At 49.1% G+C, this 52,882-nt stretch overlaps 3 protein-coding genes and 1 pseudogene across 9 annotated transcripts; 1 reads left to right on the top strand and 3 right to left on the bottom strand.

The window, feature by feature from the left end:
• Positions 1-768: 768 nt before the first annotated feature.
• Positions 769-4,201, bottom strand: KBTBD13 (kelch repeat and BTB domain containing 13). The gene has a single exon (XM_004455502.2). The coding sequence runs from the start codon at positions 3,872-3,874 to the stop codon at positions 2,498-2,500; it is 1,377 nt and encodes a 458-aa protein (XP_004455559.1). The 5' UTR covers positions 3,875-4,201; the 3' UTR covers positions 769-2,497.
• A 6,887-nt stretch (positions 4,202-11,088) lies between these two features.
• RASL12 (RAS like family 12) lies at positions 11,089-26,954 on the top strand. Of its 2 annotated transcripts, XM_058294347.2 has the most exons (5): positions 11,089-11,366; positions 13,303-13,359; positions 22,112-22,185; positions 22,844-23,034; positions 25,676-26,954. In XM_058294347.2, exons 1-5 carry the CDS (start codon positions 11,264-11,266, stop codon positions 26,049-26,051), a joined length of 801 nt encoding a protein of 266 aa, XP_058150330.1. In that variant the 5' UTR covers positions 11,089-11,263; the 3' UTR covers positions 26,052-26,954. The 2 variants fall into 2 exon arrangements, with proteins under 2 accessions (XP_058150330.1, XP_058150331.1); XM_058294348.2 differs by lacking the exons at positions 11,089-11,366; positions 13,303-13,359 and adding an exon at positions 20,559-20,773.
• LOC105745855 (large ribosomal subunit protein uL11-like) lies at positions 11,368-19,684 on the bottom strand (annotated as a pseudogene).
• A 640-nt stretch (positions 26,955-27,594) lies between the features above and the next one.
• On the bottom strand, positions 27,595-51,658 carry SLC51B (SLC51 subunit beta). Of its 6 annotated transcripts, none has more exons than XM_004455499.5 (4): positions 50,308-51,658; positions 32,013-32,220; positions 30,966-31,056; positions 27,595-27,802 (listed from the first exon to the last, which is right to left on the bottom strand). In XM_004455499.5, the coding sequence occupies exons 2-4, from the start codon at positions 32,107-32,109 to the stop codon at positions 27,595-27,597; spliced, it is 396 nt and encodes a 131-aa protein (XP_004455556.1). In that variant the 5' UTR covers positions 32,110-32,220; positions 50,308-51,658. The 6 variants fall into 6 exon arrangements, with proteins under 6 accessions (XP_004455556.1, XP_004455558.1, XP_004455557.1 ...); XM_004455501.4 differs by lacking the exon at positions 50,308-51,658 and adding an exon at positions 38,746-38,804; XM_004455500.5 differs by lacking the exon at positions 50,308-51,658 and adding an exon at positions 38,012-38,227.
• Between the last annotated feature and the right edge of the window lie 1,224 nt (positions 51,659-52,882).

Below are 52,882 nucleotides of genomic sequence, written 5' to 3'. Positions count from 1 at the left end.
AAAAGTTTGTTTTATCTCCCCATAAGACATTAACCAGCTTCATCTCTAACTTACCCAATTTATTTCAGCACATCTTTTCCAATTAAATATATAGATGTCTACTTCCTCACCTGCACATGCTCTTTTGAACCAGCTTTGCCATTCTTCTGACACCCTCATTAGTGAGTAAAATATATCTTCGATGTGATCACTTTCTATTTGTATGAATCATAATTCTTAACTTTGTAAAATTATACTTTGACAGAATCGAAATGGAGGGACTCTGTCACACTGTGAGATTTTGGGCCAGCCACTCAGCCTCTGAGCCTCACATATGTCATCTGCCACAGGGAGCAGGTACCCGTGGTGGGTTATTTTATGTACCATCTTGGCTAGGCTGTGGCACCCAGTTATTTAATCAAACACCACTCTAGGTTGCTGTGAAGGTATTTAGTGGATGTGGTTAACATCTACAGTCAGTTGGCTTAAGTAGAGATTACCCTTGATAATGTAGGTGGGTCTCATCTAATCAGTTGAAGGCATTAGGAACAAAAACTGAAGTTTCCTGAAGAAGAAGAAATTCTACCTCAAGACTACACGGTCAATTTCTACCTGAGTTTCTAGCCTGCCCTACAGATTTCAGACTTGCCAGCTCCCACAATAGCACGAACTAATTCCTGTCTAAATCTCTTTCTATATCAGTTTCTATTGATTGTTTCCCTGTAGAACCCTGAATGATACAGTACCCAACTCGCCAGACTGCGGCGCTGAAGAGGGAAGACATGCAAAAGTACTTTGCACACTATTCATAGGATGCAAAAGTCAGGGTTTATTGTTGTGACTCATGAGTCTAGGCTCCTCCAGGGCTGGAAGGTTCCGGGCTTCTGAGAGCAGCATTCTCCAGGGCTTGGGGCACAGGTCAGCCGAGCCAGGGAAGAAGCAGCTGGGGTCAGCCCTGGCACCAGCCCCCACGTCCAGGAGGTGCTGTGCAGATGCAGCGTTCTCTGCTTCTGGATGTCCCATGGGCCTCAGCCCCCAAAGGATGGAGACCACTCGGGACCACCTGGAGTCTGCCTGGGAGGCAGACAGGCTGACGCAGGCACCCACCCAGAAACCAGAGCTGAGGAATTCTAACCGAGGGAGCAGAGTCCTCATCTAACAGCATAGCGCAGCACGAAGTCCCTGACTCGTGGCTTAGTCTACAGACCCTCCTATTGCCTAGCTTCTTTCCAGACCCCATTCTTTTATTCTCCAGGCAGGGAAGTGCCGGCTCAGCCAGCACAATAGGCTCTTGGCCCTTACCATCCTTGGACGGGCACAGCGGCTCACACAAACACACAGAGCCAGGGGTCCAACAAGCAAGAAGAGGCGGCCAAGGCGGAGAGGAAAGAGCTGGAGCAGCCAACCCTACACAGGTGGGTACAGAGCCGACAGAGGGAGGAGAGGAAAGGTGTTCCAGCCAAGGGAATGGCAGGAGCAGAGGCTAGGAGGAGCAAATGAACCTGGACAATGTGGCAGAGGGGATACAACTGAGGAAGAGGAGGCAGAAGACCTGGCCAGGGTTGGGATCATAGCCTGAATGACCTGAAGTCAAGGACGTTAACAGCCCACTGCCGCTGGGCTGAGGATGAAAAAAGGGGCTTGCGGCTGGGTTCTCCTCTGAGGGTCCCCATCCCTCTCACACAGGCCTCACTCCAGGCTCAGGTCAGTTAATAGTCTGCTACAGGCCAGCTCAGCCTCTCCCCTTCCCCAAGTGCCTCCATCAGCAGCTGTTCTGCCCTAAGGCTGGACTTAGAGACTCTTCCCATCACCTCCAGTTCTCCCCATCTCCGCTTCTCCTCTGAGTTCTCACAGTCCCTGTCGCCTCACCCTCTCCCTGCAGCAGCTAACTGTATCCTGCCTAGCTCCCCAATCCAGTTGTGTACTCTACTCCTTCCTGGAGTTACCAATTTTCCCTCTCCCTATTTTCCCATGGCCCTGATTTCATCCGTACTTGGTTTTATTATACTGTGGTTTTTTGTTTGCACATTGCCTTCAACCCTTTGTGATTTAAGACAAATAGGTGCAAACCTTTTGTTGTCCTGTAACTGTTCTGTTAAAAGTGAGTCTTCGGACTACAGCCCACAATTAAGCCTAACACTGCGCTGGCCCCACGGTGGGATTTGACCCGTCTACTGCTTACCAGTTTGATTAACATCACTTAACCCTCTCCTAGCCATGCTCCAGTTACTGGCCCATTCACGCACAAATCTGGATTTCTCAAATCCAGTCACACCCCCACCCCTTACACTGACATTGTGACCCACCAGCTCTCAGCTGAGTTCAAGTCCTTGGGGGCCCAGACTCCAGGGCCGTTGCTTCCTGGGCTGCTTGTACCCAATCAAATCCCACAAGGCAGAGGCCTGCGTGTCTCAACCTGGGAAGAGAAGCTCCCTGCAGCGGCTGGCGAGCCCCGCACCCTCAGCCATGGCTCAGGGAGGACTCAGGACTCTTGCCATCCTAAAACCCAGTCCCGGAGTCACAGTTCCGACGTTGTCGAGGCCACAGGCCCCGGGGCGCCAGAGGGCAGCCTCAGGAGAACCGTCTGCAAGGAGCCGGGCCGCGGAAAGCCGGCCCTCTCCCTGAGCAGTCGCCAGGTGGTGCCCTCGATGGCGTAGAGCAGCGTGAACATGCGGTTGACGGTGTAGACCAGGTCGCCGCGCACCACGGCCGTAAAGAGCGCCCCCTTGCTGTTGACGAACTGGCCGGGCAGCGCCGTCCACTGTCCCGTGGCCAGGTTGAGGCAGTCGATGGCACAGTGTAGGAAGTCGTCGGAAGGTCCGTTGCGCACCACGTAGAGGCTGTCGCGGTGGGCCACCATGCAGTGGCCGTAGCTCTGCGGCCGCCGCAGCTCGGCCACGGGCAGCCACGTGTCGGCCCGCGCCACGTACTCCACGACGGCGGTGGTGTCCGCCGGCCGCCACAGGCACACGAAGAGGCGGCCGCGCGCCTGGGCGCAGGGCACGCCGGCGGCCGGCTGGGGCAGGTCGGCCACGAAGCTCCAGCAGCCCGCGGCCGGGTCGTAGCGCTCCACGGAGCTCACGGGCGTCCTCTGGAACTCGCCGCCGATGGCGTAGAGGCGGCCGTCGAAGCCGGCCAGCGCCACGTCGTAGCGCGGCTGGTGCGGGCTGGGGAACTCGCGCCACGTGCCGCCGTCGGGGTCGTAGCAGAAGCCCAGCTCCACCACCTCCTTGCTGGCGCCGCGCACGCCCCCCACGATGTAGAGCTTGTTGCCCAGCGTGGCGACGCCCGCCAGCAGCGTGCTCGCTTCCAGGGGCAGCGCGGCCAGCGTGCGCCACGCGTCCTCCTCCTCGTCCAGGTAGCACATCGTGCGCGACTCGTCTTCCAGGAAGCCGGGCGCGGGCGTGTGCGTGCTCACGGCCACGTAGCTGCTGGGCTGCAGGGCCGCCACGTAGGCGCGGGCCTCGGGCAGCACCAGCTCGGCCTCCAGCTCGCGCGCGCCGTCGCGGATGAAGAGCGCGGCGCTGTGGAACACGTCGTGCAGGCCGAAGGCGGCAGCCGCGTCGCACAGCAGAGCGCAGTTGTCCGACGTGAGGCTGTGCTCCAGGAAGCGCGCCAGCGCGGGCGCCTGCAGGAAGGCGGCGCACTCCACGGCCTGCAGCAGCTCGTCGGTGGCCGCCAGCGCCGGCCGCTCCCCGCGCAGCACCTGCAGTGTGGTGCGGAAGCCGCCCGCGCTCAGCGCGCCCAGGCGCACCTCGGCGGCCCGCGCCTCCCGCATGCCGGAGCGGAAGAGGCCCCGGAAGAAGCCGCAGTGCTCCACCAGCAGGGCCCGGTCAGCCTGGAAGAGCTGGCCGCCCACCCAGACCTGCACGGGGGCTCCCGGGCCGGGTGGCATGGCGAGCCAGAGGGGCGGAGGCTGCCACTAGGGGCCTGGATTCGCCGGCCGCCGACTCTGGGGCTCCAGGGCAGTGAAAAAAACTTCTCTGGGGGATATAAATATCTCCTGGCTAAAGATAGTACGGCGCATGTGATGGGGTGGCCCGCCGGCTGGATGGCCGTGGGCCCGGAGGGCATCCGGAGACCTGCAGGGTCACTCACTTCCGTGTGAGAAGTAGTGAAATAGTGACCATATACCAAGCACCAACTGTATGCAGGCTGTTGTGGGGGCTGCTTTGCAGAGATATCCCATTTAACCTGCACCACACAGGCTGTGTGCCCTTGAGCAGGAACCCTAACTTTGACCCTCGGTCTCTTCATCTGCAAAATGGGACTAGTAATATAGCACCTATTTTCTTATTATTGGGACAATATCTTAAAGTGTTCTGAATCTGGCTCAGAGAGTAGGCGACTTGTCCAAAGTCATTCAGCTGGGAAGCATCAAGGATAAGATTAATACCTAACCCTCCCCATCTGCTCAGAGAGGGTGAGCTCTGGAAGTTTTAGGACAGGGCTTCTTAGCCTTTTTTGTTCCACCAAGCCCTTACTAAGTCCACACTAAACTGTGTGTCATTTAATAATATATCCCACCCACAGCAACATGTCCCCACTAGAATGTTTTCCTGAATTTCAGTTCAAGCTCACGGACCCCTTGTTAAGAACCCCTGCTCTAGGGAGAGGTGGTGTGGAGTAGTAGAGTGGACTAGACTGCGGTCCTGAGAGCAGGATTCCAATCTGCGCCTCTGCCCAGACCTTGAACTAGTCCAATCTTTTTTTTTGAGAAGGTACCTCAGATTTAACTCGGGACTTCATAGAGTGAAGCAGGTGCTCAACCACTGAGCTACACCCACTCTGCCCAATCTCTTTTTGAGCCTAGGTTTTGCTCTCATAAAATAGGGAGGTGGCAACTCTACTTTGCAGGTACAGGTCCGGTAAGCCCTTGTATGTGGAAGGACTCCCTGACATGGGATGGGAGTGGGAAGTTGATGCCTATTTCCCTCCTTGCCCAGCTCCTCCATTGCTGTGTGCCTCCAGACCTTGGAAAAAGGAAGCAGGGCTGCTGAGGAGCTCATATAATGGAGAGTGGGAAGGAGAAGGGTGCCTTGAAATAACAGCTAACACTTAAATGCCACCTATTATGTGTCAGATGCTATTGTTAGCATTTTGCACTAACTCCTATCATCATTGCAACTATTCTATGAGTAGATATGATTTCCTGCATAATATAGGTATTGCTTATAGCAATACTACGAATTCGATATTAGTAATGGTACCATTTTATAGGTAAGGAAACCAAGGCACTAAGAGGTTAAAGTCAAGAGCCATATGTAGGGTCACATGACTAGAGAGTGCTGGGATTGGAATGCAGCCTGAGTTTAGAGTGTGTGTCCTTAACCACTGTGCTCTACTGCCTCTCTGTGCTACAAATGCTTGGCAGTCTCCTCGTGTCAGCAAGTCATAGTCAGACCTCAAGATCAACCCCTTCATTACATTGGAGGATCCTGGGGCAGAGAGGGGAAAGGACTTGCCCAGGGTCACATATTTTGGGACAGATAGCCCCAGGCCTCCTGCCCGCCCCAGGATGCTCTTCCTAGTGTGCAGAACTTGCATGGGTGACCAGCTGCCAGCCTAGACTCTGGATCCCCAAATGTCAGGTAGAAGGCAGCGTTACGGTGACCTCCTCCTGGCTCATTCTACAGGTGGGGAAATAGGCCCAGACCTGTGTACGATAATTTCTGCCACTCCAGAAATGCTCAGGCCTGCTTTGGGAGAGTGAAGTGGTCCCCGCTGACCTCATAAGCAAGAGGTGGGGGGAGGCAGGGCAACCTTCCTCCTCGCTAGGACGTGAGTATTCACAGACCCTCATATACGAATCTGCAGACCCCACACAAATGTGGCTTCTCCGCCAGGAGGAGGTCACTCCATCAAAGCAGGGACGCGCGGGAGGCTTGTAGGAGCCTGGGAAGCCCTGACAAGGCAGCCTGAAATAGCCCCGCCACTCCGCCCCTGGGACCAGACAGGAAGAGGAGCAGAAGATGGCGGGGGTAGACAGGCGCTCCCGCGAGCGCTATCCCAGGTCAGCCGGTTTCCCTCCTCCCCTCAGGCCAGGTCCAGGCCTGACCGTCCTCCCTCTTGGGAGCGGGCCTGCTCTGCAGCGCCAGGCCCAGAGCCCATGCTTGCGGATGGCCTTGGTGAAGTATGACCCCATTGCACAGGCCAGCAGAGGGAGGCCTAGAAGTGGGAGGGGCTTTTCCCTGATTATGAACGAAGATGCGGGACCGGACTGCACCCTGTCCTCTGACCCCAGCCCAACTGTCCCTCCTCAGCCACACTGGCCTTGCCTCAGCCTTGGGGAGGGGGTCCGCTGCCACCTGCCAGGCTCCAGCGAAGAGGCAGAGTCAGGGAGGAGCTGACCCCGGGGCGGGGTGGTGTTGGTGGAGGCGGAGGGGCAGGGCTGCACAGTCCTGGGCCAAAGTTCTCTCCCAGATAGACTGTCTCAGGCCCAAGTAGCTGTCAGACAAACAGATGAGGGCAGGAGGGGAGTGCAAACCAGGAATCCTGGCTGAGGCTTGTTTCCCAACCCAGTTTTTCCCAAGTGCAGCCCTGGCTGGAGTGGTTTTGGAGCTCGGATGCCGCACCCAACTCCCACCCTCAGCAGCCAGGGGGTCACCTAAGTGTGGGGGGGTTATGGTTCTGGGCTAAGGATCAGCCCTTTGGCCCCATCCCCAGGCCCCAGTAGGGTGTTGTCTGCAGCTGCTGAGCATTTCCTTCTCCCGGACACTGAGTGTCCCACTGGGATTCGGAAAGGACAGGAACTATCCTGGCTGTGGGCAGCCCACAGAATTCCCAGGCCCTGCCTGACCCCAAACCAATCCCCTTCTCCACTGTACACCCGCCCCCTCCACTGTGCGAGGTTGGGGGGTGGGGGCAAGGAAGGGGCTCTGAGTCAGACCCGGAGCCTTTCAAGAACACGGGCTCGGCCTTGCTCATCTCTCTCCACCATGGCTGGCACACAGGAGGGGCTCGGTAGAGGTCTGGTGGACTCCCAGGCCCTCGCCTGTGGGAGGCCCACGTCTGATGGGGAAGACGAGCCCAGGCTCCAGTGGAGCGTCAGTCTGATGGAGACTCAGCCTTTGTCCCAGGAGACGCTCCCACCCTGGCTGATGGGGGAGGCTTGGCCCTTGCCACCCATTACGGTGTTTCTGCTCACAGGGTGGTGAGTAGCGTGCATGGTCCAGACCCGGAGAAGGAAGAGCACTGGACCAGGAGCCAGGATTCTGCCTGGGCTCTGGTGCTGGCACGACCACTGGTTTGCCACTCCAGGCCCCGGTTCTTCAGCTGAGAGCTTGGATCTGCCTTCTAAGATTCTTTTCAGCTTTGACACCTGAATTTATCATCGAAGAACCACAGAAGTGGTTGCCATGTTGTGTATCCAGGGAAGGCAGTGACATCACGGAGGAGTCCCAAAGCGTAGCTTGACGTGGCATGGCTCCTGGGGGCGGGTGGCAAGGATAGGCCCTGAAACTGGGGAAGCCTCACGGAACCCCCAGGCCTGGTTCAGGCAGGCCGCACTCGTTCCTTCCAGCACCAGCTCTGGCCTAGGTGCATGGCGAGGGCCTCCGGGCCCTCTGTGACAGCTTGAAGGGTTCTCTACTGTTCCTAGCAGAATGACCTCTCCCTGACCTGAAATGTCCCAACTTCTGGTCATTAGCCAGTTATGACCTCTGGATAGGTGGGGAGGAGTGTGTGCTGTTCATATCCGGTGGAGGGGACTATCGTCTGCTTTTTTGGGGCCATGAGCCAAGTACTAGTTGGGGCACTTCCATGTTATCTAATCCTTAATGCTATCCTCATTTTAAAGATGAGGAACTGTGGTTCAGAAGGGCAAGGTAGCTTATTCAGGGGCCCAAAAGTACCTGACTCATAAATCAAAGGCCTTGTCAGTCCACAGCGGGCCCTTTTGGGTGCTGGATAAGCATCCCTCAGGTGAGGAGGCTGAGGATGGAGACGGGGACTGGCTGCAGTGGTCAAGTGGACATGTTGTCCTTCCTTTGTTGGGCCTCAGAGGAGACACCGACCCTGGGCACTTAGCAGTCACAGCTGAGCGTCTGAGCACCAGCTCAAGCAATCTCTGAACCAGAAGGGAAGTAAGGGTCAAGGCATCCCATCCTGCCAGTCCTGGTGGAGTCTCCCCTGCAACACCCCTTTGCAGTGGTCATCCCATTGGGATGCCATCAATGTCAGGAGGCTCACTACCTCTAGAGATGATCCCTTCTGACTAAGCTGCTAGAGAGTTCACCCTAGAATCTGTGTCCTTGCATCTCTTACCCACTGAGAGCAGACAGAGGGTAAGTAACCCAGTATCACGTAAGCTAGGAAGTAGCAGAGCCCAAATTTCCACCCAACTGGTCCTGTGGGGGTCCACAGCTTGCCCTCTCCAGTACTCCAGTGAGACCAGTTCTCTCCCCACTGACCCTAACCAGAACCAGTTTGTCCTCACAGGACTGGGGCCAACCCAGGGATGTGGCTGGAATTTGGCTCCCACTTTCTCTCCTCCCATAACTCAAAGGAAATCCCCTGGCCATTAGTTCTGTGAACAATTCTGGCCAGAGCATATAATCCAAACAACTTCTTCCCAATACCTTGGAGTCTTAATAACACAGCTGGTTTACTATGATCTCCCAGAAACACAGGCTGAGTCAATATTCATGTTCTGTCAAGGAAAATACTTTCCTTCTCAGTTGAGAAGTTATCACCATCAGGCTCCGTCCCAGCCACTGCCTGCTGACCTGTTTCCGTGGTTGCAGTGGGGTCTCTGAGGCTCCCGTGTCATTCCCCACTGTAGCCTGGAGTATGTTAGAGAAGAGAGACCCCACAGGGATCTAGAAATGACCTGGGCCTGGAGCCCAGGACTGCTTCTGCACTCCTTCTGAAGCCTGAGCCACATCATGGCAATTTGGATTTAGTTCCATCTTCCTTTAGCCTTTTAGTAGTTAAAGATGGAGACACGGAAGCCCAAAGAAGTGGGGTAACTTGCCCAAGGTTATCCAGTGAAGGAGCTGGCACTCGATCTCAGGTGCTTGTGTTCCTGGTGAGGACCCTTTGCCCTGTCTCCAGCATGGCCAGGATTTACCCTGAGTCCCAAGGGTGAACCCCTGTCAGTTTCACCCACCAATCTCAGAGTCCTGTAGGCCTGAGAGAGTGCCAGGTTTTAGAACAAATAAAATAAAATGTACCTCAAAAGCACCATTCTAAGGGAAAGAAGTCAGAAGTAAAAGGTCACATATTGTATGATTCCACTTACGTGAACTATCCAAAATAGGTAAATGAATAGAAACAGCAGATTGGTGGTTGCTGGGGGTGGGGAAGAGGGGAATGGGAGCAACTGCTTAATGGGAACAGGGTTTTATTGTGGAGTGATGGAAATATTAAGAGATGTTGGTTGCACAGTGTTGTGAATGTACTAAACACCACTGAATTGTTTTTTTTTTAATGGTGAATTTTATGTTATGTGAATTTCACTTCAATTTTTTTTAAAAGATAAAACACCACATTTACAGAGTAGGCTGCCAACAAATGCGATTTATAAGCTCTCATCAGGGAGAAAACAGTAACCCAAGATGGGCAGGTCTTGATGCTGGGCCCATATTGGCCAGGAAGGGTCAAGAAGGGCCTCTGGGACTCGTGAGGAGTCCAGCTTCTCCCCCAGAGGAGCCTGGGTTCTGCCATGATGCCACCAAGAGTCCTCATGCTGAAAGGCAGGGTAACATGGTAGGGGAAGCGGGGTGCTGTGGCTGAGCTGGTTGTGTCCCAGAGCAGGGGTTCTTAACAAGAGTGCCTGAACTTGAATTGAAATTCAAAAAAACATTATTCTGGGGAGTGGATGTTGTTCATACAGTTGAGCACCTGCTTCCCACACGGGAGGTCCCGGTGTCTCCTAAAAACAAAAATGATAACAATAACAAAAAACAACAAGCAAACAGAGGAAAACTCCAACTCAGGGGAGCTGAGGTGGCTAGGTAGTTGAGTACCAGCTTTCCACATACCAAGTTCCAGGTTCAACCCCTAGAAAGGGTCTCAAAAAAAAAAAAGAGTGAAGTTGGTTTATGTATATTGACATGTCCAAGATTGATTGTTAAGTGAAAACTAAAAAGAATTTGTAGGGAAGCAGACTTGGCCCAGTGGTTAGGGCGTCTGCCTCCTGCATGGGAAGTCCGCTGTTCAAACCCCGGGGCCTCCTTGACCCGTGTGGAGCTGGCCCATGTGCAGTGCTGATGCGCGCAAGGAGTGCCCTGCCACGCAGGGGTGTCCCCTGTGTGGGGGAGCCCCATGCACAAGGAGAGCAGCCCAGCACGAAAGAAAGTGCAGCCTGCCCAGGAATGTGCCGCACACACAGAGAGCTGACACAGCAAGATGACGCAACAAAAAGAAACACAGATTCCCGTGCCGCAGACAAAGAAGACGCAGCAAACAGACACAGAGAACAGACAACTGGGGCTGGGGCTGGGACTGGGGCTGGAGGGGGGTGGTATGGGAAGGGGAGAGAAATAAATAAATAAATCTTAAAAAAAAAAAACGTGTAGAACGTGATTACATTTTCTTTTCAAAAAATTATTCTTGTGGGGACCTGTTGGTGCGGATGTGATATGTTGATTAAATAATACACAGTGTAGTGGGGACTCAGTAAGGAGCCTGTGGCTTTCATCTGCCTAGCAGAGGGGTCTGTCGACCAGAAAAGGTTAAGAACCCCTGTCCTAGAGATAAGCAAAGGCATGTTGACCCGGGAGGCTTCCGGGAGGAGAAGGCCGTGGGGACGGCTCAGTAGGACAAAGGGAAGGGTGGATTTTCTTGGGGGTGGGAAGAGATGGAGTGAAGGTTCAGGCAAGGCTGGAAACATCCTTCTTCTTCATCTCCCGTCCCCCCGGACTGCCTCTCTCCAGTCTTTCCCTGCCAGGTCGGGGAGCGCTCTGGGAGGTGATGGCGCCGGGACCCCTAGGCTCAGCGCGCGGCTTGCGGGGTGGGGGAGCGCGGCCGGCCGCGGCCTGCCCCCCTGCGCGGGGAACGGGGTGAGCGCGCCCCGGGGGGGCTCCCGCAGCCCTTACAAGGAGTTTGGCGGCGCCGCCGCGGCCCCGCCCGCCCCACCGGCCCCTCCTCCCCGCCGGCTCGGGCTCGGCGGCGGGAGCGCAGCTCGCCTGGCGCGCGCGGGGCCCGGGACCCGGAGACCGACGGCGCCGCGCCCGCGAGTGCCAGGGGAGCCCGCGCCCCGCTCCCGAGGGCCCCGACGGGCGGGCGCGCGGCTCGGGGGCCCTCCGGCCGAGGACCTCGTGTCGCCCGCCGAGGCGTCGCCATGTCCTCGGTGTTCGGGAAACCTCGCGCGGGCAGCGGGCCGCAGAGCGCGCCCCTCGAGGTCAACCTGGCCATCCTGGGGCGCCGCGGGGCCGGCAAGTCCGGTGAGTGGGGCGGGGGGCGGGTGTGGGGGAGGGTTAGGCGGAGCGCCCGGAGCCCGTGAAGGGGACAGGGCGCTGCCGGCTTGGGGCAGGTTCTCCGGTGGCTTTGGGGGCTGCCCCCACTTGGACGGGTAGGGCGAAACACGGCGCTTTCGTGTTTGCCTCAGTTTCTCCGCCGTCGGGCTCCCCTCTGTGCTCTCTCTGCTTTGTTCTCAGCCCCTCCCTTCTGTGCATCCACCTCCTTTTCCTTGCCTGTCTCTTCTCTCTGTGTCTCTGCCCGTGACCCCTGCCTGTCTCCCCTCGGTCTCCCCTCCTTTACCGGTCTCCCCCTCCTCGCCCCCACTCCCACCCCATCTCATTTTCTTGGGGCAGCAGTTGATTCTGGCGACCGGCACCACTGGACCCATAGTCGGCTGATCCTCGTCTCAGGTCTCTGTGAACTTAGTCCCAACCTCGTTGCTCCCGGATTTGGGCTGGGGGGTGGGGGTGGGGAGTAGACTGTCCTGGGGGTTGGTAGAGACACTGGATTTTGGGACTTCGTAGGAAGGAGCCACTCACACCCTGGCGTTCAGGGACAAATTGTACAGTCTTATCGAATGTGTTTCTTTCCAGCCTGACGCTTCTCTTGACTTTCTGGAAAACCATTGGATTAGTTCCCAGGTGCTGGTGGGTCCTGGATGAACCAAGAATTTGGGCTTCCATTGAGATACATTTCTATCGACACTGAACTCTGCCTTTGCCTTTCCCAGCAGCTCTTGTGCCACTGGAGTCCGGGGCAATGGAAGCGTGTGGGGGGTGGAGGGGGGGTCACCGTAAGCACAGTCTGGAGGGAGACGGGCTGCCTCCCCCTTGCCTGCCGGCTCACAGTTCCACGCAGCTGCAGGTGGAAGAGCAGAAGGGGCTCTGCCACTGGCCTTTTTTCCAGTTTTAGCCATCAGAGCACGGCCAACACAGGCTCCTTTCCCAGCCTGTTCTTTGAAACTTGCTAGGGAACTCTCTCTTGCCTTTGAAGCCAGCCCCCTGGCGCAGAGGGGACTCTGAATCTGGTTTTCCTACAGAAAAGATTTTTCCCTCTTCCATTTGATAGTCAAATTGCTATCCCAGCTTAGTCACTGGTATAGTCTGGCCGGTGACTATATGAATAAAGGAATTTAAAATGTAAAATATGTATTCCCTGGGTATTGGCTTGCAAGCTGACACTGTTAGGAATCCTGGGAAAGAAGTTTAAGGATTTTCTTAAAAAGATCACATTACTCTTTAGAGTCCAGTAAAATAGTGGCTGGCTCTTAGCTTTCTGTGGCTAAATTCAGAACAAAATCAGAGTTCTGTTAATACATTTCACCTGGGAGAACGTCTTTCTTAGAGTTTTATATTCTGTAGAGACACCTATTGGCAAAAGAAATGCAGAGGCTCTAGTGTGACCCAAGACTTGGGACATGGGACTGAGGACTAGATTGTGTTTATTCAGGAAACAGATCTCACCTGGACCTTGCCTGGGAATCCCAGGTGCTGGGGTTCATACCCCTCCCAGGCATCGCCCACTGATCAAGACTGCTCTTACTCTTTTTTTTTTTTCTTCCTATAGTCCAAGCTGGAATAAATGCCCTGTGCTTCAGAGTCTTCATGCTTGTCCAGGGTGGGAACATCTCCCCTCAGTTGGGGTTCTCTCCAGGGTAACCCTAAGAAAATGGGCTGCTCCAGTCCTGATCCCTTAGTTCAGGACTTCCCAACACTCCTTAGGCTTGCCGCTCTTTTTCTTTTCACTCATGCACACACACACACACACACCTATTTCTGGTTTCTTCTGAGCCTCTTAAACCAACTTCAAGGGGTCACTGAGGTTAGATAAGCCCTCCCTAAAACAAGAGGGACAGCCCCTGGGGGCCAGCCACCAGACACTGTAGAGGAAACTGAGCCAATCTCTTTCTGCTTCTTGCAGCCCTGACGGTGAAGTTTCTGACCAAAAGGTTTATCAGCGAATATGATCCCAACTTGGGTAAGGAACCATTTTCCCCTGTCCCTGCTGCCACCTCCCTGCCTGCCCCAGGCATTCCCCTGCTCCCTATCCTGTGGGTGGGTCGTTGCCTGGCCTTGACTGCCCTTCTGGGGGTGGAGGGGAGGAGCCACCAGGATGACTCATCTTGTCGGGGGAAAATGATTTATGTGCCAGAAATACATCCTTCCACAGCTCACCCTGACAACTTGGGGATTCGCCCAATTGGGAGCGCTGGGAGGCCAATTTGCCCTAAAATATGAGTTCTGATGAGACTGTTTACAAAAAAATATCAAACATTGCAGAATGTCTACATTCAAATTGGTGTTCTTCAACATGGCCACTCAATGCCCTTTTCCAGAAAAGCTGGACAAAACGTTTTGAGAAATCCTCTAGTGGTTGGGCTTCTGAGCTGGTTTCTTGGTTATTGTTTGATTTTATAGGTTGTCAAATGATCCTTCATTGAAATGTTTTCCTCTGTAGTTCTTAACTAGCTGGGCCCTCCACCGCACCACTCTTTTGTCCTCTGTGATGTCATGAGGCTGGTGGCCATTGCAGCCCACAGATTGGGCAGTTCCCAGAATCTCTTTAATGGTTCCAGAGAGTTCTCTGGCTAAAGACCGGTGTTCCATCTGTCGGGCAATGTTGACAATCTCATAAAAGGTGATATGTCCACTGTGCTTAATGTGTTTCTGCTTCTTTCTGTCGCTGGGTGGTTCTGTTAGGCCTCAAAGCAAGGCCTTTATGGATAACCAGAGATGGCATGAAGAAAACTTCAACACGAGACTTAGGCAAACTCACATTTATTACGTCTGCAGAGGTAAGGAGCCAAGGCGAGTCCAAAGTGACTCAGACCCGACTCCCTGTGCTGCAGTTTCACTCTTTCTTAATTAACATAGTAAAATTCCCACCCAGGGGTGGAGTTATCCGCCCCTTTCTTGAACATGCAATGTCTGGGCAAGTGTGATTTCTGCTTAAAGTTTAGCCAAAAGGTCCCTTCCTAAAAGCAGGATTGGACACTCAGGCATGTATAGAAATTGGGTGACGAACCTGGTCTTTTCCAGTCTGGCACTTTAAGGGGCTAAAAACTGCAGTTGTGAAGTTTTTCCCATAGCTCCAGAAACGATGGTTTCCCTTTTAGTAAGAGGGCCTAGTTGTTCATTACCTACTGAGTAAATAGCTCCTGTATCCACGAGAAACTTGACTTGCTTTCTTCCCACTGTTGCAATTACCTGGGGCTCTTGTTCCGAGATGGGGATACTGGGTAGGAGGCTCCGGCCCCCGAGCTCCAGGCTCCATCATTCAGAGTCACTGTGGGTTTCCCCGGCTACCAGCATGTGGGGTTTTCCTGCTTTTAGCTTGGGGCACTCCTTTTTCCAGTGGCCTTTACCTTTACAGTAGGTACTCCATTGTCGTTCTAAGGTTGGGCGCTCAGAACCCTTCTGCCGTCCTGGCTTTGCACGCCCAGGATTGCCTGCACGCCTTGGCCTTCCCCGCGCACTGCCAGTGCTAATCGCGCCGCTTGCTGTTTCATCTGCTTGTGCTGTTTTTCCTCCATGGCTTGGTCCCTATTTGTGTACACTTTAAAGGCGATTTCCACTAATTGTGAGATAGCCAAGCCCTCCATCTAACTTCTGCAATTTCCGGCGAATATCAGGAGCACTTTGACTAATAAAGGTTAAATTTACCATACGTGCATTTTCAGGCTTTTCTGGACCTATGTCTGTGTATTTGTGAAAAGCATTAAAGATATCCTCAAGAAAGGCCAAGGGATTTTCCTGCGGTTCTTGTTGGACCTCCTGTAATTTAGTGATTGATTTTTGCTTTGGAGCACCTTTCCACAGCTCAGCAAGAATGCAGACTTTATCGTGGTCAAGGCGGTTCCTATGGCCTTGGTCATTAGGATTCCAGTGAGGATCAGCTTCAGGGACTGCCTCACTTGGGGAGCCGTAAATAGGGTTATGAGGTGCTGCCTGCCGCAATGCCTCAGCTTCTTGTCGTGCTTTTTCAGGGACCATTCGTCTTTCCTCAGGGGTGAGGAGGACATTTATAAGGGCTTGTATATCAGCCCACGTTGGATTGTGTGTGGCAAAAATGGAAACAAACAAGGTTGTTACTTTCTCAGGATCTGCACGATAAGTTGGGGTGTTATTTTTCCAATTAAATAAATCGGAGGTGGTGAAAGGAGTGTGGACGAAAATAAAGCCTCGGGGTCGTGCTTGATCATCAAGTCCATTTGGAACTTGCTGGAGCGGGAACTGACCTCCAGTCTCCTTTGGGTTGGGGGGGGGCTACCCTGGCCGAAAACAGCTCCACTCTGAGTATGGGCGGGAGACTGGAGGAAAGGCCCTTGTGGGAGGGAAAGGGGGCCTGATATCTCTAAGGGAAGAGTGGGTTTTAGCAGTGGCGCTGGTGGGGGAGGAGGCAGAGGTGGTCTAGCATAATGAGGGGGTGGGGTACTTAAGTCGAGGAGTTCATCAATGGGTTGTAAGAGAGGGGATCCCAGGACCTCAACAATTTTTGTAACTGGGGCTGAAGGGGGCCCGCACAACATTAACCTGCAACTCTTTCTAGTTTCCTTATCTTTCCACAACTCAAAGAAGACTTGAACATATGGGATTTTTGCCCATTTCTCTTGCTGTTTACAAAACAAATCCAATTGCAGTATAGTATTAAAATTCAAAGACCCGTTTTTCTGGCCAAATTTCTCTGTCATCTAATCTATATCTAGGCCAAACTTCATTACAAAAAGTAATTAACTTATTTTTCTGTAACCTAGATCCCCCAAATTTAGACCAATTTTTCAGGATGCATCCTAGTGGTGAGCACTCAGGTACCAACACCTCGTTCCCCATGGCAGCAGAAAGAGAGAGAGAGAACAGCCAAAAGTAAAGACACAGAAGGCAGCAGGCTTCCCCTTAAAGGGAGTGAGGGAGTGGGACTCAAACCCACGAAACCTCTCCCACTACCCCCAAACCTTCGCTACCTTAGCGAAGGTAAACCAAATGCTAACTCACAGTTAGCCAAAGCCAAACAGCAGGTTTCCCCTTTAAGGGAGTGAGGGAGTGGGACTCAAACCCACCAAGACCTCTCCCACTGTAACCAGACCTCCACTACCGTAGTGAAGGTAAACAGAATGCTAACTTGCAGTTAGCTAAAAGAAAAAGAGTAATGAATAAAGGAACGAACTCACCCGCCAGGGGAAGGAGACGACCTGGTCCTCCGCCCTAACCTCGTGAGCCTTGGTTCCTTTGGCAGCTGGAAAAGGGCTCACCCCAGGGAACCCCCAAGTCCTTGGGAAGATCCCGAGCGGCCGCTGGAGTCAGGGATGCCTCGGTACAGACAACCACCTCCGCAGCTCACTTTGGAAGCATTCTCTGGTTACTATTTTTATTTATTTATTTTGTCCCTTTGTGGTCACCAATTTGTTAGGCCTCAAAGCAAGGCCTTTATGGATAACCAGAGATGGCATGAAGAAAACTTCAACACGAGACTTAGGCAAACTCACATTTATTACGTCTGCAGAGGTGAGGAGCCAAGGCCAGTCCAAAGTGACTCAGACTGGACTCCCTGTGCTGCAGTTTCACTCTTGCTTAAATACTCAAGTTACTGCTTAGTATTTGCTTTGATTATGCATTAGTTTTTATGCATATGGATGAACACACATAGCTGGTTATATAATTGTATGATTAGTATGTTCAGGAAATCACACTTGCACATACGTTGCATGATCAAGAAGGGGGCAGATAACTCCACCCCTGGGTGGGAATTTTACTATGTTAATTAAGCAAGTTGAAGTGAGGACAGCAAGGGGCTGCTTTTGCGCAAGTCTGGCCAACTGGTTGAAGCTGGTTTTCATACTTCATTGCTTCAACAGGATATTCTTGACCACCAAAAGCAGAATTTAGCCCAAAGAGAGGGTTGCATTTCATTACCTTCTAATTTACATACAATTCTTTTCTTTGTATCCTAGCAACAGGGAGAGAAACATGTTACTTTCAGGTATTGGGTCATCCTACATCCATCAGTTCCTTCAAGGCTTTGGTGATCCGGGTGGAGGCAGAAGGCACCACCTCCGTCGGGCCTGTCTGTTCTGAATGGTCAGTTTCACCCTAATCCTCAGGCCCTTCCAGTCACCAGTTGCCTTGGTGATGTCATCACCAACCTTTTCTGGAGACAGACCCAGGGGGCTGATCTTGGGTGCAGGGCAGACTTGGCACCGATTTCCCGAACCATGCACCTCAGGTGCACAACTTTGATCTCATTGGGGTTGAACTTGGGTGGCATGGCATGGCATAAGAACCTGGATGTGGGACGACCAAAGAAAGTTGCACCTTGGCCTCCTCCAAGCCTGAAGCCTAAACTAGTTTTTATAGCTGTATAATGGTTTATCGGAAGGAGGGATGCTTTGGTGTCAGAGCTGGCTGTGAATCCTGGCTTTGCCCCTTATTAGCTGTGCAACCTTGAGCACAGCTAATAAAAAAACCTCTGGGTTTCCATTTCTTCATCTGTAAAATGACATAATAATACCCATATCAAAGAATTACTGTGAAGATTAAAGAGCTGACACATGTAAAAGATGTAAAAGATCTAGCCTAATACGTGAATCATAATAGAACCTCAATGTAAAAAAAAAAAACCTCAATGCAGATCCATTTCCCTTTCCTTCTCCTTCCTCCTCAAATGGCTTCCCATCCATCGTGCTGAGATTCCCTCAGATTAATCAGATAAATTGGTGTTTCTGAAAACTGTGTTTAGTAGCAAGGCCTTTTCCTCAAATCACCTCTTAAGGAAACTCCAATATCTAAAGCAAAAGCAGAATTTTATTAGTACAAATGGAAGGTAGAGTTCGCATTTATAACATTTATGTATTGTAAACTGTCTGCCGAGAACAATGGGATGTCTGGATGATCCTAGCCTTTTGAAATGGGTATTATTTTCTCCATTCATAAAAATGGAATAAAGCATTTATGGGGACTCCCCACCCCCATCCAGGGCCCTCCAAGGAACCCAGGTCTCTATGGCACGGGTTGAAAACCTGCACAGTACAGCATTGCCTGCAACAGGGCCCTTCAAGGGGTGTGGCTACAGTTCAAGCGCCTGGAGGAAAGAGCTCCTTAGCCCCCGGCACCCATCCACCTCTGGGTACAGGAAAGAGTATTGAATCCCTGTGTCGGAGCTGGCAGGGGCCTTAGGGCTATTTAAGTTTTGGTTTTTAGACGTTTTTCCTTAAGTAGCAGAATCCCTTTTTCCAAGGAGATCTTAAACAGAATCCCAGAGTGCCAAATAGAGAGAGCAGCGGGGCCCCCTGCGTAAGTCAGGGGTGCAGGGCAGGGGAGTCAGAGCCAGAGTGGTTAGGGAGGAAAGAGGCTTCATACAGGTCTGAGGGGCGCCTGTTTGATTAGCAGAGGTGAAGCCCTGAGGGAGGGGGACACGGAGCGGGTTGTGTGCCTGCTGGGGGAGGGCAGAGCGTGGACCCAGAGCCTGGGTGGGAGAGGGCAGTAGGAAGGGAAGGCACACAAGAGGGGCACCTGGGAAGGGAGAAGGTGGCATCCCACAGAAGGTACTCAAGAGGCAGACTCTGCCTAGCATAGATAGGGCATGGGACATAGTTGTAGGGAAGCTTATTTTTGTTAATCTGAAATGTAGATTTCGCTGGAAGTACTGTACCTTCTCTGACAGCCCCCTCCCATCTTTCTTCCTCCCTGACCCCCTAATCCGTCCGCTCACACTGGATCCCCCTGGAGGAGCTGAGGACAGAACTGTTTGAGCTTCCTGATTGGGTAATTTTGGAGTTGTGACCAGGTCAGACTGTCTGAGGGGGCAGCGGTTCCTCACCTCGGCCTTCGGCCCCCACACAGCTGAGTGGCCAGGGCCGCCCCTCAGAGGTCCTGCCCCCGCTGCTGGGAAAGGCCGGAGCAGCTGACCTCTTCCCTGTGGCTGGTTCCAGCAGCAGCGGGGTTCTGGCATCAGAGCCTGTCCTTCTGTGGAGAAAGGGCTGAGCATTCCACAGGAGAGCTGGCCACCAGGGAGATGTCCGTGAGACAACTCTTCACCCTGTTCAAAGTAATTCCAGGAGCCCGAGCTGCCAGGGGTGCCCCTGGAGGGGGGAGGCCCAGCTAATTTGTTCTCTTTTCCAGCTTGTAGCACTGTACAGAGCCCGACATAGAGGCTCTTAAATGTGGCATTCAATGTTGGCTTTAGGGTTGCCATGTAGAGAAGCGCCCCTGTTATGATTGTCTCCATTTGACAGGTGGGGGACCTGAGGCAGAGAGTGCAGCGCTTTGCCTTAGATCAGGGAAGATGTCAGAGAGGAGTCTGTACTCCAGTTGGCCCCACTAGAGGCAGCCCATGCCCTGGACGGCCTGGGGTCCTAAGCCTGCATGGTACTAGGCTCTCGGAGCCTTAGTTTCCCCCTCGGGAAGGTGACTAATAACCTGTGCTCTGTCTGCATAAGGATTGTGCCTTATGGCGGATTATGTCTGTTCGAGTTGGTATGAGCTGAGAGATTAGGGCCCACGAAAGGGCCTAGCCTGTGTGAGCCCCCCAGGCAGACAGTATCTCCAGGAGAACCTTTGCCTCTCACAGAAGGGCTGGGGCAGCTCGCCTGGCGTGGTCGGGGGAGAATGCCAGCTTCTCGCCTCTTGCCCTCAGCCTCCTCCTGTGTGGATTTCGGCACCATTTCTGAGGTATCACCCTGCATACATTGACCACAGCATCTTCGGTGTCTTTGTAAACATCATTGCTACTCTAAGCGAGAGAAGAACACTTTGGTCAAAGACCATGTTGCCCATGTTTTGTGAGTGACCTGCGACGTGTGAGCACTGACAGGTAGGGCAGCACCTCCTCAGCAGGAGGTCCTGCCTGGGCCCTCCAGTGGGGGAGAGCCAAGGCCCTTCCCGGGGTCCTAGCTCAGCCAGCCTCAGAGCAGTTCCTGGAGGCCTCTGTCTCAGAATTAAAGTCCATAGCTTGTTATTTAGAACTAGGAGCTATGGAGCCCGTATATTTAAGGCTACTAGAGTACACTGAGCTTGGGACTTGGCAGGGACTTGGTGATGGGAAGGTGAACATTAAACTTTGGCTCTGCCACCAACCTGATGAGTAATTTGGAAAGGTGCCCCCCCACCTCCTGGTCTCTGAGGCCAGTCACACTACCTGTCAAGGCAGAAGGCTGGACAAGATGACCTCTGAGGCTTCTTCTAGCTTGTTTGTGCATGTTCTACCTTCCCAGTTGGATTGGGAGCTCTGGTCTCCCCTGGGGCTATTATTCAGTTCCAGAGCCTGCTCAGATAGAGCTGGATCATCAGCTGGACCCACTGAGCAGAGAGGGAGTGAGGGGGTCCCCATGGCATGGCAGCCCAGTTTAGAAGACTCAAGTTCATGTTCCTTCTGCTGATAGGGTGCTGTGTGGCCTTGGGTAAGTTTCCTCCCTCTCTGGGCCCCTCCTTGGCATCTCTCTACAATGGTTCTAACAGCAACCTAAAAAAGCTGTAAGGTTCTCCAGGAGACCAGGGTCGGCCTAGTGCCTTTCCCCAGACTAGGCAGGACACGACGCCAGCTTAGGGGATGAAAGGGGAGGAGCAGCTAGAAGAGGTGCGCCAGGCTTCTTTGGCAGGAAAATAAAGCAGAATCTGAATGAGATGTAGGCATCTAGGGACAGCTCTTCTTGGACCAAATATAGTTAAACATTTAGGACATTTTTTTCCATTAGATTTTTTTTTGTCTTTGAATAAGAGCAGCTATTTATCCATGTCCCCAAAGCTGGAGAAGAGGAGCTGCCTGTGATTCATGCTGGACGTTAGTGGGCCTGGAGCGTGTCCAGGCCTGGTTTGGCTGCCAGGGGCCCTCGGAGAGAAGTATTTGACTGTGCATTCAGCCAGGGTCGGGGGTGTTCTACTCACAGTGGAATGCTGCCCGGAAGGCAGAGGGGGCCTCAGTTCTTTCCCAGGGGGTCTTCATTGGGGTCATTTGGGTAGGGAGCTGCCAGGAAAAGGTGAGGACCAAGCGCAGTCACAAGCTTGGGCCAATGGCAAGGGGCAGGGTGGGGGGTGGGGAGAGTGATCGCCAGGTCCTCTTGCTGTTTCCTCATGTTGGAGGCTGTGAAAACTATGTTTAAAAAAAAAAGTGCATGGAAAAACTGGTGAAATCTGAATAAGTTCAGTAGTTCAGCAAACAGTATGGTACCAGCGTCAGTTTCCTGGTTTTGATAATTGTGCTGTGTTATGTAAGATGTTATCTTTAGGGGAAGCTGGGTGAAGGGTACACTGGAACTCTTTGTACTATTTTGCAATGCCTATGTGAGCCTAAAATTATTTCAAAATAAAAAGCCAAGCAAAACAAAAACACACCCAAAAATCAAAGAAGGTGCACCTGCCCTGTCAACTGTGGAGCATCACAACCCCACTGCTGTTTACCAGGAACTTCTGGTGGCCAGGCCCCTGTTACATGAGCCAGTGCAGGAACAAACATGTAGCACAGTGCCTGGCACAGAGTAAAGTCCTGAGAGCTGTAGCCAATGTTATCATCTTATTCCCATTCTGAGATGAGGAAACAGAGACGAGGGATGATCTGAGCAGGACAGGCAGTGCAGCATCTCCTTGGTGGCAGGTTCTGCCTGTGTCCTCCTGCAAGAGACCAGGCCCCTTGGGGGGTCCTAGCCCAGGGGTCCAGCACCGAGGGAAGCTGGAATCCAGGCCCAGGCTACCGTCACGGTGGCCTGCCCTGCCCTGACCTGGCTTGTGTGTCTGTGTTACAGAAGACACCTACAGCTCCGAGGAGACTGTGGACCACCAGCCCATCCTCCTGAGGGTCATGGACACTGCAGACCCGGTAAACGTTACCCCCTCACCCAGGCAAGGCTAAGACGTCGCGGCCCCAGGGCAGGGCTCTCAGAAGGGCGTTTGTGTCTCTTTTAAGCTCCAATTTGCCTTGTGACCCAGGATGCCATACTCACCCCTCTGGCCGGAGTCTCTTCATTTGCCAAATGAGAAGGGCTGGGCTGGGAGGCCTGCCGATTGCTGGCATCCGGCTCCGAGCTCCCATGTTATGGGCTTTCTGCTCGGGCACACGTGGAGACAGGTGCACACACACGTGTACAGAGACCCTCCTGGCGAGAGCCCCAGGGCCAAAGACAACCCCCACCCCATGTCTCCCCTGCCAAGGCCAGATGCCCGTTATTCTCAGGAGCCGAAACCAGCAGTGCCCAGGGACAGCCTGGTCTCCACAGGGGCCATGCCAGAGGCTTTGGCTCTGGGTCCAAGAGGCCAAGGTCTCCAAGGTTCAGGCTGGGTGGTGGGAGGGAGGTTGGTAAGACAATGTCTCCTTTCATGCCAAGCCAAATCCACACTCAAATGCCCCTTTGAAAAGGCCTCTGCTGGGGAACAATATACAAAGACCCGGGGAGTGGGAGGGGGGACGGGGCAGCTCAGGTGAAGGCCTTTACCCGGACCTCCCCTACCCCTGACCCGGGCTTCCCTCCTGCGCCCAGGACACCCCCAGGAACTGCGAGCGCTACCTGAACTGGGCACACGCCTTCCTGGTGGTGTACAGCGTCGACAGCCGCCAGAGCTTTGAGGGCAGCGGCAGCTACCTGGAGCTGCTCGCTCTGCACGCGAAGGAGACGCAGCGCAGCCACCCTGCCCTGCTGCTGGGCAACAAGCTGGACATGGCTCAGTACAGGTAAGCGTGGGAAGTGTGTCCCAGGTCTCCGGAGCTCATTCGTAAAAACAGGGGTCATCTTCAGGGATTATTATTTGGCCGCTACAACAGTAACCCACTCAAGTTCACATACCGGGGGCGTAGGTGAGGGCCCGGTGGGCGTGGTCTTCCAGACTGCCTCGTTGGGAAGGGAAGGGCATCTGGGCTGCACAGGCTGGAACCTGGAAGGCAGAAGAGAGGCCGCTCCCTCCATCCTCACCGGGCCCTGTGGTATCTGCCTCACCCTTTCCTGCCTGACTCTTCAGTCCCGCTCCCCTCAGTTCACTCAGTCTTCGAGTGTCCAGTTCTAACTCTAGGGCGAGAACCTCTGATGGGCTGCCTTGGGTCAGGTGTCCACTCTGGTCCAGCCAGCTCTCCCCTCACTGAGGTACCCCGCCCCACTGGGGGCTGTGCTGAGGGCAGGTTCTCTTAGAAATAGGCTTGAGCTTGAATCAGAGGTCCCCGACTGGACCAGAGAGCAGATCACTGCAGGGCTGGGTGGCCGTCTCCTGCTGGGCTGGCACGGGGCTTTGAAAGCCTTAGCACTGGAATACCTCGAGTGGGGCATGCTCTCTGCAGCTGGCCACAGGCCCCACCATTCCCTGTGCTTTACCTCCACGCGCTCCACGCTTTCACGCCGCGTGCCTGACCGCTGAGGCATTTGAAGCTGTGATGCCTACACTTGATGAGTAATCCCACTGGACTTCCAGGGCTGACATGCGTCCTCTGTGGCCAAGCCACTTGGGAGGTGGGGCACCTCCCACCAGCCTCCCACCCGCCCCTCCCTGCGCACCGCTGGTCCCCGCTGCTTCCCCAGGCCCCCGAGGCTGCTGGCTGGTGTTAGCCAGGAAGGGACCCTTTGCTTAGAACAGGTCAGATGGGCAGTGGGAAATGGGATGAGTGGTCTCATAAAGGTGGGCCCTTTTACGGCATCCAAACCCTCAGACCCAGACAAATGACATCTCAGGAATGAGGGACGTTAAAGCCACCACACTTGGTCTCTGAGGAATCACAGAGACTGCAGAGCCTTAGAGCTTAGACTCTGGATTGTGACTAGCCCAGGTTTCAATATGGGGAAAAAACTACAGACCACGGGTTTTGACCCCAATCTTCACCAAAGGGATTGCCTAAAAATGGTTTGGGAACAAATAACAAGCAATGGAGAACTCAAAAGAAGCAGCATCAGGTCACTAAGAACAAGTCATGACAGCTCATCCCACTTCTTTTTTGTTCCAGTTCTAGGGCTAGCAGGTCAGGACTCGATGGGCACTGTAAATCTAAATTTTAGCTGAGCATCAGTCCATGTCTCCCAGATTATCTTGCAGCTAAAGGATAAAATATGGGCAAGATCAGTGGTTCCCAAACCACTGATAAAATTTTCAGTAGTCTGCAACAAAATAAGAGAAAAAGGATAATGTTATGTGGGTGTGTCACCCATTCACACACATGCATGCACACTTTGGTGGGAGGAGTCCTTGTTTCTGAAAATTCATTATTCACACCCCCACAATGATGAGTTTGCAGATTGAAATTCATCATAAAAGCAACTAATACCAAGTATTCTTTCAAAAGGGGTTCCTCAGGAAGTGGTGAGCATGCAAGCAGGACACCAGCCGGAGGTGGGGAGTGGGTTAACTGCTCTGCCGACCCTTTTTATCCCTCTACTTCTGAGACACCCCTATTCCCACACCCCTGATCCTGGCACGTTAACCTTGACTCCGAAACCTTTTCCCACCAGTACCCACCCTAGTGTCTCCTCTCACCTCCTGGGTGTGTCCTCAGGAATGGCAGTTGGGGCGGCCCAGCAGTGGGAGGTGGTCAGGATAATTCCACCATTGGAATTTTGAGGACCTCAGGGGCCCCATGCTCTTCCCTCTTCTGGACATGTGACCTGCCAAGAGCCAGTCTCCTCTTTCCTCCCACCTTGATTGCCATGGCTTTTGGGTTGGAAGCTTCCAGGACATTCCCAGTTACCAGTATTCTATCTCACTGTCCAGAAAGTGGTATAGGTCAAAGCTGGGAGATGTTGCTCCCTCTTTCCTTTCCTGTATCTCCCCATGAAATGCTGTCACCCCAGCTCACTCCTGCCTTTCCTCTGGGCGGGCAGACAAAATCCCCCCCAAGTCCTGAGACTGCTGCCAACCCAGGCTTCCTGAGCCACCTCGGCCCACCACGTCTCTGTAAAATCTGTGGTCTAACACCCTTCAGTCCCAACAACTGCTGTTCTCTAGAGCCAGTCCCAGAGCTGTGGGTGGTCCATTTCCTGACCAAGAGACTCATGTTGGGGTAGGGGAGAGATGGGGCTGGGGTTGGTGGCAGGGGCTACCATGGAGGCCAGCTCCACCGTCTCCCCCAGCCTCATTCCTAAATTCTGGCTCTGGTGACAGCAGCCACCATTTATTAGGCACTGACTCCGTGCCAGGCGCTGTGCTAAACGCGCAACACAAATTACCTTCCTTAATCCTCATAACATCCCTGAAAGGTGAGTGTCATTATCCCATTTTAATGATGAGAAAGCTCTGACACTCTGAGAGGTGACGATGGCCAGGTCACCCAGCTGGGAGACCCAGGCCCGCCCGACGGGGAGAGGCGCGCCTCTGACTGCCCGCCTCCCCCTCGCCAGGCAGGTCCCCACGGCCGAGGGCGCGGCGCTGGCCGGCAGGTTCGGGTGCCTGTTTTTCGAGGTCTCTGCCTGCCTGGACTTTGAGCACGTGCGGCACGTCTTCCACGAGGCAGTGCGGGAGGCCCGGCGGGAGCTGGAGCGCAGCCCCCCGGCCCGGCCCCTCTTCATCTCCGAGGAGAGGCCCCTGGCGCACGCGGTCCCGCTGGCCGCGCGGCACGGCCTGGCCGGCTGCACCTTCAGCACGCTCTCCACCGTCAGCCTGAAGGAGATGCCCACCGTGGCGCAGGCCAAGCTGGTCACCGTGAAATCATCTCGGGCCCAGAGCAAGCGCAAGGCGCCCACGCTGACCCTCCTGAAGGGCTTCAAGATCTTCTGAAGGCCCCGCCTCAGGAGCCGGGCTGGGCCGCGGGGCGAGGTGCGGCTCCAGGGCTGCCGCTCTCCCGGCGCCTCCCGTGCACCACGCGCCCCTGCCCTCGGGGGGCGGCTGACCCCTCCTCCAGGGCCCAGCAGTGTCGCCGACCCCGGCCCGAGGCGCAGGCAGGGGCGCCGCCATGCTCCCTCCAGGGCCTCCAGGTGACCACTGCAGCCTCTGAGAGACCCGGGGTCAGCCTCAGGCAGGCTGATGCCACCACCTCCCCCTCTCCAGCCTCAGCCGCCCAGATGTGGCCTTGAGTGGACGCGTCCCAAGGGCCCGCGCTGTGGAGGCCTGAGGAGAGCCTGCGGGAGGGGCGGCGCTGGGGGTCTGGCGCCACCTGGTGGAGGGGAAGGGCGGCTGCAGGTTTCAGGATGGAGCTTGGCCCTGGCCTCCCAGAAGCCCCGCGGTTTGTCCAAGGGAAACCTAGTGAAAATAATTTTATGGAACAGCCTTGAAGAAGTGGGTGTTTCCCGCGCTTTGCCTCTCATGAGTGAGAGTGGAAGGGAGGGGCCTGTAGATGGTCCTGTGTGGAGAGCCTCCAGCGTTGTTTTCACTGCGGCTGAGGGGGAGCTTGTTTTCCCACCTCTTCAAGTTTAGTGATGGAAGCTGCAGAACAGTGGTCCTCTCCGCTGGCGGTGTCCCAGGACTCCAGGGAGCCCCCGCTCGCAGGATGAGGGGCCACCCAGTGGGAGCTGTGAGCAGGCCCTGGGCGTGTGGGCGGAAGGCAGGATATAAATTATACCAGTTTGTAGTCTGGTTCGACAGGACCCCTGTACCCTCAACACTGGGTCTGAGTGTTCAAAGCCCGCTTTGGTGAGCTACAACTTAAAGCATTTTTAATAAAGCACGTTTTTGCATAAATGATTTGTGTTGCCACCACAGCTTATATTAATACCGCACCACGTTGGCTGGGACCGGAGAGCAGGTGCTCCCTGAGATGCCGATGTGACTTAGGATGCCACTGTTGGCAAGAGAAGGGAGGTCCATAGTTTCTAGCTTTGTTGGCCATGGACCCTCAGCAGATAAGCAGGTACAGGGGATGCTCTGGTGGGTGGAAGGGATGGGAAGGGGATGCTGAGCCTGGAATCCTGCCCCTTCCCCTCTCGGCTGTCCCAGAACCTTGGGTTGAAAATAACAGCTCTCCCAGCCTTCAGCCCCATTGTGGGCAGTGAACCACTCAAGACCACGAGCTGGGAATCCTCGCTCAGCTTCCTGAACCCCAGGCCAGATACAGACTTCCCACCTCTGCTTCAAGCCACTCGTGTGTGTGTGGACCATTTGAACAAACTATGCAATTCCAGTTGCCTGCTTGCAAGAGTATTTTAATAAAAAGGTTTTTTGTTTTTTTTTAAGAAAACCAAATTTTAATTTAATTGCAGTTCATGCATTTTTATTACTAACAAAAAAAAAAAAAAATGAAGCTGCTTGAGAGAGACAGCAAAACCTGAGAGGTTTCAGCTGAGCTCAGATGACATGTCTGGTTTGAAGGGATTGCTCTGAGCTCTCACGAGCTCTCAGATTCTGGTGGGTCTGGAAGGAGAACTGATGAGACCTCGCTCTCTTTTAACTCAATTTCTACCCGGGCCAAATTTGGGTCTTCTGAGAGCAAAATCTCTTGTAGGGTTTTCAGGTTGTTGTCATCTTTGGTTCCAGCCTCAGCCACATGAAGGACTCCTGGAGTTTGTTTTTCTGGTGGCAGCATCTTTCGATTTCTGGGAGGAGAGGAAACATTGCTGAAAATGAATTCTTGAGCTGGGATGCTGAGTGGGTGGGGTGCTGCTGGGTCTCCCAAGTGGGTTAAAGAGTTTAAGGAAAAAATCCTGCAGGAGTTCTGGGAGCTGTTAGGAACAAGCCTGGATGGCTCTGAGGAACAGCTTATTCATGTAAATGCACCACCTCGACAATGAAAAAATTTGCTCCTGCCTGTGAGCTGTTATTGCTAGCCCCTTCTCCTTACAGGGGAGAAAACATGGCTCAAAGAGGTCAAAGAAGCACTCACCTAGGATGCGTACTTAAGTCTCCTGACCAAATCCTGTGTGCTTTCCACTAACCAACACTGCCTCTGACCCCAGGACTGCCGTCCTGCTTAGCGTAGCTCCTTGCCACCCCAGCCCCCACCCCCACCCCCATCCTTATCCCCCCACCTATGGCAGACGGCTGCAGGAAATTCCTCAGCTCCTCGCCTCTAGCTGCTTACTTCCCCAAACCAGCCTACCTACTCACACAAGTCATGTTCTGAAAACCACTGTGCACGCATCACTCCCCAGCTCTAGCTCTTTCCGTGGCTCCCCTCTGCCCACTTCCTTAACCTGGCACTCAAGATCTTTCCAGTAACTCCCCCAACCCATCCTCCCTCCAAGGTGGTTTTCCTCAGGGTAGCTATAGCCTTCCTGACCATGTGGAGGGGTCCTGCTGTGGTAAGAGCTCACTGCCCAGAGAAGCTGCTCCGGCCACAGAGGTGGTCTGCGTGTCACTGCGTCTGTGGGCAGCCATCTGGTCTCTGGGTCAACCTTCCGGGGGGTGCTTCCCGACGGGGGGAGAGGGCAAGGTCATCATATCAAGGCTCCACTCCTCCAAGTCAATCTGTAACCCACATCCAGACTGATCTTGCTAGAACACAAGCCTGTCCTGTCCCTGTGCAGAGCCCTTCTCTGGCTCCCCAGTGCCCCTGGGCTGGAACCTGAGCTCTTCAGGCTGGCCTCCGGGCTCTGGACACTCTGGGTCCCGCCCACCTCTTGGTTCCCTCTCCCACCCTGCCGCTTCTCACCCCCACACTACAGCCCACGGAGCCCTCTCCTACCTCGAGCCTGTGGGCATGCTGTCCTTATAGCCGCAAGGCTTCCCGAGCCCACCCTCCTCTCCCTCTTCACCCCCAAGTTCCCGGCTCCCACTCTGTACTCCCACAGTACCCTATGTGACCCTATGTGACCCTGTGCGACCTTATGTGACCATCTGAACTACAGTAGTCTCCCCACAAGGCCAGGGACTGGATCTTTCTTGTCCACTCCTGTAGCTCCCACTCGCAGCACAGCTTGGCACCGAGTCGGTGTTCAGCTCATATTTATGGAATGAATGACGAATGGAGCCATAGCAGCCCATAATGACGAACTGTCAATGTGGACAAAGGGCACTGTGGTTCCTTTTGACCGTATGGTCGTATGGCAGAGCTTTGAGGAAGATTCATACTTAATATAAAACATAGGCCGGGAACCTCACCTCTTATATTTCTTGAATGTAACATTAAAAAAAATTTTTTTTTAAATAAAAAGATGCAGAGACATACCACACTAATGAAAGAAGTTGTTGATGTGAGAGGAGTGGAGGGTGTTGGGAGTGAGTTTTATGGGAAACTCATATTTTTTAATGTAATACTTTGTGTGATTTATGTATGTAAAAAAGATTATAATTAATTAATAAAAAGATAAATATATATAGGCCAACCCTTCCATGGATCTTCACTTTCCTTGTTCGGTACAATGGTAATAACTTGTGCCAGGCCCACCTTACAGAGGTGACTTGAGGATCAAATGAGAGAATGGGTGCAAAGGTGCTTTTAAAATGATGAAACATGATACAGATCTGAGGGAAGCATTCTCATTATTGTTCAGAGTTCACGGTAGTGATGACTGATGGATATAAACTGTTGAATGAATGGATGAGGGCCGGTGAACAGAGCATTTATTGAGTTCTAGGTCCAGGGACTCTGCCAGGTGCATGGGGGAACCAAGTTGAGTCAGATGTGGTTCCTGCCACCAAGGAAGTCTCAAAAGTTAGCCCTGGCCACACATTAGAATCACCGGGGGAGCTTTACAAAAATGCCAGTGCCCAGGTCCTACCTCAGACCCACTGTGTCAGAGCCCTCAAGGGGAGGCCCAGCAGTCTATTTTTAATACTCCTCTTCAGGTGATTTTATTGTGCATCCACAGTTAAGGAGCACTGTTGTTAGAAAGATGTTAAAAAATAACCCAAGTTGGGGGCAGACTTGGCCCAGTGGTTAGGGCTTCCGTCTACCACATGGGAGGTCCGTGGTTTAAATCCCGGGCCTCCTTGACCCATGTGCAGCTGGCCCATGCGCAGTGCTGATGCGCAGGGGTGTCCCCCACGTAGGGGAGCCCCACGCGCAAGGAGTGCGCCCCGTAAGGAGAGCTGCCCAGCACGAAAGAAAGTGCAGCCTGCCCAGGAATGGCGCCGCCCACACGGAGAGCTGACACAAGACGATGCAACAAAAGGAAACACAGATTCCCGTGCCGCTGACAACAGAAGCAGACAAAGAAGAAGACGCAGCAAATAGACACAGAAAACAGACAACCGGGGTGGGGGGGGGGAGGGAGAGAAATAAATAAATAAATAAATAAATCTTTAAAAAATAATAATAATAACCCAGGAGCCTCAGCTGATCTCAGGGCTCCATCTGAGCCCTGGATTTGACCTTGGAGCAGGGTCAGGCTTTCTGCTTTAACAGCTTTCCTGAGTCTGCAGTAGCCACCATTTACTGGGCATGCACCACAATCCTTGCAAGAAGGAATTCTTCATTACTGTCACTTTATAGAAGAAGAGACTGTGGCTCAGCGGTTTTGAGTGATTTGCCCTGCTAGTGAGTGGCCGAACTGAGATTTGAGCCCAGGGTCAGAGAGCAGAGCCTTGGAGACACACCAGCCCCCGCTCTGCTGGCTGGCCAGATCCAGGGAGGGCCAATTCAGGACAGTTGCTGGTTTTTCACCAGCATCCCTGAAAAGACCCTGGAGGCTGCACTTTGCTGTCCCAGAGGGTGGACAGCCGAGGTCCCTGGGTGACCCTCCCTGGGCTGTGTCACAGGTGCCCTCTGGGAAAGTAGGGCCCCACCCTCCAGAGGCCACCCCCCCACCAGCTCCTTACCTGTTTGCCTTGATGCTCCTTCCCAGGAGGACAATGCTTATGATGACCACCACGGCAGCCAGGGCAAGGATGGAATAATTCCAAGGAGATGCTGGGGAGGCACAGGACAGAGACTTGAGGCGGAGACCCAGCCCGCGGCACCAGTTGCACCCTGCCTCCCAGCAAGCATTGTGGGAGACCCTAATGAAGGTCAAGATGAGCTCCCTGCCCTGGGGAAACCCTGGTCTGACAGAGGAGAGGCCATCTCTGCTCTGGAGAGACCCTAAGCGAATGTGGGAGGCGGTGCTGTGGTTAGATAGGAGAGAAGAAAAATGTGCAGAAAAAGACAAACTTCATAATCCTCACAGTTTTGTCAGGGACTCGTTTTGCCCAGGACAAGGAAAGGAAGTAAGGAAGGGAGAGACGAATGGCTGTTAAACTAGATTTAACCAGCGACAGAGAATATAAACCATGGCCAGTGTGAATTTGGATAATCGAGATCACCCCCACCAAAATGAGGCACAGGCGGGCTACAGCGCTGTCCCCCCACTCCCCCTCTCAATCTGCATGGCTAATTGCTTTATTCAAAGAGCGCCTTTTTGGTGAGGCCTTCCTTTACCACACTTCCTAAAGTCTCAAACCCCCATCCTTGCCACACTTCTATTCCCCTTCCCTACTTAATTTTTCTCCTTGCTACTTGTCACCAACACAATATGCATTTCTTGCTTATTTTCTGCCTCCTTGCTAGAATGCATGCCCCACAAGGGAGGAGATGTTTGTGTGGTTTTCCACGTCTGTAGCCTCAGTGCGGAGAGCATGCTGAGCGGGCGATAGGAGCGCCATGCGGGTTTGTTGACTGGTTGGATGGAGGAGTGAATGGGGAGGTAGGGCTCCGCCCCACAACCTGTTTCTGAGTACCCACTGTGTGCCAGACCCCTCTGGGTCCCCTCTGGTGCAGCCTCAGTCCCCCGCCTTTGGGGAAGACCAGTCAGGGGCCTTCAGCCAAGATCTGCTCTTTGTCTTGAGGCCCATCCCCTCATCCCCATCTACCAATCCAATGCCACTTACCATCCTCTGCCCGGAAAAACCAGAGCATTTCTTCCAGCAGCTCCTGGGGCACATCAGGGCCAAGCGGGGCCCCGGTAGACCCCTCCCAGTGGTCCATGCTCCTCCTGGAGCACGCCCCTAGCGACGAAGTCCTTTTGGCTCCTTGCGCCCCCGCTGCCCTCCTGGCCTCCCAGGTTCTGGTCCCAGAGCAGACAGGCCCTGAAGACCCCTGGGGACAAAGCAGAGAGCGTGCCTGCAGAGCCCACCCTGTTTGACTCTGCCTCCCTCCCAGCTCTCCTCCCACCTAGAGCCGTAGGTCTGCAGCGGGAGGCACCTGCAGAGGCAGAGGCCGTTCAGCCGGGAGTGACTGCTCGGCTCTCAGCCCCAGGCTCACCTCACGCCCTGGGCCCTCACCACACGCTCGGGGCGGCCTGGCCGAGGCCCAGCTCTGCGCTGTCCAGCAGATCTAGCCACTCAGCCCCTGAAATGTGGCTAGTTAAAATTTACACCCAATTTTGAAGACTTTGTACAAAAAAAGGTAAAGTATTTCGTTAATAATTTTTATACTGACTACACATGAAATAATATAGTGGATATATTGCGTTAAATAAAATATATTGCCAAAATTAATTTCATGTTTAATTTTGCTTTTTACTGTAGCTACTAGAAAAGTTTAAATTAGTTTGTGGTCCTCATTATGTTTCTATTAGACAGCACAATTCTAGTCCATGCTTGTCAAATCTGTGGTGAGGGATCTATTATGATTTTATTATTATTATTATTATTATTGCTTCCCAACCATGTCAGACCAATATTCTTATAAAAACAAAATTTTTGAAAAATGAATAAGACAGGGAAACGGACTTGGCCCAGTGGTTAGGGCATCCATCTACCACATGGGAAGTCCGCGGTTCAAACCCCGGGCCTCCTTGACCCGTGTGGAGCTGGCCCATGCGCAGTGCTGATGCACGCAAGGAGTGCCCTGCCACACAGGGGTGTCCCTGCGTAGGGGAGCCCCACGCGCAAGGAGTGCGCCCTGTAAGGAGAGCCGCCCAGCGTGAAGGAAAGTGCAGCCTGCCCAGGAATGGCACCACACACACAGAGCGCTGACACAATAAGATGACACAGCAAAGAGAAACAGATTTCCATGCCGCTGACAATAACAGAAGTGGACAAAAGAAACAAGACATAGCAAATAGACACAGAGAACAGACAACCCGGGTTGGGGGGAGAGAAATTAAAAAAAAAAAAAAAAAGAATAAAAGAATAAGACAAAATGAAAGAAAAAAAATACTACAAGTTACAAGCCCCATTTAAAAAATAATTTATTTTTAATTGTGGTAAAATATGATATAACATAAAAATTATTTTAACTATTTTAAGTGGACAATTCTTTGACATTAAGTTCATTGACAATACTGTGTCACTTTCACCACTATTTCACCACTATCTATTTCCAGACTATTCTCATCATCCCCAACCAAAACTCATACTCATTTAGCAATAAGTCCTTGTTACTCCCGTTCTCCACCCTTGTGTAACCACTATTCTGGTTTCTGCCTCTATTAATTTGCTGATTCTAAGTATTGTATGTAAAAGAAATCAAACAATATTTGTCCATTTGTGCCTGGATTATTTCATTCAACATGTTTTCAGGGTTCACCATGTTACAACATCTTTTTATGGCTGAATAATATTCCATTATATGGACATACCACAATTTGTTTATCCAGTCGTCTGTTGAGGGACACTTGGGTTATTTCACCCTTTTGACTATTGTGACTAATGCTGCAGTGGACATTTGGTGTACAAATATCTGTCTGAGTCCCTGCTTTCAATTCTTTGGGGTTACCTAGGAGTGGAATTGATGGGTCATATGATAGTTCTAGGTTTAACTTTCTTAGGAACAGCCAAACTGTAGCTGCACCATTTTACATTCTCACCAACAACGTACAAGGGTTCCTATATCACCACATCCTCATCAACACTTGGTAATATCTGTCCTCCCACCCACCCCAAGATGGTTCCCTCGTTTGTTTGCTCGCTGTTTTTTGTCTTTGTTTTTGCTTGTTGTTTGTGCTGGTTGTCTGGACATTGTCTGCTTGTTTTTTCTTTAAGAGGCACTGGAGACTGAACCCAGGCCCTCCCATATCCTGGAGGCAAGCGCTCAGCTGCTAGAGCCACATCTGCTCTCTTTATCCCCTCCCCCCCACCTTCAGTTTGTTTAACAGCTATGCTAGTGGGCGTGAAGTGGTATCTCATTGTATTTATATTTTCTAATGGCTTGTGTTGAGCATCTTTTCATACACTTATTTGCCATTTGAATATCTTCTACAGAAAGATGTCTGTTTCAATCCTGGCCCATTTTTAAATGGGTCTTTTTGTTGTTGAATTGTAGGAGTTTTTTTATTATATTCTGGATATTAAATCCTTATAAGAGATATACTATTCTCTGTGTCTATTTGCTGCGTCTTGTTTCTTTGTCCGCTTCTGTTGTCGTCAGCGGCAGGGGAAGTGTGTGCGGCGCCATTCCTGGGCAGGCTGCACTTTCTTTCGCGCTGGGTGGCTCTCCTTACGGGGCGCACTCCTTGTGCGTGGGGCTCCCGTACGCCGGGGACACCCCTGCGTGGCAGGGCACTCCTTGCGCATCAGCACTGCACATGGGCCAGCTGCGCATGGGTCAAGGAGGCCCCGGGGTTTGAACCACGGACCTCCCATGTGGTAGAGGGACGCCCTAACCACTGGGCCAAGTCCGTTTCCCTCTTTTCACTTTCTTGATAACGTACTTGCAGTTGTAGTCACTCTCGGTTCCCTAGTGTGGTAGTTGACCATTCTCACCTCCCCATCAGCTGACCTGGGTAAATTAATGCACAAAAGTTTTTAATTTTGATGAAGTCCATTTTATCTATTTTTTCTTTTGTTCCCACTTTTAGGTATATACCCCAAAGAATTGAAAGCAGGAACTCATACAGGTACTTGTACACCAGTTCTCATAGCAGCACTATTTAAAATAACCGAATGTTCATCAGTAGATGAATGGCTAAGCAAATGTGATATAGCCATACAGTCGGCTATTATTCAGCCCCGCAAAGGAATGGAGTAAGACACATGCCAACAGTGTAGATGAACCTTGGAAACATTATGCTAAAATGAACTCAAATCAGACACGAAAGGACAGATATTGTATGATGCTCCTTATATGAAATGACTAGAATGGGCAAATTCACAGAGATGGAAAATAGATTAGTGGTTACCAGGGGGTAGGGGGAAGCGGAAATGGGGAGTATTGCTTAAGGGGTACATTGTTTCTGTTTGGGGTGATGATAAAGATTGGGAAATAGTTAGTGGTAATGGTTCCACAACATTGCGTGTGTAATTGATGGCACTGTAATTGCTTCAGTGCCATCAATTTTAACTTAAAGTAGTTAAAATGGCATATTTATGATATATATATTTTGCCACCATAAATTTTTTAAAAATCAATTGAACATTATAATTATATGCTAATAAACTTGACTACCTAGATTAAACAAAGAAGAAACAAAGAGTTTAGAGGCTAATAAAACTAAAAAAGTGGATTAAATAAAGATGCATTAAAGATTTAAACATAAAAGGAAAAATATGAAGTTCATAGAAGTGGTGTAGGACTTTTTAAATGGAACCATAAAAGTGCAAATCATTTCATAACAACAACAACCAAAAAACCTGCTGAATTCGATTACGTTAAAAAGAAGAAGGATAACTCTTCAATGTAGAATACCATGAATAAAGTAACAAATTTCCAATTGGGATATAATTGTAATGCTTAAAGTGACAAAGGGACTCATATCTAGAATATATTAATACAAAGAATTCTTGCAAATCAACAAGAAAAAGACAGGAATCCCAATAGATAAGCGGGCAAAGGATATAAACAAGAAGTTTACAAAATGAGCAAACCAAAGAGCTAGCCACATATGAAGAGATGCTCCAGCTCCTTGGTAAGCAGAAGAATGAAAATTAAAACAAAAATGGATACACCTTTACATCTTCAGATAAGGTCCGTTTGAGAGCTGGACAATGCCGCCCGCTGGTGAGGCTCAACTGAGCCTTACGCGCTAGAGGGAGTGCAGTCTGGGGTAGCCCTTCTGGAGAATGAATTAGTCAAATGAAAAGTACACACACCCATGACACTGCAGTTCTGATTCTGAGTATATATCCCAAAGAAATTGTCTCCAAGGATCATAAGCAGCCATTAGCATATCATTTCTGGGAATTCAAACTGTCTTCACACAAAGCAGCGACACACATTTTACAAGAATACATACAGAAAAAGGACATACATTAAACACTTCGGGATAACAGGTTGGGAAGGAAGAGGGAAACGGGAGCAGGAATGGAGGTAAAAGTGAATAAACAAAACAGGAAAAGGGTTTGAACAGGCCCCTAAAACCTTTACTGAGGCATTCACCAAAAAAAGAGCCAAGAGAGAGCCAGGGAGGCTTCGGCCCACAGCTGCCGGCGGCCGGTTGCTGCGGGCCAGGGGCCACCACCGCGGAAACAGCCTGGGATGCGCGGCCAGAGCCCGTTCAGAGTCAGCGGGATGGCGGAGGGCCAAACAGAAACTGAGGACCTGTCAAAAAGCTGAGGTTCAAATCGAAGTTCGCTCCAACACTAAATGCTCAGAAAAACTGAAAAAATAGCTACAGATTCTCAGGGGAACTATGTTGGCATGAATGTAATAGCTTGTCACACATGAGGGACAGCCCATGTGTCAAGATGGAGATGGAAGTCAGGGAGCAAGACAGAGCCTTCTAGCTTTTCAAGGACACAGAGGCCTACTCTCTACTTACTAATTCAAGGGCTCTATTACATATATTAATTTTTTTGTAATAAGTCCTGGCAAATAAGTGTGATCTTAGGTTCCAGCTCCAATTGACTCTCCAAAGCACTGTTGTGTTCAATCTCAGATGCAGGAGTGCCTGGATTAAGTAATATCTGTCCCGGGTCACTACTGCATATACTTCACCTGCCCGCAACCTCCCCCCTCCCCAATTCCTCCACCCCTACCCCTGTCCCAAATACACAGAGGGTGAAAAACTCTCTTTGAGGAATGGACACATGGAAGGGTCACTTGGAACGCTTCTGTATTGAATAAAATTCTTGTGAGCACTCACTACCTTCTTGAAAACAATAGATGTAATTACATTTTTAAAAAATTGTACACATTTGCCTTTTGAGAACAATTCCAATTTGGATGTTTAATTTATGGAACTAATCAGACAAGTGTACAAAGATGCATGTGGACCTATGTCCACAGTGGGTAGTTTTAAATATATGTATATAATATTGTTAAAATAAACATATGCCACCAACAACAACCAAAAAACAAAACAAAACAAAACGACAGATCTAGGACCAGAACCGAGAGTGAGCCCTCCCCGACTGTTATTACAGAGGCCACAGAAACGAAGGGCACATTTCCATCAGAGCACTTACCCAGTTTTCTTCTAGAAGGAACATCTTATTACGGTCCCCGCATTTTAAAATATTACTAACTAAACTTCATACTTTATTTGGATTCCATTCGTTTTTCCATTCAGGTCCCTTTGCAGCTCCCAGGTCCCACCCATCAGGAAATCATATCATTTTTCCTTGCTTGTCCTCTCCTTAGGTTCCTCTGAGAAACCCCTGCATTTTAAACAGGGTTCAACCATTTGCTGGGGTTCCTGCCAAAGACCCTGGAATCCCATCCCCTTGGGAGGCTGAGGAGGCTAACCTGGATCCTGGGTTCCTGGGGGCGCACCTTGATCTGCTGTTGGGAGCAGCACTGCTTTCCGTGCCCTCCTCCTCCTCACCCGAGCTCGGGATGCTCTTTGCTCTGGAGCTATCCCAGGCGGGTGCGCCTGTCATCTGGGGGGCCGAGCCCGCAGAGCCGAATGGCAGCGGGGCCCATCGGGAGGCTGTGCTCTTAGCACACGCCCAGACCTGGAGCCTTCCTCCGCTCCAGGTGGACTGACCTCTTGTGCGAGTGTCCTCACCTGGCAAGCAGGCTCCACCCGGCTTCCACAATCCAGAAACACCAGGAACCTGATTCTCAGGGTACTTGGCTTCTAGTGAAGAGAAAATTCCAGACCCTCTTGCCAGCCCAGAGAAAGGGGTTGGGGAGACCACAGCCTGTGGGTTCCAATGCTGGGAGGGGGGGGATGTGGTATGCCCACTCCAGCCTTCTGTTCCCCGGTATTATCAATATTTAACCACGCAGCCGGGAGCCAAGCCTGGCCTTTTACAACCTGTGCACAGTGAAGGTTATGGCTCACGCAAATTCCTTGCAAGGAGCTGTAAAATGAGACCTTTGGAGATGGACTGGGGGTGGGGCAGCCTTGGGAGGGTGGCTCTGTGGGCCCAGTGACTCAGAGAGAAGGAGGCAGGCCAGGCTGAGGAGAGCGGGGTGGGAATGGCTTGGTAGGGCAGCAGGCGTGAGGGGCTACCCTCCCCATCCCCGCGGCTCTGGGCTTTTCCATCCTCGGTGTTGGCTTATCAAGGAGTGGGGTGCCCATTTCACAAATGAGGAAACCGAGGCTGAGTGAGGTCAAGTGACAGTTCCAAGTTCCTCTAAGAGTTAGGCAGTGGATAACAGAGTGGACGACAGCGTGGTAGAGAGGAAAGGGGGCCAGAGAGAGCACCGCCGGGCCTGCGGGGACCTCCAGCTCCTCATCATCTTGTAACTCATTCTTTCACCCATTCATCCAATAAATATTGACCGAGCACCTACTGTGTGGATGCAGTGGTGAGGAAGACAGGCCAGGACCTAGTGCTCCTGAGGTTCACACTCTAGGGCAGAAAGACAGGCAATAAAAAAGTAAGCGAGTAAGTAAATAAGGTAATTTCAGCAAAAAAATCTAAACAATGCAAGAGAGAGATGGGGTGGGGGCCACTATTTGAGATTGTCAAGAAAGGACTCTCTGAGGACTTAACACAAGCCGAAAACGTGAATGATCAGGTAGGAATATAATATGGTGCAGCCTCTGTGGAAAACAATTTGGCAGTTGCTCAAAAAGTTAAACGCAATTACCTTATGACCCAGCAATTCCACTCCTAGGTATATGCCCGTCAACATGCACAGATGAACAAAATGTGGTGCATACACACAATGGAATATTAGTATAAAAAGACCTGAACACTGTAAAACCAAATCCCGTAAACCATAAAAATAAACAAAGTACTGATACCTGCTATAACCTAGATGAACCTCAAAAACATTTGCTAGGTGAAATAAGGCAGACACTAAAGGACAAATGTTGTATGATTCCGCTTACATGACATATCTGAAATAAGCAAATTCCTGGAGACAGAAAACAGACAAGAGAGTACCAGGGGTTGGGGAAGGGAGGAATGGGGAATTATTATCTTACTGGGTGCAGCAGTTCTGTTTAGGGTGATGAAAAAGCTTTGGCAATGGATGGTAGTGATGGCAACACAACTTGTGAATGTGACTAATGCCACTGAATTGTACACTTAAAATGGTTAAAAGAGAACATATATGTACATTTATCACAATTTAAAAAAAGCCCGAATGATGAGGAATCAGTCCTAGGAAGATCTGGGTGGCAGAGAGAACAGCAGGCACAAAGACCCTGAGGAGGTAGTGAGCCTAAAGCCCAAATGAGCAAAAAGCCAGTGCGCTGCCGCGGTGTGATGAGGGGAAGTGGTGTAGAACAAAGTCGGAGGGGAGGCGGGAGCCAGATGGCGCAGGTAAGTCAGGGTGAGGAGTTTGGACTTTACTCAAAATGTTGAGAAGTCCCTGGGGGGTTATAGGCAGGGAAGAGTCAGGATCGGCCTCACATTTGTCTCAGATCTCTTGGACTGCTGGGGAGCGAGAGCAGAGCCAGGACCCTGCCGGGAGTCGGTCAAGGTCATCCAGGCAAGAGATGCTGGCGGTTTGGACCAGCATCGTGGCAGTGGAGATGGTGAGACGGGGTCAGACCCAGGCGTGGTTTGCAGAGAAGGGCGGCTGATGGATCTGAAGAGAGAGGAGCTCAGCTCTAACTCTCTTAGGCATAAAAGGTATTTACTGGCTCATAACGAGGAAGGGCAGAGGTGGGGCTGACCCAGGGGTGTCTGCGCCCACACCGGCTGGAAGCTCCTCGGCTCTTTCTCTCTCTAGCTCTTTCCCTGCTTCTCTTTGGGTATCAGGCTCATTCCCTCAGGCTGACATTCCCCCAGAGGATATCCAGGCGTCATGTCCCTACAGATGGAAGAGGAGGAGTCAGTCCCCTTTCCCAGCTCCAGTTTGAAAATTCCCGGGAAAGGACTCTAATGTTCCTCACCTGGTCACGTGCTCAGTCTTTAGATGGATTCTTATGGCCATGGGATGCGGTACCATGGGTGGCCCATTGCACGGCCAGGAAGGAATGTGGTTCCTGAGGTGACTTTTTTTTTAAGATTTTTTTTTTTTTTAAATTTCTCCCCACCCCCTTGTTGTTGGCACTTGCTGTGTCTGTTCATCGGGACCTCCCATGTGGAAGGAAGGCGCCTAATCATTTGAACCACCCCGTTCCCTGCTTTGCTGTGACTCTCATTATGCATCTCACCCAGCTAGAGGCTACCTCTCCCAGATCTCTTTGAATTTGGAGTGGTTCTTTGACTGAGTTTTGGTCAAAGAGATGCAAGAAGAAATAGTGCACAACTTCTGTATCACTCTTCACTTTCAATTTATGTGAACTTTTTATTGAAGCAAAAAAACACAGAAAAGTACGTAAATCTTAAGTTAGAATTCAGTAGTTAAATTACAGTACCAAGAGAAACAGATATTTCTTTCAGGGGTCAATTTTATATTCAACCCACACGAAACGGGGACAGATGGTGGAATTAGTGAGCAAATTTTTGGAAGAGATTGGCAATAAAGCAAAAAAAATTATCATTATTTTTAAAGCGGTTGTACTGAGATATATTCACATTCCATACAATCAGTCCAAAGTGTACAGTCAATGGCTTTTAATATAATCACAGTGCGTTCATCACTGCAAAAAAATTTTAGAGCAATTTCATTACTCCCAAAACAAAAACTCCACACCCCTTAGCAGTCACCTTGCAATCCCTCTATCTTTCCCCAGCCCTACATGACCACTAATCTAATTCCATCTTTATAATTGATTCATTTTTACATATTGTATAAATGGAATCTTACAATATGTAATACTTTGTATGGTTTCCTTCACGTAGCATAATGTTGTTATTGTTGTTGCCTGATACTAACATCTTGTAACATTAACATATATAACATTTGTTCAGTTTCAAAGAAGTCTAATATATGCAATATTACCTGCATTCATATTTCACATGAGGTTTTACTATGCCACGTTACATTTTTTTAGCTTTCCTTTTGGTGTTATTGGTTTTTAATCATGACCCTATGACTTCATCTGCAAGAGGGTGGTTGAGAAGGACAATGTCCAAAGGGAAGCCATCTTTATACTTCTTAAGTAAAATGATTTCAATGATCAAATGCCACCTCAGCAGACACATATTTTGCTGGAAGCAGTTCAGGAACATTTGCAAAGTGTGGAAAATTTGGGGAGAAATCCTAGTGAAACAATGAAACAAAATATGTACTTGCTCCAAAAAAACCCCCACAACATTCTGTAGCCACCCCCTTCATCCCTTTCATCTTATCAACAGCATTTGAGATTTTCTGTCATTGACCTTTATTTATAACCCTTAACTCTTTCTAGGTCTTTGACCTCTTTCTCCTGGTTACAATATAACCAAAGAATTTCTTCAGTGACTAAACTAGAGTTCAGGAGTAATATAAAATCAAAGTCTTTCTCTTTCATTTTAATGATATGATATACTTGAAGTTCAATCATTCTCATACAAAGTACTCTGAATAGCCTTGTTAAGAAGGTAATTGCCCAACAATGTACATGAGGAATTCCGAAAAACTTGGTAAGTAAGCAATATGCGTTAAGTTGTGTTTTTTGCTCCCATCTTTCACTAGCAGTAAGCATTCTTTTAGGAAGGCCACAAGGCATCCAGTTGGCCCCAATGTTAAGAAAACATTCAGGGGAGAGGATGCGGCTCAAGTAGTTGAGCACCCACCTCCCACATGGGAGGTCCCAGTTAGGTTCCCAGTGCCTGCTGAAGAAACAAGCAAACAAAAACAAATGGGGGAAGAGGATTTGGCTCAACAGATAGGGCATCCGCCTACCACATAGGAGGTCTAAGGTTCAAACCCACGGCCTCCTGACCTGTGTGATGAGCTGGCCCACGCACAGTGCTGATGCACACAAGGAGTGCCATGCCACGCAAGTGTGTCCCCTGCGTAGGGGAGCCCCACGCGCAAGGAGTGCGCCCTGCAAGGAGAGCCTCCCAGTGAAAGAAAAGCGCAGCCTGCCCAGGAATGGCTCTGCACACAAGGAGAGCTGACACAGCAAAATGATGCAACGAAAAGAGACACAGATTCCTGGCGCTGCTGACAAGAGTACAAGTGGACACAGAAGACACACGGCGAATGGACACAGAGAGCAGAGACCTGGGGGGAGGACAAGGGAGAGGGAGGGGAGGGGAAGGGGATAGAAATTAAAAAAAAAAAAAGGCAAGCAAAACAAATGAAAAAACCAACTCAGGAAAGCCGATGTGGCTCAGTGGTTGAGCTTCCCACATGTGAGGTCCCAGGTTCATTCCCCAGCCCCAGGAACAAAAAGGGGAGGCAATGGGAGGGGAGGGGAGGGGAGGAAGATTTCAGACAATTTTATTATGACCATTTGGTCAGTTTTATTATAATCTTGCTGCCAGGGGAAAGGCCTCTAGTAGCCCAGTTCAGAAGTTCACTTTTGGTAGGGATATTTTGTAGGAAATGAGAATGGTTAGATGATCATTGTTAGAGTAGATTTAAAAGAAGAAGAATTTTTGGGTAAAAGTCACTAGATTCTTGATTGATGTCAGCTGGGTAGGTGGCTAGTTAATTCCAGTATAATTCCCTTACATTTTATCAGAAAAATTAAAAAAAGTTTTAATCAGGAAACTAATTTTTTTCCAGAAGAAAATTATTAATTAAATCATGCCATAAAAGTTCTGTCCTAGACCAGGTTGGGACAATTTTTCCTTTAAAGTCCTCCTTTTGGCCCAGATAATTTAAAAAGATCTGTCTTAGTCAAGAAAAGTAACATCTCTTTGCATTGATTGAATTTGTTGCTTAATTGGTGACTTTTCTGCATTTTTAAACATATAGAGGGAAGTAAGCATTCAAAACATATGCAGTCACTATAACCAGCAGTATTTGCAGCCACATTAATATTATTCTTTTCAACCTGCTTCCTACATTTGGGAAGAATTTCCAAATAAAAGTTGTATGTTCAATGGTAACTATGTCATGCAGTTTATGAACCTGAATTATGTATATGCTATTCTATGTATCATGTTTTAATTCAGAGGTAAGACAAGAGGCAGGTATAACTACACAATTTTTGTAAAGCCCTACAGTTGAGTTTTCATTCTTCCCATAGGGCCAGAAATGCTTCCCTGCCACCCCCAACCTCCATCCCGAGATGGCTCTCTTGTCTGGCTGCTCATTGTTTGCTCATTGTCTTGCTCATTGTTTGTTTGTTGCCTTGCTTGTTGTTTTTGATTGATGTCTGCTCGTTGTTTGTCTTCTTTAGGAGGCACCAGGAACCAAACCCAGGACCTCCCATGTGGGAAGCGGGCACTCAACGGCTTGAGCCATATCCACTCCCAGAAATGATTTTTATTGACTTTATTAGTGAATTTGCTCTGAGGCCAGGAACCAAGAACTACCTAATTCACTTCAACAGAGTTGGTTGTTATCTCCTAAATCTCTCAGATCCCTAAGTTTATCAATGTTTCTGACCTTCCCAGAAGTGGCAGCCTTTACTACCTGAAGGCTGTGACTCCATAAGTCATTTCCTGGGAAGACTTTGAAGCATCACTGCATCTATGAAGTGCAATCCTTATTCCTTTCAATGGGAGGGGTTATAACTCATTACAGTAAATTCATCTTTACATCTGAACCTCCTGACTGGTCTTGGGTACACATTTGGTTTTTCCAATTATCTTTTGGTAGGAAGGAGGACCAGTACTTGTTGACTTTATGCAGATCACCTCCATATCCTGGAAAGTAAAGATCCCAGGTATGTATAAGACACGATCACCGTTCTAGATAGTGCTGTAGAGGAGGCCAAGTAATGTGCCATCTTAGTCAACAGAAGCAGCAGAGACTCTCCCAAGGGCTCTATTTACAAATACAGTCTGATTATTTGCAAATATATTGTAGTTAGAAAAAAGTAAATTTTAGTTACATATTTTTAAGGGAAATTTTTATTCTGTTACGCTTAACTTTAAAATGAACTCATTTATTGGAGGCATTACCCTTAATTCACATGAGTAAGTATTTAATTGTATTAAATTTTCCATTTAAGATTTTCTACAAGATCTTGCCCCCATGGTGGCAACATATAGGATGTTTAATACATGTAGGATTCTTTTTTTTTTTTTAAGATTTATTTATTTTTATTTATTTCTCTCCCTTTCTTCCCCACCCTGGTTGTCTGTTCTCTGTGTCTGTTTGCTGCGTCTTCTTTGTCCGCTTCTGTTGTTGTCAGTGGTATGGGAATCTGTGTTTCTTTTTGTTGTGTCATCTTGTGTCAGCTCTCCGTGTGTCCATTCTTGGGCAGGCTGCACTTTCTTTTGCACTGGGCGGCTCTCCTTACGGGGTGCACTCCTTGCGCGTGGGGCTCCCCTATGGGGAGGACACCCCTGCGTGGCACGGCACTCCTTGCGCGCATCAGCACTGCACATGGGCCAGCTCCACACGGGTCAGGGAGGCCCGGGGTTTGAACCACGGACCTCCCATATGGTAGACGGACGTCCTAACCACTGGGCCAAGTCCGCTGCCTACATGTAGGATTCTGATGGGATATGCCAATGTGGGGAAGTTTTTGTGTTTTTTTTTTAATTTTATTGATGCGTATCATTCATATATGAGCATACATAAACAATAAGTATATAGTAAAAGTAGTGAACTTAAAAATAAACATGCATAGCATCATACAGGAATCCTACCTATGCCTTCTTGTAAAACATTTGTTAAAACTATGCAAGAATATTGTCAAAATATTACTACTAAATATAGCCTATATCTTGCATTTCGTGTATTTTCCCCCTAACCCACCCTATTATTTTTTTAAATATATTTTTATTACAGAGGCTGTGAACTCACAAAACAATCATGCACATGTGTAGAATTCCCAGTCAACCCTCTTCATCAACAAATCACACTGTGGTGGAACATTTCTTACAGATTATGAGATAATATCATCAGATTATTACCACTAACCATCGTCCATAGCATACATTTAGCACACTTTTTCCATAACCACCATTATCAACACAAAACATCTTTGGCATTGTTGAAGAATATTACAGTATTGTTGTTAACCACAGTCCATACTTCCTGTGGGAAAGTATTTTGAGGCATCTAATCCCTCACTTCCAAAAACTGGATGATTGAAAATACACAATATCATTCTTTTCATGAATTTTGAGGCTCATCTGAAATAAAATACCATCAAGGGGAAGGATTCAATGAAGCTAATAAGGAGATTTAGAGTCAATAGATCCTTAACTGTGTGTAAAATAAAGAGTTCCATTCACTTTGAACAGTTAAAGTCTGCTAAATTGAGGGTTAGAGATGGAACAAGAAGGAATGAAAAATGGAACATTAAAAAAATATCAGCAAAAGTTCTGGGATGATAGGATTGGAGGAGGCAGGTGGGGCTCCACTCTCTCACAAAAAAACAACAGAGAAAGGACCAAAAGCTAGCCGAGGGATCTACTTTGGGGATCAGCAAACTAGGACAGTGCTGCACAACTCCCAGGAGCATGAGGGACAGAGGAATTAAGAACCTGAAACAACAAAAGTGACTCACCAAAGGCCCACTGGGTTCCCACCTCCCCTCCGACATTAAGGCTGGATAAACCCCTGGCTCACTGCCGCAGACTGAGAGGGGGACAGATACCTTCCTCCCTTGCGAGACCAGCTCAGCAATAGGTTTGCACGAAGGGAAGGCGACACAGAACTGAAGAAATAAAAGGACAGAAAGAAAGACACAAGAGAGAAAATAAAGATGGGACCAGGGGACTCAACAGCTCCTGGAACTGAGAGCCTCGACCCTAGTTTCCACATCGTATTTATTAGAAATTACAAAGCAGTAGTTATCTATGTTTATTTTCAAGGCTGCTTGTTATTAAAGCTGTCGCCCCTGCAATGCTAGGGAGCAGGCCACAACAAAGGGCAAACGTCTCCACATGCAAACAGTTTTCGTGCTGACCAGACAGCGTTCCGTCCAGTCAAGGCCGGTGTTCCTAAGCCCACGCTTCTTATCTGCATTATGGAAACGTCTCAACTTCAAGCCAGGTTCCCACATTCAAATTCGAGCTGTTTTCCCACATCTCCCCCTTCTTTGTTTTTGCAAAGAAGTGAAGGCAGATTTGGCAATTTCTTGCTGCCTCATACCCTGGAGGGTTTGTACCATGCATTTGAGGACTGAATATATACAAAACAGACAGGAACAGGTAATTAATACGCCTCCTAGAAGACCTCCTCCCCAACTCTTAATCCATATCATAGGGTTCAGGGATCTTAATCCATCCGCAGTTCATGTCATAGTTTGTGAGGCAGAAAGCAACTGCAAATAAAGATGTTGAATACTTATTTGTTATTTGGGTTTGTAACTGAGAAATATCTCAGCTTAAATTGTTTTTATGACCACGCAAATGATGTTTCACTGATTTCTAAGGAATATCACTGCTATTGTATACCTAAGGGGTCACACAAAAACTAGATATATTCTAATCACATTGTAGGCATAAGCACATATTTACAGTTTGTAATTCTTCTACCAAGCTCAAAACTGCATTTTACACATAAACTATAACTGCAGTAGATTATACAACAACAAACAATAAGACTTCCAACTAGCAGACATTTAATGAATAGATTTTCATTTTTCATGGGCTTAAGATTCCCAATCAGCAAGGCTATATAGGCCAGTACTCAATCAAAAATGACCTCAGTTTCCCCCATTTTGTATAGTTTGAGGCATAAGCAGCGACAAATTATTGTTACTCCCCCATTTTGGGCTGTGGGGCACCTGGAATTTTGACTCATAATTTCAATGCCTTCATTGGTCTCGCTGTTAGCATCTTTATTGGACCTGGGTCCTCAACTCAGTGTTGAATTTAAACTTAGTCCATTGTTGTGAGGATTCATTTTCTAGTCAGAAAATAGTAGCTGTCTTATTATGAGTCCCGATGCAGTGTCCGCAGCAGTGAAAGCACACCTCATCCCTCCCCAGAGCAGGAGGGGACCGATGTCACAGTCATTGGAGTGAGCACGATGGACACTCATGGGTGAAGTCCATGAGCTGTTGGCAAGTAACAGACGGCCGGAAGTGCTGGGCTAGGCACCACAGGGTCTGGTGCTCATGACGATCGCCCTTCCGGTGGAGCCAATCTGCTTCTTCTCAGGGCTCCATGGTATGGCTCTGGATCTTCACGAAGGCATCTGTCTCAACAGTCCTCTAAGAGAGATGTTAGAGGACTGGGCAGGGACATGACAGAGAGTTACCTGTCACTGCTGGCAGGCGTCCCAGATGTTCTTCCACAGATCTCTCCCCCAGAGGGGGAGTCTCAACAGTCTGTCATTTCTGTCTTGTGTTTAGTATTTGCCATCCACCCCTAGATAGGGAAGGCAGTCTTCAGAGTGACCAGACACTACTGGGTTAAGCCTTTTACTTTCAGCAGGGCTTCCTATGCTGCACACAATTGCTTTTTTTTTATATTGTACTTTTGACCCCTTCCCAGATTTGTGCCTAAAACCCAAGGGGTATTTGTTTAGGAATGCTGCCTTTGCCACAAACCCCACCCAAAGCCAACATTGGTGCTGGCCACATCCAGTTCATAGGCTAAGTCGATGTCTACCTTCTCCCTCCTTTTTTATTTTTTAAAGCAGCCTGCTGGAGGTTCTCCTACTCCCTTGAAGGACCTTTCCCAATTAACACATGCAATGGTTTTAATATTTGAGCTAAGCGAGGGATGAAAGATTTTTAGTGCTCCAACAATATTACAAACTACATTAACGTGAGAAAACATTGTACTTTATCAATTACAGCAGAGGGTATAGTTTTGTCTTGCCCAACCTAATAGCATTTAAGAATTTGATAGAGCAGCAGGGACCCTGCAGCCTATCCCGATTGTTTGCCCATTTTAGGCTCTTAAGATAAAATAGTATTGTCTCTGATATTTCTTTTAATTCTGAAAAAGGATTACTGGATAATGTAATGTCATCAGTAGGGTTTCAGCCACAGATTTCTTCTACACAGCCAGATTCTTTGCCACCGGGCCAGGACAGATGGTTGGGCTATGCACACAGCCTTGGGGAGGCACTGCAAAAGTCCATTGCTGACTTTTCTACAGGTAGGAGAATGCAGGCTGGCTTGACTTGCCTAAGGAAATACTAAAGAAAGTCTTAGCAAGTTTTAAAACAAGTGATAGTGACACAATTGGATATTAATTTCTTGCAACAAACTAGCAATATTTGGGACTGCTGCATACTACAATGGTTTTACTTTAATTTATGGTGCGAGGTTGTTTCTGTGACACATACTATTAAATAATTATGACCATGATTAACAACATTGTATTTTTATCTAATATTATGCTGAAACATTGGTAAATATCCAGGAATTTTATATACTCTTTAAAGTATTCATATGAACTTTTTACTCATATAACTTTACTTAATAGAGGGTTAAATAATCCTTTTAATTTTATAACACTTTTCATTCAACTTATGACATATTAAAGGAACTTAACTATTTTATTACTTTAATTTTTTCAAGGTAAAAGAACAAATTTTTTGCAATAGTTTGAAATAAAAAGATACTTTTCAGGATCTGACTTTGAGAAAGTTTGAACATTATGTTCCTTTAAAAGTGATGAGACTCGCTTCTTAAAAAAACCAAGGACACGATAAGGTTAAAGTACAAGAAGCTATTTTGATAAAACAGACTTTCTTTGTATACTGATTATTCAGGAGAAAAACTCTTTATAAACTTTTACTAAAACAGACTAATAACTTGAGAAACTTTGAGAAGAAACAAAATTTTAACTTTGCATCAATATACTATTTGATACTAAAGCTTTTAAAACTTTATAGATAGACCCATCATTCTTACTCGACATAAACCATAAAAATTCCTTTTCCACGAACCTTCTGCACTTTCAGTATTAATTCAGGTTTTGTCCCACATTTTACTCTTTCTTAATAACCAATCATTTTATCTTAGGACAAAATTATTTTCTGTTTCTTTAGTAATAAAAACACAGTCTATACATCCTACATATATAAGTTACCAAAATGATTTTGGAAACGGTCTCCAAGCAAACTTCATACAACATACAATTACCATTAACACTAAACAAACTTTTTAAAATAATGATTTGGTTTGGTTATATGCAAAAATAACTTTATTTTAAATACCTAGTAGCATGCAATACTAGAAACAGTCTTTAGAAACAAGTTGGCAGGGGAGGCTGGCTGCCAACAACTTTTTCTGTTATAAAATTACTTTTTGTTATTATCAATTCAGTTTCTGTTTAATAATGACTTCTTGGAATTAGCCATGTAAACACTTTAATTCAAACAATGCTTCCATAAACTCCTTATAATTATTTATAACCATATAAATTTTAATTGTATTATTTTAAGACAAATTTCACCTTCACAGAACACATTCCCTTACTTAAAGTCACCACAATACCTTCCACGACTTGCCACATGCATGCAAGTCCCATCCTGCATATGTTCATTCTGATTTTATTTTAGGACAAAACACACTTTTTTGAACGAACTTATTAAATTTCAGTCAGCACTCCCACAAACTTTTTACCTTCTTTAATATTCATTTAAGTTTTACATCCTTCATTTTATCCTGTGAAGGAGAATAAACTATTCATTTCAATTTAGGTAAGAACTATTCTTTATGAAGAGACTTATAATAATTTTGTTAATCAAAACTTACAATTTTTATCATTGTAGAGACCTTATTAACATTTAAACTTATATGTATTAATATAAGTGCTTATTTAATTTTTGACCATTTGAATAGAGCTCTTTTAGAAATTTTTATTTATTGATTTATATTGCCATCCAGAGTATATCAAAATATACACTGACATTGAACAAATAGACAAACACAAAACAATTACAACACACCAACAGAAACATAAAGTTTACAATTTGACTCATAATTCTTACTTTTCTGGTATAGCTGTTTTTAAGTTCTCCATCATTTCACATCTTAGATTTTACTGCTTTTAAGATTTCTCCTAGAATCCATGTTGCCTGAACATGCTTCTTCTTGGAAACACTTATATTAGTAATCGGCAACCAGTTAGAATAACTTGAGCAGCATAAATGCAGTTAAGCTCTTATTTAGCAGTTTACACAGACAGTTAACACACATTTTTTGGATTACTACTCTTGAAGACTACACTGAGACTTGAAGTTCAGGAGTAAGCTACTGATTAAAAACTGAAAATTCCTTTTAACAACTTGATACAAATTTTGTACTAATTTTATTAATTTGGCTAAATAGGCCCAATTGGAATCAGTATGGAAACAAAATAGAACACCAATGTTGCCATATTTTCCTCCTCTTCCAGCAGCTTAATTCTATTAGCCCCACCAGCCCACAGCCACATTATCATGTAGGCAGCAATGAGTTTGCACAGTTGCTGCCAGGATATTTTTCTTATCTTAGTCAACACTTTAACAGATAATTTTCTTACAAGCATGATTTCACTAACAAGGGCCTTATTTAGCACTTTTGCCTGCACAGGACATTGTATTTGTGACTTAACCTCTCCTTGCACAAATGACTCAACATGATTTCCCTCCGTTCTAGCCTGCAAGATGCCCTGTTGTAAAGCTGACAACTTTGGCCAATCGTCTCCGGGTATGGGAGGAGGAGGTGTTGGTAGAGGGGAAAGTGACTTTCTAAAGTCAATTAATGAAGGATCTGAAGGCAAAACAACTTTAGATTTAGTATCAAAACAGATTTAATAATAGTCCAAGTGGGCCAAATAGTAAGAGGGAGCAAAACACCTTGTACACGTAATTGTTAAACTCTTTTTCCTACTCTTTCTTAATCTCCTAATTCTAAACTTCCTATTGCTGGGAACTATGAGCAATATTTTTCTTTAATCTGTAAGAGTTCTAAAATACGAGACTCACTGGCCTCGGCTGCTCTTGCCTTGAGGAGCTGTTTTAGGAGACAGGCATACGGGTGAACTGTCTCCGTTTCCCATCATAACCCTGCTAAAATGCCTGAGAGTGTCCTTACCCACCGAGGACTTGGAAGGCCTTCTAGACCACTCAGGGCTCTGCACCATGACAACACCTTTAGTTTTGCTCAGAGTGATCCTTCTTCCCCTCAAGTCCCTGTTCGGACGCCAGTAGCTGAGACCAGCTCAGCAATAGGTTTGCAAGAGGGGAAGGCAATGCAGAACTGAAGAAATAAAAGGACAGAAAGAAAGACACAAGAGAGAATATAAAGATGGGACCAGGGGACTCGACAGCTTCTGGAACTGAGAGCCTCGACCCTAGTTTCCACATCGTATTTATTAGAAATTATAAAGCAGTAGTTATCTATGTCTATTTTCAAGGCTGCTTGTTATTAGGGCTGTCGCCCCTGCAATGCTAGGGAGCAGGCCATAACAAAGTTCAAACGTCTCCACATGCAAACAATTTTCGTGCTGACCAGACAGCAGTCCATCCAGTCAAGGCTGGTGTTCCTAAGCCCACGCTTCTTATCTGCATTATGGAAACATTTCAACTTCAAGCCAGGTTCCCACATTCAAATTCAAGCCATTTTCCCACACTCCCTGTCAGCTGTTACAAGAGAAGAGGACGGGTGAGTCAGAGGTCTTCTCTTCAGTGAATTCGGCCAGTTGAACCTGCTTCAAATTTCAGTCTGGTCAGACCAGAAACACTGGAAAGCAGACCTTGCAGGAAACATCTCCATGGAATGGGTCACCAGTTAGCACCATCTTCTGGCCAGTCAGCAAACTGCAAGGAAAAAACTGCTTTGCTTTTCTCTTTAGCCTCTGGGAGCAAATCTGCAACCCATTAGTGAGTTCCTGGCCTGATTTTGATAACTTAAAATGTGCAATTTTAAAGACTAAGGAGATAAAGGATATTAAGAAGACAATGGGAGAAGTGGATTCGGCTCAACGGATAGAACATCCACCTACCACATGGGAGGTCCAGGGTTCAAACCCAGGGCTTCCTGACCCGTGTGATGAGCTGGCCCACACACAGTGCTGATGCGTGCAAGGAGTGCCATGCCACTCAGGGGTGTCCCCCACATAGGGGAGCCCCACACACAAGGAGTGTGCCCCATAAGGAGAGCCGCCCAGCGAAAAAAAGCGCAGCCTGCCCAGGAGTGGTGCTGCACACACAGAGAACTGACGCAGCAAGATGATGCAAAAAAAAGAGACACAGATTCCCAGTGCTGCTGACAAGAACACAAGTGGACACGGGAGAACACACAGCAAATGGACACAGAGAGCAGACAACTGGGGGTTGGTGGGGGGCAGGGAAGGGGAGAGAAATAAATCTTAAAAAAAAAAAAAGACAATGGGTGATCATAAAGAACAATTTGAAAGCCTACAAAGAAAAGTAACAAAGCTTATGGAAATGATAGACACAATCAAAGGGATTAAAAGTACATTAGAGGGAAGCAGATTTGGCTCAACTGATAAAGCATCCGCCTACCACATAGGAGGCCCAGGGTTCAAACCCAGGGCCTCCTGACCTGTGCAGTGATTTG

This window comes from Dasypus novemcinctus, chromosome 3 (assembly GCF_030445035.2).
Source record: "Dasypus novemcinctus isolate mDasNov1 chromosome 3, mDasNov1.1.hap2, whole genome shotgun sequence".
Taxonomy (NCBI): domain Eukaryota; kingdom Metazoa; phylum Chordata; class Mammalia; order Cingulata; family Dasypodidae; genus Dasypus; species Dasypus novemcinctus.
This window is presented reverse-complemented; position numbering and strand designations above follow the sequence as displayed.

What these genes read in the sequence shown, in the direction of transcription:
- SLC51B (XM_004455499.5), bottom strand. Translation starts at nt 32,109, where the DNA reads ATGGACCACTGGGAGGGGTCTACCGGGGCCCCGCTTGGCCCTGATGTG. An exon ending in GTTTTTCCGGGCAGAGGATG is followed by an intron (nt 31,057 to 32,012) that starts GTAAGTGGCATT and finishes GTGCCTCCCCAG; the next exon opens with CATCTCCTTGGAATTATTCC. An exon ending in AGGAGCATCAAGGCAAACAG is followed by an intron (nt 27,803 to 30,965) that starts GTAAGGAGCTGG and finishes CTCTCCTCCCAG; the next exon opens with AAATCGAAAGATGCTGCCAC.
- RASL12 (XM_058294347.2), top strand. Translation starts at nt 11,264, where the DNA reads ATGTCCTCGGTGTTCGGGAAACCTCGCGCGGGCAGCGGGCCGCAGAGC. An exon ending in CCGCGGGGCCGGCAAGTCCG is followed by an intron (nt 11,367 to 13,302) that starts GTGAGTGGGGCG and finishes TGCTTCTTGCAG; the next exon opens with CCCTGACGGTGAAGTTTCTG. An exon ending in CTGGACATGGCTCAGTACAG is followed by an intron (nt 23,035 to 25,675) that starts GTAAGCGTGGGA and finishes CCCCCTCGCCAG; the next exon opens with GCAGGTCCCCACGGCCGAGG.
- KBTBD13 (XM_004455502.2), bottom strand. Translation starts at nt 3,874, where the DNA reads ATGCCACCCGGCCCGGGAGCCCCCGTGCAGGTCTGGGTGGGCGGCCAG.